Source organism: Pseudochaenichthys georgianus, unplaced genomic scaffold, assembly GCF_902827115.2.
Source record: "Pseudochaenichthys georgianus unplaced genomic scaffold, fPseGeo1.2 scaffold_806_arrow_ctg1, whole genome shotgun sequence".
NCBI lineage: Eukaryota > Metazoa > Chordata > Actinopteri > Perciformes > Channichthyidae > Pseudochaenichthys > Pseudochaenichthys georgianus.
In genome coordinates this window covers 1-71,621 of record NW_027263354.1, presented here as the reverse complement: position 1 = coordinate 71,621, position 71,621 = coordinate 1, and the positions used below count along the sequence as shown (strand labels likewise).

Genomic DNA, 71,621 nt, shown 5'->3' with positions numbered 1-71,621 from the left:
GGTTTTCTACTGAAGACGTGTCAATTTTTGAATATAGAAGACACTTAAAGCACAAACGTGATGTGTCTTCTGATATAATTTTTTAGACGTGATATAGTCACGAAAGGAGCCTGAATGAGAGAGGACCACACCTGGAGGCGTGCCAATGATGGCGAGAGCATCGATCCTTCTGCTTACAGCAGTCAGATCAAAAATGTTTTACCTAACTGGCCAGTACCTCTTGGTCACAAGTCCATGGTGTGTGAACTCTTAGTTCTGGGACTCCGTAGTGACGTGTGGAGGTCTGTATTCTTCAAAATACACACTGCCTTCTTAAATCCTTAACTTAACCGATTCGCCTCCATGCTTAAATAATAACTCTCACATGATTTTCCTAAAAAGCCATATTAAAGGCAAGACTTAAAGGAACCCTCTCACGTTATTATCCTAAAAAGCCATATTAAAGGCATTACTTAAAGGAAAACTCTGATGGGATTATCCTAAAAAGCCATATTAAAGGCAAAACTTATAGGAACATGTGTGCTGTAAATAAAATAAGCATTTTGAGGTCAAAGGGTCAGGTTACTGCATTGGGAAACACACTAGAACTCCACTTGTCACGGGAAAACACGCAACAACGACCCCTGCCCCTATAAATAGGAGGGCATATGCTGTCTCAGGCTCACTCTGGAAGGATCATTTGTCCTCTAAACATAACCTTCTCTTAATAATACTTACCTGATCCTATATAAAGATAGTGTTGAGGCCTTATCTGGCACACTCCGGCCTGCTCCTCCTGTAGTCTGAAGTCTGTTCCACTTTTCACGGGAAAACACGCAACAACGACCCCTGCCCCTATAAAAAGGAGGGCATATGCTGTCTCAGGCTCACTCTGGAAGGATCATTTGTCCTCTAAACATAACCTTCTCTTAATAATACTCACCTGATCCTATATAAAAAGAGTGTTGAGGCCTTATCTGGCACACTCTGGCCTGTTGCCTGCTCCTCCTGCAGTCTTAAATCTGTTCATACAGCTGCAGAATTTTTATGAGACACACTGCTGGATCTGATCTCCCTAGCAGGGCCACTCCTAGGATGAGATTGTATAGACGTAATGGGCAGAAACAATCGATGATTCCTAGGTTTTCTACTGAAGACGTGTCAATTTTTGAATATAGAAGACACTTAAAGCACAAACGTGATGTGTCTTCTGATATAATTTTTTAGACGTGATATAGTCACGAAAGGAGCCTGAATGAGAGAGGACCACACCTGGAGGCGTGCCAATGATGGCGAGAGCATCGATCCTTCTGCTTACAGCAGTCAGATCAAAAATGTTTTACCTAACTGGCCAGTACCTCTTGGTCACAAGTCCATGGTGTGTGAACTCTTAGTTCTGGGACTCCGTAGTGACGTGTGGAGGTCTGTATTCTTCAAAATACACACTGCCTTCTTAAATCCTTAACTTAACCGATTCGCCTCCATGCTTAAATAATAACTCTCACATGATTTTCCTAAAAAGCCATATTAAAGGCAAGACTTAAAGGAACCCTCTCACGTTATTATCCTAAAAAGCCATATTAAAGGCATTACTTAAAGGAAAACTCTGATGGGATTATCCTAAAAAGCCATATTAAAGGCAAAACTTATAGGAACATGTGTGCTGTAAATAAAATAAGCATTTTGAGGTCAAAGGGTCAGGTTACTGCATTGGGAAACACACTAGAACTCCACTTGTCACGGGAAAACACGCAACAACGACCCCTGCCCCTATAAATAGGAGGGCATATGCTGTCTCAGGCTCACTCTGGAAGGATCATTTGTCCTCTAAACATAACCTTCTCTTAATAATACTTACCTGATCCTATATAAAGATAGTGTTGAGGCCTTATCTGGCACACTCCGGCCTGCTCCTCCTGTAGTCTGAAGTCTGTTCCACTTTTCACGGGAAAACACGCAACAACGACCCCTGCCCCTATAAAAAGGAGGGCATATGCTGTCTCAGGCTCACTCTGGAAGGATCATTTGTCCTCTAAACATAACCTTCTCTTAATAATACTCACCTGATCCTATATAAAAAGAGTGTTGAGGCCTTATCTGGCACACTCTGGCCTGTTGCCTGCTCCTCCTGCAGTCTTAAATCTGTTCATACAGCTGCAGAATTTTTATGAGACACACTGCTGGATCTGATCTCCCTAGCAGGGCCACTCCTAGGATGAGATTGTATAGACGTAATGGGCAGAAACAATCGATGATTCCTAGGTTTTCTACTGAAGACGTGTCAATTTTTGAATATAGAAGACACTTAAAGCACAAACGTGATGTGTCTTCTGATATAATTTTTTAGACGTGATATAGTCACGAAAGGAGCCTGAATGAGAGAGGACCACACCTGGAGGCGTGCCAATGATGGCGAGAGCATCGATCCTTCTGCTTACAGCAGTCAGATCAAAAATGTTTTACCTAACTGGCCAGTACCTCTTGGTCACAAGTCCATGGTGTGTGAACTCTTAGTTCTGGGACTCCGTAGTGACGTGTGGAGGTCTGTATTCTTCAAAATACACACTGCCTTCTTAAATCCTTAACTTAACCGATTCGCCTCCATGCTTAAATAATAACTCTCACATGATTTTCCTAAAAAGCCATATTAAAGGCAAGACTTAAAGGAACCCTCTCACGTTATTATCCTAAAAAGCCATATTAAAGGCATTACTTAAAGGAAAACTCTGATGGGATTATCCTAAAAAGCCATATTAAAGGCAAAACTTATAGGAACATGTGTGCTGTAAATAAAATAAGCATTTTGAGGTCAAAGGGTCAGGTTACTGCATTGGGAAACACACTAGAACTCCACTTGTCACGGGAAAACACGCAACAACGACCCCTGCCCCTATAAATAGGAGGGCATATGCTGTCTCAGGCTCACTCTGGAAGGATCATTTGTCCTCTAAACATAACCTTCTCTTAATAATACTTACCTGATCCTATATAAAGATAGTGTTGAGGCCTTATCTGGCACACTCCGGCCTGCTCCTCCTGTAGTCTGAAGTCTGTTCCACTTTTCACGGGAAAACACGCAACAACGACCCCTGCCCCTATAAAAAGGAGGGCATATGCTGTCTCAGGCTCACTCTGGAAGGATCATTTGTCCTCTAAACATAACCTTCTCTTAATAATACTCACCTGATCCTATATAAAAAGAGTGTTGAGGCCTTATCTGGCACACTCTGGCCTGTTGCCTGCTCCTCCTGCAGTCTTAAATCTGTTCATACAGCTGCAGAATTTTTATGAGACACACTGCTGGATCTGATCTCCCTAGCAGGGCCACTCCTAGGATGAGATTGTATAGACGTAATGGGCAGAAACAATCGATGATTCCTAGGTTTTCTACTGAAGACGTGTCAATTTTTGAATATAGAAGACACTTAAAGCACAAACGTGATGTGTCTTCTGATATAATTTTTTAGACGTGATATAGTCACGAAAGGAGCCTGAATGAGAGAGGACCACACCTGGAGGCGTGCCAATGATGGCGAGAGCATCGATCCTTCTGCTTACAGCAGTCAGATCAAAAATGTTTTACCTAACTGGCCAGTACCTCTTGGTCACAAGTCCATGGTGTGTGAACTCTTAGTTCTGGGACTCCGTAGTGACGTGTGGAGGTCTGTATTCTTCAAAATACACACTGCCTTCTTAAATCCTTAACTTAACCGATTCGCCTCCATGCTTAAATAATAACTCTCACATGATTTTCCTAAAAAGCCATATTAAAGGCAAGACTTAAAGGAACCCTCTCACGTTATTATCCTAAAAAGCCATATTAAAGGCATTACTTAAAGGAAAACTCTGATGGGATTATCCTAAAAAGCCATATTAAAGGCAAAACTTATAGGAACATGTGTGCTGTAAATAAAATAAGCATTTTGAGGTCAAAGGGTCAGGTTACTGCATTGGGAAACACACTAGAACTCCACTTGTCACGGGAAAACACGCAACAACGACCCCTGCCCCTATAAATAGGAGGGCATATGCTGTCTCAGGCTCACTCTGGAAGGATCATTTGTCCTCTAAACATAACCTTCTCTTAATAATACTTACCTGATCCTATATAAAGATAGTGTTGAGGCCTTATCTGGCACACTCCGGCCTGCTCCTCCTGTAGTCTGAAGTCTGTTCCACTTTTCACGGGAAAACACGCAACAACGACCCCTGCCCCTATAAAAAGGAGGGCATATGCTGTCTCAGGCTCACTCTGGAAGGATCATTTGTCCTCTAAACATAACCTTCTCTTAATAATACTCACCTGATCCTATATAAAAAGAGTGTTGAGGCCTTATCTGGCACACTCTGGCCTGTTGCCTGCTCCTCCTGCAGTCTTAAATCTGTTCATACAGCTGCAGAATTTTTATGAGACACACTGCTGGATCTGATCTCCCTAGCAGGGCCACTCCTAGGATGAGATTGTATAGACGTAATGGGCAGAAACAATCGATGATTCCTAGGTTTTCTACTGAAGACGTGTCAATTTTTGAATATAGAAGACACTTAAAGCACAAACGTGATGTGTCTTCTGATATAATTTTTTAGACGTGATATAGTCACGAAAGGAGCCTGAATGAGAGAGGACCACACCTGGAGGCGTGCCAATGATGGCGAGAGCATCGATCCTTCTGCTTACAGCAGTCAGATCAAAAATGTTTTACCTAACCCTAACCCTAACCCTAACCCTAACCCTAACCCTAACCCTAACCCTAACCCTACCCTAACCCTAACCCTAACCCTAACCCTAACCCTAACCCTAACCCTTCGGAAAGCTGACTCATGCACAGCTCTCATTGTTATCAAGCCAGAGCCTGAAGAAGGTCCATTCGGACCGAAACGTCGCGATTCTAAGGCTTGCTAATAAGTTTTATTCCTAAACGATCACATTTTATTTTATTATTTTATATTTTCATTTTTTAATTTTTTAATCAGTTCCGGAAAAAAGGAAAAAAAAACATAAAACACTTTAAAAATACCAAAAATAAGATTTGTCTTTGCTTTCAAGGCAAGCCATCAGTGTATATTACTGGCCCAACACATTTCTGGTCATGAGTTGTGGTGATAACGAAGATTGGACTGTGGTTGATTACCGACGTGGTCGGGATAAACGTCGCGGCTTCAATGAACCACAGGAAAATTACTCCCGAAATCGCAACTACCAGCCAGATGACCGCCAGTATTATTACAACAGACAGAGATCTAATGGCCGCCAGCTCCCTAACGGCCAACGGTATAATGACCGCCAGCGTTCTCACAACCAGCGTTCTGATTACCAACAGCAGTCCTACGCCTCGATCACAAGGGCTGGTCCACGAACAGACGGGGACACTAGCTCCCGACAACGCTACAAAGAGCCAGGCTACAAGCCACAATTTTTTGAACCCCGGTTTCCTACTGAAAACCAAAATGAGAAGGACAGATATAACCGTGTGAGGGCTACCAAAGAGAACCATAACAACACACGGTTCAACACACAGTACACATACAATAAGTACCCCACACACAAAAACAGTCATCATGAGAAAAAACAGTACAACACACCGTACAAACACAAGACTTACCCCACATACATTAACAGTCATCAGGACAAAAAAGAACGGTCAGAGGATCCAGACTTCTTATTGAAAGCACACTGCATCCACACCATCATTAAAACTATCCATCATCTCAAAAACGTGTCGGCAGAAGATCCTCCACCTAACATAGCCAGAATGACCGAACACCTGTCCACCGTCATCAAGCCGGCGTCTCCTCGCCCCAACACCCAGGCCCTGATTGAGGGAAATGCAAAAAATTGGTCTTTTACAACCATGTTGATCCTACGTGATCACTACACAGATGAGATGGAGGCTCAGATAACCAAATTAAATACATTGTCTACTCACCATTGGCAGAATCCACTGGACGTGGCTTCGTCCTGGGCCAGGAGAAACCTGGGACGCCGCTTACAGGATGAAACACTGGTACAGACTGCGGCCCTGTTGACGTCGGAGATTGTTGACCGAACAGTGGCCACACCTGCACAGCCAGAGCAGAGTGTAGGGCACACGGCTGTGTGTCCTACTGAAAACACAATTGTGGCACAAATACATGCTCCACCTGCACACATTGGGTCCCCTTCACAGACCCCGGCACCTCACACATCACCCACAATGACTTTGAGCACTGCTGCCACTGTGACGGACCCAAGGGTGGACTGTCCGCCTCTAGTGGAGGTGGAAACAGAGTACCTCACTCCCCCCAGCACGGTACTTACCTCACCTGCTCCTAAATCACAGAGGACGAGACAGTGTCCTAGGTTGACACCGAGGAACACGCGTGCAGTCAGTAAGACACCTCAACCTCCTGCTCACGTTCCTCCTCCTCCTCTCAACCCATGTGTGATAACGGAAGAGAATTCCATCTTCGATCTGTCGCTGGAGGAATTGGAGAACACTCTGGAACCAGCAGCGCCCCATCAGCAACCTAGTTGTCCCGTCCTTTCTCGGTCCCCAGTGGGAACACGCAGCATCGGCGCAGCAGTCCAGAGTCAACTGCAAATTAACACAGTGCAGCAGTTACGACCCACACTACCTGAGCCAATGATACCAACACGCAGACCTAAAAAACACCTCAACACAGTAAAAAAATTACAGGACTGGAGTTTGAGTGTTGGAAAAAAATGGCTAATAATAGGGGACTCTAATTTAGCACGTCTCCCACCATTCACCATCAATGATCTGCAAATTGACAGTTACCCGGGGGCTACTTTCAGACATGCAGAGGCCATCATCAAAAAGGCCACTTATTCTACTGTAGTAGAGAAGCTGATCTTGTCATTTGGACTAAATAACAGATCAAATAAAGTCAAGCAGACCACCGTGAAACAGCTGCAGGCAGCAGTCCGAGCTGCTAAATTGAGGTTTCCACAGGCAGCAATCTGGATACCTGTAATTAATTACTCACACTCTCTACTGCATGAGGAACAAAAACATTTGGTCCACTTAAATGAATACATCACACAGCATCAAAAGCACATTCCAAAGCTGCCAAGTGGGTCATTTGTGACCGAAAAGGATAATGTCCATTGGACTAAATCCACCGCAAAACTCATGCTTCAACACTGGTGTGAGCAGGTAAACTAAATGTCCCCTCAAATCTGCCTGTACAGGAGGGGAATAAAAACGTTTTAATATTAGCCAAACACGCCACATTGACTCACCCGCAGATCACTCTATTAAACAGAGGTTTAAATTTCATCCCTACAAAAGGTAGCAACAAAAATATTATCGAGCAAGGCCGATGGGATTTGCAACAGTACCACAGGAGATTGAAACTAGCTATATATTTTCAACACAAAAAAGATTCTGTCCCACCTCCGTTTACTCCCAAATCGAACTGGGTTCCCCCCGCTGTCACACTTCCGTTGGAACTCACTACTCTCATCGCGGCTGATATCAATCATTTTGATAGCAGCTTCCAGATGCATCGGCTCCAACCAAACCTCAGTCCAGAGGAGGCCGCAGCACTGAAGGAACTTAGTAATAATAAAAATATCATTATTAAGCCAGCCGATAAGGGTAGTGTAGTTGTTGTTATGGACCGTGACCAGTATCTATGGGAGGGATATAGACAATTATTGGACACTAATTACTATTCTAAATTGGACAAACCGATTTATCTGGACACAATTAAATTAGTTGACAAGATTTTACAAACACTATATGACAAAAAATTCATAAATGCTAAACAACTCAAGTTTTTATCGAGCACCTCTGAACCTAGGGCCAGACTATTTTATATGCTGCCGAAAATACACAAAGAAAGACATAAATGGTCCTTACCTCATGAAATTCCTCCTGGCAGACCCATAATATCAGATTGTAGCAGCGAGACCTACCGCACAGCAGAGTTTATTGATTTTTACCTCAATCCTCTTTCCATCACCCACACAAGCTATTTAAAGGACACATACGACTTTGTAAGTAGAATTAAACAACTCATTATACCTCAGGACGCCATTTTATTCACGATGGACGTTGATAGCTTATACACAAATATTGACATCCAAGAAGGCATACAAGCCATACAAAATATTTTCTGGAAAAACCCTAACAAAAAGAGACCAGATAAGGAATTACTACAATTATTAGAGATTAATTTGACACGTAACGATTTTGAATTTAATGGAGAGTTCTTCCTGCAAACTAAAGGTACTGCTATGGGGAAGAAGTTTGCTCCGGCCTATGCGAACATTTTTATGGCACAGTGGGAAACATCTGCCCTGTCCTCCTGCCAAAAGACTCCCACTTATTATTTCAGATATCTGGATGACATCTGGGGTGTGTGGTCTCACTCAAAGGAGGATTTTGACTCATTTGTTATCACTCTGAATAACCACAACAAATCCATCTCACTAAAATCCGTCACCAGCTGCACCTCAGTGGATTTCCTAGACACCACCACATTCAAAGGAATTAACTTCAAGAAAACACACAAATTGGACATTAAAGTATTTTTTAAAGAGACAGACACCCACGCCCTGCTCCACAGAACAAGCCACCATCCGCAGCACACGTATGCGGGATTGGTTAAGTCACAGCTTTTGAGATTCTATAGGATATGCAGCAGCATAGATGATTTTAAAATGGCCACCAAAACTCTTTTTGGTGCATTGACCTGTAGGGGTTATACTCGTTCCTTCCTTAGAACATGCTTTGGAAGATTTAAACAGACGAAACCCATTTTGATCTCCTCCAAATTGCCATTTGTGACTACATATTCCCAGTCAGCAGTTGGACTTGTCAGAGTAATGAAATCCAACTTTAAAAACATTATGGGAAACACTGACATATTACGGGACCACAGTATCATTGCAGCGTTTAGAAAGAACAGAAACCTGCAGTCTTACCTGGTTAAAGCAAGGTTGCAACCCATGTTGGCCCCAAAATCCAAAGGTCACAGGGACTTTTTTCGTCAACAGGTCTGGTTGCGCAGCAGGTACAACAATACTGTCTACAAAACACAGGATCTGGGCAGCCTACAATCCAAAAACTGTGTATACCTTATTACATGTAAACGATGTGGACTACAATATGTGGGGGAAACAGGGAATACTATTTCTGTACGATTCACGCAACATAGATATAACATTTTGAGAAGAAAAAACATACTTACTCCATTAGTTACTCACTTCCTGCTCCATGAATGGCAATCCGTTCAAGCAGCGGTCCTGGAATCGAACTCCAGATGGTCTGTGGCCCAGAGACGTAGATGTGAGAGACAGTGGATAGCCAGATTTGACACAGTGTATCCCAGGGGCCTGAATGAGAAGTGAACATGCCTGCATGTCTGACAAAGATGGAGAGTGCATTCGATCCTGCTGCCGTTTTACGGTGACAGGATTCAAACATGTCTAACGCCTAACCCTAACCCTAACCCTAACCCTAACCCTAACCCTAACCCTAACCCTAACCCTAACCCTAACCCTAACCCTAACCCTAACCCTAACCCTACCCTACCCTAACCCTAACCCTAACCCTAACCCTAACCCTACCCTAACCCTAACCATCCCCCACCGGACCCCAACCCCAACTGTCATCTCATTCCATTTGTCTCCACCTTTTCCCACACCATCACAGGATTCCACCGGACTGTTAAAAATAACTTTTCCCTCCTCCAGTCCCAACCCTACTTCTCCAACCACAGGGTTATTTCAGCTTACAGGAAAAATCCCAGTTTACACAACACACTCATACATTCCAAGTTTAGCAGCAACAGAGCCCCACCACATACGCAACATAGTCACCGCTACATCAACAGAAAATACATACATAACCAATACAGTGGAGCAGCCTTCCCTGCCCTTGGTTCATTCTCTCTTAATAACAGCAACATAGTCTACATCATCACATGCAACACCTGTAAAAAACACTACATAGGAGAAACCAAACATACCATACTCATCCGTCTCAAACAGCATTTATATAACATTGGGGAAGGTCGACTCCCAACCCCCCTGGTCACCCACTTCCAACTACACTCGTCAGATCAACTACTCATCTCAGGCCTGGAAACCAATGACCGGTGGACCATCGGGCAGAGGAAGAGGGCGGAAACATCATGGATCCAGAAACTAGGGACAACCACACCCAGGGGACTCAACGACGCCTAAGACAAATCTCCTCTGGATCCTCCCTCTCCTCTGCCCACCAGTCCCAGGGATTATCTGACCCACTCATCCTCCTTGGCCCATGGACCCCAACACCAACAGACAGACACCCTCACAACACCCATCCACAGACCCCTAGGCCAGTGCAACCTAGTCCCACACCGGATTACATAACCCTACCTCTAACTCAAACCTAACCCTAACCCCTAAACCCTAACCCTAGAGAGCCTTCCCCTCCCCCCTATCCTAAACCTAAGGGACCCGGGTCTCCTCCACAGTCCTTCTGGAGCCCTCCCCTTTCTCCCAGCCCTAAACCTAAGGGCCCCCCCCTCCCCCAGCACTCCCATCCAGGAGTTTCCTCCTCCCCCCTTCCCCTCTCCACCCCCTCCCTCATCTCTCCACCGTCCTAAACTCAAGACATCCAGGTCTCCCCAACAGTTCCTTTGGAGGCCTCCCCTCCTCCCCAACCCCAAACCTAGGCCCTTCCCCCTGACTGCTGCCACCCCGGAGCTTTCCCTCCCCTCCCCTCCATTCCCATCCCCCCCTCCCCAGCTGACTGGTAGGAAATACTTTCATAACATCACCTCTCCTCTGTGTCTCCCCTCTACAGGCGATGCTGGTCTCCGGTCGGGCTCGGCCGGTCAGCGGGTCCCCTCAGACCAAACCCAAAATCCGGGAGGGTCCATGATGAAAGGGACTAAAATGGTCACTCTGAACCACCCAAAAACCCAATCTGACCCCTCCCTGGATTCCTCTGTTGGGCTCCCGTTGCCCGGCGGGCCCTCTCCGGGACTCAGCACGCCACAAAATCATGGCTGTCGAAATGACATTCCCCCAGGATCCCCTCAACCAAACAGTCATAAGCATACAAGCTATCCCCTGGTTCCCCCTGTGCTTCCCCCTACCAGGACCAGCTCACCCCCGGAACCTAGGTCTGGCTCCAGTAATGAATCTGAGTGGGAATCAGAATCCTTGATTTCGGCTGACTATCTAGAAAACCAAACCCCCATGATCCCCTCTACCTATAAACAACATACACATTTTCCAGCATTTGTCCAAACTCCTTAAAAAACCTTATTTGACCCTATGTCGAATAAACATTTGCATACACCCATCCACAGATCCTCAGGCCCGTGCACCCATTCTCAACCGAGAATCCTAAACCCTACCCCTACACAAAACCTAACCCTGCCAGTGCCGCTGATCTGGATTGACTTACACCACACACACCACAGAAAGTACACCCTACACTATTTAACTTACATGAAATACATTGTCCCACTCAAACTTTCCACATACATATCATATATAACACTACCACGGTAAATATACAGTCGTTTCCCATCATGATTACACCAACATTCTGAGCCAGACATTATCTAGTTGGTTGTGTCCCCAGCCGGATTCGAACCCGGGTCTCCCAGGTGTGGGAGCGGTGGCATATCCCTTCAGCCATCCTTCCTAGTCAGGAGCTTACAAACTCCCTTACTGACTTACCCCCTTTCCTTTACCCAGTCCTACTTATCCCCGGCCAGATCCAATCAGATCATGACATACCGTTTTCCCGCCAAGAACATGGGCCCTACCCCCCGCCCAATCACCTGATACTATTTACCTCTCTGTCATAGGCCTACTCAAGCCTCTTGATTTCTTATAAGCCTCCACAGCTGTGCTGCTCTCCACTTTCCTCCTGAAGAAGGTACACCGTATCGAAACGTCGAGGAGCCTCTTCACTCACCTCCACCGAACGGTACTCTGTTTTTAAATTTACCAAGTGCTTTTAAATGCAAGCTATTTTTTTTAAAAACCTTCCTAATTTGTGCTAAAATAAAGTTTGAACTTTTAACTGTTGGGTTGGGCTCTGTCCCATTTTTGGAAGAACTTTATCTGTCTTGAACCAAACGGACACTTCCTCTCCGCCACCTGGAACCAAGAGGAGAGATATATAACTATCCCACTCGGACCTGCACAAAAGAAAACAAACAAAGACTTCTGCAGCAGGCCCCACTGCAACCATTCCAGGTAAGAGCCCACACAACATTTTGAGATGTTCAGACCCAGAGCTCAGTACGTGCGGTTGAGTGGAGGTGGAGAGCATGCACAGCCCACACACACTGACTCATATCCCAGCCACACACAAACACCCTACACACCATTAGACGCAGCCACCAGAAAAACTACAAAATATTACCTCACACTCATTCAGGCCACTCACCATAAGTTCACTACAGACCAAGCCATTTCCACACACACATTCCCCCCAGGTATGCTGAGGCAAGTCACCAGACTCTCTGCTTTTATTAAACCATCCACCCCCACTGAATACACACATACACAGATACATGCAAACACAATAAACTGGATGCACACGAACATGCTCATTTTACAACAACATTACTCAAACACATTACATACACCCACATCCTCCCCCTTCAACCCCTTAGCCTTCCAGATTGCCACAGGGTGGGCTAGAAAACGGTATGGACCCAGACTGACCACCCTAACATTAACCACTGTACACACCTCTTTAAACCCCTCTTCCCACCCCCACCTCCCCATCCCTTCCCCATACCCTAGGACCCCCCACCCCATCCGGGGCACCTACTACAACCTCACCCCCTACCCTGACCATAAGTCACCCCACCCTACTCAGGGTGCCTACTCCAACCCAGCCCTCAACCCCAAACCCCTCCAGGCCTCTCAACTACGACTGAGAGAGCCTTCCCCTCCCCCCTATCCTAAACCTAAGGGACCCGGGTCTCCTCCACAGTCCTTCTGGAGCCCTCCCCTTTCTCCCAGCCCTAAACCTAAGGGCCCCCCCTCCCCCAGCACTCCCATCCAGGAGTTTCCTCCTCCCCCCTTCCCCTCTCCACCCCCTCCCTCATCTCTCCACCGTCCTAAACTCAAGACATCCAGGTCTCCCCAACAGTTCCTTTGGAGGCCTCCCCTCCTCCCCAACCCCAAACCTAGGCCCTTCCCCCTGACTGCTGCCACCCCGGAGCTTTCCCTCCCCTCCCCTCCATTCCCATCCCCCCCTCCCCAGCTGACTGGTAGGAAATACTTTCATAACATCACCTCTCCTCTGTGTCTCCCCTCTACAGGCGATGCTGGTCTCCGGTCGGGCTCGGCCGGTCAGCGGGTCCCCTCAGACCAAACCCAAAATCCGGGAGGGTCCATGATGAAAGGGACTAAAATGGTCACTCTGAACCACCCAAAAACCCAATCTGACCCCTCCCTGGATTCCTCTGTTGGGCTCCCGTTGCCCGGCGGGCCCTCTCCGGGACTCAGCACGCCACAAAATCATGGCTGTCGAAATGACATTCCCCCAGGATCCCCTCAACCAAACAGTCATAAGCATACAAGCTATCCCCTGGTTCCCCCTGTGCTTCCCCCTACCAGGACCAGCTCACCCCCGGAACCTAGGTCTGGCTCCAGTAATGAATCTGAGTGGGAATCAGAATCCTTGATTTCGGCTGACTATCTAGAAAACCAAACCCCCATGATCGCCTCTACCTATAAACAACATACACATTTTCCAGCATTTGTCCAAACTCCTTAAAAAACCTTATTTGACCCTATGTCGAATAAACATTTGCATACACCCATCCACAGATCCTCAGGCCCGTGCACCCATTCTCAACCGAGAATCCTAAACCCTACCCCTACACAAAACCTAACCCTAACCCTAACCCTCCAATTTCAGTAACAGGGAAGACCGCCGCTGGGCCCAAATGTCTCACAGATTATAGCCGTGGGCCTAAGCTATCACCCAGAGCAGGTCCCGTACAGTTGCCCACCTCGTAGCCCCAGATATACACATTGTAAACTACACGGGTGGTGGTAAATAGCCCCTTAACCTAACCCTAACCCTAACCCTAACCCTAACCCTAAACACGCAACAACGACCCCTGCCCCTATAAAAAGGAGGGCATATGCTGTCTCAGGCTCACTCTGGAAGGATCATTTGTCCTCTAAACATAACCTTCTCTTAATAATACTCACCTGATCCTATATAAAAAGAGTGTTGAGGCCTTATCTGGCACACTCTGGCCTGTTGCCTGCTCCTCCTGCAGTCTTAAATCTGTTCATACAGCTGCAGAATTTTTATGAGACACACTGCTGGATCTGATCTCCCTAGCAGGGCCACTCCTAGGATGAGATTGTATAGACGTAATGGGCAGAAACAATCGATGATTCCTAGGTTTTCTACTGAAGACGTGTCAATTTTTGAATATAGAAGACACTTAAAGCACAAACGTGATGTGTCTTCTGATATAATTTTTTAGACGTGATATAGTCACGAAAGGAGCCTGAATGAGAGAGGACCACACCTGGAGGCGTGCCAATGATGGCGAGAGCATCGATCCTTCTGCTTACAGCAGTCAGATCAAAAATGTTTTACCTAACTGGCCAGTACCTCTTGGTCACAAGTCCATGGTGTGTGAACTCTTAGTTCTGGGACTCCGTAGTGACGTGTGGAGGTCTGTATTCTTCCAAATACACACTGCCTTCTTAAATCCTTAACTTAACCGATTCGCCTCCATGCTTAAATAATAACTCTCACATGATTTTCCTAAAAAGCCATATTAAAGGCAATACTTAAAGGAACCCTCTCACGTTATTATCCTAAAAAGCCATATTAAAGGCATTACTTAAAGGAAAACTCTGATGGGATTATCCTAAAAAGCCATATTAAAGGCAAAACTTATAGGAACATGTGTGCTGTAAATAAAATAAGCATTTTGAGGTCAAAGGGTCAGGTTACTGCATTGGGAAACACACTAGAACTCCACTTTTCACGGGAAAACACGCAACAACGACCCCTGCCCCTATAAATAGGAGGGCATATGCTGTCTCAGGCTCACTCTGGAAGGATCATTTGTCCTCTAAACATAACCTTCTCTTAATAATACTTACCTGATCCTATATAAAGATAGTGTTGAGGCCTTATCTGGCACACTCCGGCCTGCTCCTCCTGTAGTCTGAAGTCTGTTCCACTTTTCACGGGAAAACACGCAACAACGACCCCTGCCCCTATAAAAAGGAGGGCATATGCTGTCTCAGGCTCACTCTGGAAGGATCATTTGTCCTCTAAACATAACCTTCTCTTAATAATACTCACCTGATCCTATATAAAAAGAGTGTTGAGGCCTTATCTGGCACACTCTGGCCTGTTGCCTGCTCCTCCTGCAGTCTTAAGTCTGTTCATACAGCTGCAGAATTTTTATGAGACACACTGCTGGATCTGATCTCCCTAGCAGGGCCACTCCTAGGATGAGATTGTATAGACGTAATAGGCATAAACAATCGATGATTCCTAGGTTTTCAACTGAAGAGGTGTCAATTTTTCAATATGGTAGATACTTAAAGCACAAACGTGATGTGTCTTCTGATATAATTTTTTAGACGTGATATAGTCACGAAAGGAGCCTGAATGAGAGAGGACCACACCTGGAGGCGTGCCAATGATGGCGCGAGCATCGATCCTTCTGCTTACAGCAGTCAGATCAAAAATGTTTTACCTAACCCTAACCCTAACCCTCCTTGTCTCTGTCCTTCAAGCTTAATTACTCTGTCTACTTCACCTTTACACACTTATGATTCAGTCATGATGCTAAGCTAGAGCATGCGCCGACAATGCCTCTAGTGCGTGTGCCTTTCCTTGGATCTCTGTATAACCATGAAGTCGTTGGGCGACATGGGGAGATCTGGTGGCCCTTACAAAAACCTAAACCTAACCCTAACGCCTACATTTAAGGTTAAGTGAGTCTTTAAACAATATATATTACGATTGTTCCATATATACCGTGATACTCTCTGTGCCTACGGGGGAATAGGCTCCTCACACTTCCCTATAAAAGCAGCTGCTGCCTCTCATCCATTCATTTCGGAAAGCTGACTCATGCACAGCTCTCATTGTTATCAAGCCAGAGCCTGAAGAAGGTCCATTCGGACCGAAACGTCGCGATTCTAAGGCTTGCTAATAAGTTTTATTCCTAAACGATCACATTTTATATTTTTTTAATCATTTCCGGAAAAAAGGAAAAAAAACAAAACACTTTAAAAATACCAAAAATAAGATTTGTCTTTGCTTTCAAGGCAAGCCATCAGTGTATATTACTGGCCCAACACATTTCTGGTCATGAGTTGTGGTGATAACGAAGATTGGACTGTGGTTGATTACCGACGTGGTCGGGATAAACGTCGCGGCTTCAATGAACCACAGGAAAATTACTCCCGAAATCGCAACTACCAGCCAGATGACCGCCAGTATTACAACAGACAGAGATCTAATGGCCGCCAGCTCCCTAACGGCCAACAGTATAATGACCGCCAGCGTTCTTACAACCAGCGTTCTGATTACCAACAGCAGTCCTACGCCTCGATCACAAGGGCTGGTCCACGAACAGACGGGGACACTAGCTCCCGACAACGCTACAAAGAGCCAGGCTACAAGCCACAATTTTTTGAACCCCGGTTTCCTACTGAAAACCAAAATGAGAAGGACAGATATAACCCTGTGAGGGCTACCAAAGAGAACCATAACAACACACAGTACACATACAATAAGTACCCCACACACAAAAACAGTCATCATGAGAAAAAACAGTACAACACACCGTACAAACACAAGACTTACCCCACATACATTAACAGTCATCAGGACAAAAAACAACGGTCAGAGGATCCAGATTTCTTATTGAAAGCACACTGCATCCACACCATCATTAAAACTATCCATCATCTCAAAAACGTGTCGGCAGAAGATCCTCCACCTAACATAGCCAGAATGACCGAACACCTGTCCACCGTCATCAAGCCGGCGTCTCCTCGCCCCAACACCCAGGCCCTGATTGAGGGAAATGCAAAAAATTGGTCTTTTACAACCATGTTGATCCTACGTGATCACTACACAGATGAGATGGAGGCTCAGATAACCAAATTAAATACATTGTCTACTCACCATTGGCAGAATCCACTGGACGTGGCTTCGTCCTGGGCCAGGAGAAACCTGGGACGCCGCTTACAGGATGAAACACTGGTACAGACTGCGGCCCTGTTGACGTCGGAGATTGTTGACCGAACAGTGGCCACACCTGCACAGCCAGAGCAGAGTGTAGGGCACACGGCTGTGTGTCCTACTGAAAACACAATTGTGGTACAAATACATGCTCCACCTGCACACATTGGGTTCCCTTCACAGACCCCGGCACCTCACACATCACCCACAATAACTTTGAACACTACTACCACTATGACAGACCCAAAAGTGGACTGTCCACCTCTAGTGGAGGTTGAAACAGAATACCTCACTCCCCCCAGCACGGTACTTACCTCACCTGCTCCTAAATCACAGAGGACGAGACAGTTTCCTAGGTTGACACAGAGGAACACGCGTGCAGTCATTAAGACACCTCAGCCTCCTGCTCACGTTCCTCCTCCTCCTCCTCTCAACCCATGTGTGGTCACGGAAGAGAATTCCATCTTCGATCTGTCGCTGGAGGAATTGGAGAACACTCTGGAACCAGCAGCGCCCCATCAGCAGCCTAGATGTCCCGTCCTTTCTCGGTCCCCAGTGGGAACACGCAGCATCAGCGCAGCAGTCCAGAGTCAACTGCAAATTAACACAGTGCAGCAGATACGACCCACACTACCTGAGCCAATGATACCAACACGCAGACCTAAAAAACACCTCAACACAGTAAAAAAATGACAGGACTGGAGTTTGAGTGTTGGAAAAAAATGGTTAATAATAGGGGACTCTAATTTAGCACGTCTCCCACCATTCACCATTAATGATCTGCAAATTGACAGTTACCCGGGGGCTACTTTCAGACATGCAGAGGCCATCATCAAAAAGGCCACTTATTCTACTGTAGTAGAGAAGCTGATCTTGTCATTTGGACTAAATAACAGATCAAATAAAGTCAAGCAGACCACCGTGAAACAGCTGCAGGCCGCTGTCCGAGCTGCTAAATTGAGGTTTCCACAGGCAGCAATCTGGATACCTGTAATTAATTACTCACACTCTCTACTGCATGAGGAACAAAAACATTTGGTCCACTTAAATGAATACATCACACAGCATCAAAAGCACATTCCAAAGCTGCCAAGTGGGTCATTTGTGACCGAAAAGGATAATGTCCATTGGACTAAATCCACCGCAAAACTCATGCTTCAACACTGGTGTGAGCAGGTAAACTAAATGTCCCCTCAAATCTGCCTGTACAGGAGGGGAATACAAACGTTTTAATATTAGCCAAACACGCCACATTGACTCACCCGCAGATCACTCTATCAAACAGAGGTTTAAATTTCATCCCTACAAAAGGCAGCAACAAAAATATTATCGAGCAAGGCCGATGGGATTTGCAACAGTACCACAGGAGATTGAAACTAGCTATATATTTTCAACACAAAAAAGATTCTGTCCCACCTCCGTTTACTCCCAAATCGAACTGGGTTCCCCCCGCTGTCACACTTCCGTTGGAACTCACTACTCTCATCGCGGCTGATATCAATCATTTTGATAGCAGCTTCCAGATGCATCGGCTCCAACCAAACCTCAGTCCAGAGGAGGCCGCAGCACTGAAGGAACTTAGTAATAATAAAAATATCATTATTAAGCCAGCCGATAAGGGTAGTGTAGTTGTTGTTATGGACCGTGACCAGTATCTATGGGAGGGATATAGACAATTATTGGACACTAATTACTATTCTAAATTGGACAAACCGATTTATCTGGACACAATTAAATTAGTTGACAAGATTTTACAAACACTATATGACAAAAAATTCATAAATGCTAAACAACTCAAGTTTATATCGAGCACCTCTGAACCTAGGGCCAGACTATTTTATATGCTGCCGAAAATACACAAAGAAAGACATAAATGGTCCTTACCTCATGAAATTCCTCCTGGCAGACCCATAATATCAGATTGTAGCAGCGAGACCTACCGCACAGCAGAGTTTATTGATTTTTACCTCAATCCTCTTTCCATCACCCACACAAGCTATTTAAAGGACACATACGACTTTGTAAGTAGAATTAAACAACTCATTATACCTCAGGACGCCATTTTATTCACGATGGACGTTGATAGCTTATACACAAATATTGACATCCAAGAAGGCATACAAGCCATACAAAATATTTTCTGGAAAAACCCTAACAAAAAGAGACCAGATAAGGAATTACTACAATTATTAGAGATTAATTTGACACGTAACGATTTTGAATTTAATGGAGAGTTCTTCCTGCAAACTAAAAGGTACTGCTATGGGGAAGAAGTTTGCTCCGGCCTATGCGAACATTTTTATGGCACAGTGGGAAACATCTGCCCTGTCCTCCTGCCAAAAGACTCCCACTTATTACTTCAGATATCTGGATGACATCTGGGGTGTGTGGTCTCACTCAAAGGAGGATTTTGACTCATTTGTTATCACTCTGAATAACCACAACAAATCCATCTCACTAAAATCCGTCACCAGCTGCACCTCAGTGGATTTCCTAGACACCACCACATTCAAAGGAATTAACTTAAAAAAAAAACACACAAATTGGATATTAAAGTATTTTTTAAAGAGACAGACACCCACGCCCTGCTCCACAGAACAAGCCACCATCCGCAGCACACGTATGCGGGATTGGTTAAGTCACAGCTTTTGAGATTCTATAGGATATGCAGCAGCATAGATGATTTTAAAATGGCCACCAAAACTCTTTTTCGTGCATTGACCTGTAGGGGTTATACTCGTTCCTTCCTTAGAACATGCTTTGGAAGATTTAAACAGACGAAACCCATTTTGATCTCCTCCAAATTGCCATTTGTGACTACATATTCCCAGTCAGCAGTTGGACTTGTCAGAGTAATGAAATCCAACTTTAAAAACATTATGGGAAACACTGACATATTACGGGACCACAGTATTATTGCAGCGTTTAGAAAGAACAGAAACCTGCAGTCTTACCTGGTCAAAGCAAGGTTGCAACCCATGTTGGCCCCAAAATCCAAAGGTCACAGGGACTTTTTCCGTCAACAGGTCTGGTTGCGCAGCAGGTACAACAATACTGTCTACAAAACACAGGATCTGGGCAGCCTACAATCCAAAAACTGTGTATACCTTATTACATGTAAACGATGTGGACTACAATATGTGGGGGAAACAGGGAATACTATTTCTGTACGATTCACGCAACATAGATATAACATTTTGAGAAGAAAAAACATACTTACTCCATTAGTTACTCACTTCCTGCTCCATGAATGGCAATCCGTTCAAGCAGCGGTCCTGGAATCGAACTCCAGATGGTCTGTGGCCCAGAGACGTAGATGTGAGAGACAGTGGATAGCCAGATTTGACACAGTGTATCCCAGGGGCCTGAATGAGAAGTGAACATGCCTGTATGTGTGACAAAGATGGAGAGTGCATTCAATCCTGCTGCCGTTTTACGGTGACAGGATTCAAACATGTCTAACGCCTAACCCTAACCCTAACCCTGACATGGGGAGATCCGGTGGCCCTTACACAAACCTAACCCTTATATGGATGACATTTAAAGCACCACCATGATGTGTCTTCCAATATAATTTGTAGACGTGACATAGTTACGAGAGGAGCCTGAATGAGAGATGACCATACCTGGATGCGTGTCAATGATGGAGAGTGCATCGACCCTTCTGCTTACAGCAGTCAGATCAAAATGTTTACCCTAACTTCTTTTAAAGTGACAGATGGAATGAGTTGAAATCACAGACAAAGATCTTAGAAAAAAAGAGCATGTATTGAACATAAATAAAGGAACACTAACAAATAAAGGTGAACTCTTTACAATAATATAACAAATAATAATAAACACACAAGAATAAAAGACACAGCAAATCAATTAAAATATATACAAAGTTATTCAACCCAGAACCCGCTAGTCCTGGTCTGGGTTAAAAAAATCTCCTGAACTTAGTGTCCAAATTGGCCTCCCGTTTGTCGGAGTGGCGCCTCTTCCGCAGTGCCGACTTTATTCTCTCCCCAAGGTAGGAAGGGAGAGATTTTGATCCATTGGGCCTCCACCCGGGAAGCCAGATGCCCTTGGCCTCGCCGTCAATGGCAATGACGGCCGCCTTCAGCTTCAGGACCTTGGTGTCTGAGAATTAACATTTACAATTAGTACCCAATGTCATTCCCTTGCCAATAAGCAGGTGCACATTTGTGTTTGTTAGTTACCTTTTATTTGCATGACATCCAGCTTCCAGAGGAAGAAATCCCGCTGGAGAGAGGAGAGCTTATCTTTTGAGGCACCCCCCTCAGTATAGTGAGGGCGGAGTGCCATAGCCAGGTCTCTCTCCAGCTCTTCCAGGCTACTGGGCTCTGGGCACGCAGTGATGGAGGGGATTGAGGTGACGGAGGTGATGGAGCTCGTGGAGGTGGCGCTGCGGCTCGTGGAGGTCCTTGGAGGATCATGCTGTTTAAAGCATCAAACTTCGCTGATATGCTGTCATTGAGGGCCCTGAAGCCATGATCTCCCCACCAGATCCACCCCCACATCAATATCCCGCAGCAACTGCTCTTGCAGGTCCAGCCTGATGCTGGAGAGGAAGGACCTATTCTGCTCCGAGCTATCTTGGCCGGCCACTGGAGACTGGTATCCATCTAGGTCAAACAGAGTAGGGTCCCAGGACATATAGGCACTCATGGACTCCATCCTGTAAGCAGAGATTTCAGTGTTGTGTGGACCACACACACACACACACACACACACACACACACACACACACACACACACACACACACACACACACACACACACACACACACACACACACACACACACACCACACACACACACACACACACACACACACACACACACACACACACACACACACACACACACACACCACACACACACACACACACACACACACACACACACACACACACACACACACACACACACACACACACACACACACACACACACACACACAAAAAATCAAGAAACTGATTACCAGAAACAAAACCGGGGAGCACGACAGACAGGAACAAACTTACGATGGGAACAGGCAGGAGACACGGACAAGCATAGGTGACAGGGACATGAAATGACGACGAACAGACATGGAGCACAGGGGAAGACAAGACTAAATACACAGAAGGGTAATCACAGGACAAGACACAGCTGGCAGGGGAGGCAGAAACACAAGGGCAACAGGTGAATACAATGAGGCACAATCAGACACAGGAGGGAAACTAACTAAGTAGGATCAGACAGACACAAGGATGAAAACATGTCAAAACAAAAAGGTGGAAAATGAAAACAAAAATCCAAAACCATAACATTTAGCATTGAAAGGGCTGCGGTCATTTTAAAGCTAAATACAAAACATGGCCATTAAATAAATAAAAACGAATTGACGAATTGCCGCATGGTACAGTTTCCTCACCTTTTGCTTGTAGAAGCGCTCGTCAAATAAGTGCAATGAGATAATCAATGACTCGCGTTGGTATCGTGAAAGTGTGCATGCTAAGGTTGCATACAGGTAGGGGCCGGCCCTCGACTTTTGGGGGCCCTAAGCGAGCTTTGGCTTGGGGGCCCCCCTCACTCACCCTCAAACTGTATTCTTATTTTATCATATTGTATTTCATAACTGTTTTTCATGTATTCTCTCTGGCTGTCCGTCTCATAATGTTCACATAGAAACTAGCTGTCAATAGAAATATCATTCAGAAGAATTATAATTTCTTGCAAAAATCTGTCACAAAAAGAGGTTGCATATTTAAATGCAGGTGTTGTTATGGCAACATCAGTAGCCAAACAGCCACATTTACTGCTGCAAATACGTTCAAACATGCTGTCGACACGTAAAGCAGTGGCAAATATGCCACCATTTCAGCTGACTTTTTCTCAGAAATACTGTCACATAACATCCATATATTTCAGTGCTAGGTTGTTGCTTAGCTAAGCTAACTATGAAACACTTTAACTGACAGGACTCCGGATCAACTGTGTACTGTAAGGTAGCTTCTAGCTTCATGTCGTAACAGTAAGTCAACATTTTCCAGAGAGCTTTCTTTGAAATCACCAGGTAACGCTAAAAAACATTACATTTAGATTGTATGACAACGTGTGTTTTGTTTTTTTGCTAGGGGGCCCCTTAGTGGCTTAGTGGCTGGTCCTGACAGAGGAGTCCCCCAGCTGAGTGTCTGGGTCCCCCTCTCCCCAGGATTCTCTCCACCCCCTCAATGATCTCCTTCTGATCCTCAGAGCACAGCAGTGGACGATGGCTTCACTGTGGGCCAATCAAGCAGACCTTCTCACAGTTGGCATCACAAGGTCCAGCACGTCCTTCCTCTGGGACTTGAGGCAGTCCAGCTGAAACAGGATGTGCCTCGGCCCTTCGATCGAGGAGTGCTTGACCTTCACGTTAAACCAACATGCACTCAAACAAATAATTAAGCCAAAAACGTTGACTTTATGTCATGTTATTCAATTGTATTTGGTATGTTTAATGTAAATACTCACATGCAATGCTTTGTTTTTCCATTTCGTTGTTTTAGTGTGAAATAATTAAGCAACTGTTAGATCGGATTAACTTTTATATATAGAGTTTATGTATTTATTGAATCAGATAATGTTAATTAAGGGAAGATTTAAATAAACACAATGTGTTATTGCACATAAAAGGTTAAGGGATGCGTCAACTAAATCATATGTCAAAGTTAACTTTATTATCAATCTTTCAGTTTGTGTGTACAGACAAAGTGATCGAAATACCGTGTCTTAAAATCCTGAATACAAAAATATATATAAAAATATGTATATCGTATACACAATAAACGGACACATTTATACACGTGCACACATTAAGATACAAGCACAACAATCAATATATACAAGATAACAGTCACTTGAATATCTTTGGTAATGTACATTAGTGCAAGACTGTCGACAGCAGCGTAGAAAAGTGTCTGCTGCTGGATTTGAGTGTCTGAGTTTGTGTGGGGGTGTTAAAGTCCAGTGGGGGCAGGGCGGAGAGAAGCTGTAAGAATTATTATAATAATAATTGTTATTTATGGGCGCCTTTCAAAGCTCTCAAGGAGACCTTACAGAGCATAATTAAAAACAAGCAACAAAGAAGGTCAAACAGTAATTCAAGACTTAAAAAAACAAAGACTTAAAAGCAACAATCAGTTTAGAGGAATTATGATATAGAATACGCCAGTTTAAAAAGGTGGGTTTTCAGGCAGGATTTGAAGGTTGAGTGCGAGTCCAAATTGCGGGTGTCTTGTGGGAGAGTTCCAGAGACGGGGGGCAGAGTGGCTGAAGGCTCTTGACCCCATGGTGGTCCGGCGGGCAGAAGCTACAGTGAGCTGGAAGGCAGAGGAGGATCGGAGAGCACGAGAGGGAGTGTAGGTGTGAAGGAGTTCAGAGAGATATGGAGGTGCAAGAGTGTGAAGGGCCTTGAAGGTGAGGAGCAACATTTTGAAGTCGATGCGGTGTTTAACGGGGAGCCAATGGAGATGTTGAAGAACCGGAGTGATATGATCCATGGAATGAGTTCTGGTAATGATACGGAGGGCTGAGTTTTGGACCAGTTGGAGCTTATGCAGAGATGCTGTGCAGCTTCCAAACCACAGCGTGATGCTCAGGATGCTCTCGATGGCGCCTCGGTCGAAGGAGAGCATGATGATGGGGGGGGGGGCTCCAGCTCTCTTCATTCTAAAAAAATGTGGAAAACAAGATCAATTACTCTTTTGAAAACGTAAACATAGCAAGTTAAAAAGTTTTGTTTTTTTACTTTAGGCAAGGCAAGTTTATTTATATAGCACCTTTCAAGGCAATTCAAAGTGTTTTCCAAAAACGAAAGACATTAAGAAAATGGCATTTAAAATCAGTCATTAAAAAGAAAAGCTAATCAAATAAACATTAAAAGAAAAAGTACATGGATAAAAGTTACAGTGCAGTTTAAGATGTGAATAGTTCAATTAAAAGCAGCGACAAAAAGAAAAGTCTTCTTGCTGGATTTAAAAGTAGTCAGAGTTGCAGCGGACCCGCAGGTTTCTGGGAGTTAGTTCCAGATACTTGGAGCATAATAACTGAACGCTGCTTCTCCATGTTTAGTTCTGTCTCTGGGGACAGAAAGCTGACCAGTCCCTGAAGACCTGAGAGATCTGTCTCTGGGGACAGAAAGCTGACCAGTCCCTGAAGACCTGAGAGATCTGTCTCTGGGGACAGAAAGCTGACCAGTCCCTGAAGACCTGAGAGATCTGGATGGTTCATCATTTAGCAGGAGGTCAGAAATGTATTTTGGGCCTAAACCATTCAGTGCTTTATAAACCAGCAGCAGTATTTTGAAATCTATTCTTTGACACACAGGAAGCCAGTGTGAAGACTTCAGAACAGGAGTGATGTGATCCACTTTCTTAGTGTCAGTGAGGACTCGAGCAGCGGCGTTCTGGATCAGCTGCAGCTTCCTAATAGATTTTTTAGTGAGACCTGTGAAGACACCTTTGCAGTAGTCCAGTCTACTGAAGATAAAAGCATGGACAAGTTTTTCCAAATCCTGCTGTGACATTAGTCTTTTAATCCTAGATATGTTCTTTAGGTGATAGTAGGCTGATTAAGAAACTGTTTTAATGTGACTGTTGAAGCTCAGGTCAGAGTCCATGACTACACCTAGATCTCTGTCTATCTGTTGGTTTGAACATTGCAGACTGAAGCTCAGCGCTAACTTTTATACGTTCTGCCTTGGCTCCAAAAACCATTACCTCAGTTTTATCTTTGTTTAATTGGAGAAAGTTCTGACACATCCAGTCATTGATTTGTTCAATGCACTTACTCAGTGTTTGAATTGGAGCATAGTCTCCTGGTGAAATGGTTACGTAAATGTGTGTGTCATCTGCATAGCTATGGTAACTTAACGAATTTAGAACGGTTTCCGAAAGTCCCACCCAGTGTTCCAGTCGGTCCAGTAATATGCTGTGGTCAACAGCGTCAAACGCAGCACTGAGATCTAATAATACTAACACTAAAGTTCTGCCACTGTCTGTGTTTAAGTGGATGTCGTTAAAGACCTTTACAAGAGCAGTCTCAGTGCTGTGGTTTGGACGAAAGCCTGACTGGAACACATCGAAATAGTCATTTAAATGCAAGAAATTACTCAACTTTTAAATAACAACTTTTTCAATGATTTTACCTAGAAATGGGAGGTTTGATATGGCCTGTAATTGTTCATCACTGAAGCATCTAGATTATTCTTTTTTAAGAGCGGTTTAATGACTGCAGTTTTCAGGCCCTGTGGAAAAATACCTGAGTGAAGAGATTTGTTTACTATATGAAGTAGTTCTGAGGCCATGCAACGAAAAACATCTTTGGAAAATCCTGTTGGAATAATATCAAGGCAGCAGGAGGAGGACTTCAGAAGTTGTATAATGTCCTCTAGGTTTTTATCATTAATCTGATGGAATTGTGTCATGGTGTTTGAATTGATATTAGGTACTTAAATCAAAATGAATTACTTTAAACCAAAGTTCTTTCCAGCCTTCACTCTCCGTGACGTGCGGAAAAAGAAAATCCTGGGCTGGAATGGAACTGACTGGTACGAGCTCTGTCAGAGAGGCCAGGCATCAACCAGCAAAGCCTAAACCAGCCACAAAAGCTGAAAAGCCAGAGGACGAGGAACCACAACAACCAGTGGAAGATGTCCAAGGGATTGATCTGGACGAGGAACCACCACCAACACCTACACAGAAAAGCAGGTGCCTTCCTGTCACCAGCAAGCGCCTTTGGTCAGTGCACGAGTTGGGCTTCATTGACAACATACAAGGGCTCGCTGAGAGATGCTTACACATCCTTTGTCAAGAAGTGTCAGGCTGCTGGAACCCCAGTAAGAAACACGGAGCAAAAACATAATCAATGACTCTTTTGAAAACGTAATCATAGCAAGTCAAAAAGGTTCAGTGTGAAAGAAAACCATAATTATAGGGTAATAAAAACAACAAACTTAAGTTGAATCCATTATATGGTAAACACATTATTATGTACATTTAATACAAAACATTTACAGTCAAGTGACTTACCAGATACTCCTTGATCAGACTCTTGCTGCTCCTTCAGGTAGGCACCCAGGCTTCTCAGGACGGTCCCTTCTGAGCTCAATGTCCTCTCTCTATAAAAACAAGCCATATTCAATATTTCAAAAGGACATTACATTTTTACCAAGACTTTGCACAAGTATATTAGTTATTGTTAACGTAAAAAACATGCAAGAAGGAGGCCGACATATGTACGTTTGATCAAAAATACTGACCCTATTTAGAGAGAATGGACGTCCATTCTCAGGAGACGTCTGAGAGTGGTGCGGTTACCCAAAGTGACAGACCTAATTTTACCTCTATTTAGAGGCAATGGACTTCCACTCTCGGGAGAGGGACCTCCAGCATGTGTCCCTGAAATGGGGACTCAGAGGACAGACTGCTTCACAGCACTATGTAACCCAGGAAAGAAGCTTGAAACCTGTCCATTTCATCCACATTTGACTCATGAAATGTACAGCAGAGTCACTGCTGTAAGCAGGGTCCCACGCACACAGGCGGAGATCCAGGGTCATGCACATGGCTTTCTTACCCAGCAATAAGTGTGTGAAAGCTGGGTAAAAGTTATGTGAATACAGGGAGGGAGAGACCAGCAGCAGCAGCAGCAGCAGGCTGTGACCCAGACAGAGAGCTCCTTCCAGCACCTCGCTCTCCCACCCAGAGGACAGGCTGCTTCACAGCATTATGTAACCCAGGAAAGAAGCTTGAATCCTGGGTATGTCAGTGTTAAAAAATGCATTAAACTGGTTTAATTACCCAGCAATACGTGTGTGAAAGCTGGGTAAAAGTGATGTGAACAGAGGGAGAGAGCAGCATTTCACAGGCACATAGGCAGGCCTCCAACATAAATGAGCTGAAGCATCCAACCTGTCTATATAAGCAACGTACACCTAGCTCTAACATCCATACATATAAAACGAGACATGCCACAAGAGGGTGCTCTCAAATCCCTGAAGCCAAAGCAGAGTCCATGAAGAGCACAGAGCTGTATAGAGCCATTGCTGCATGGAACACACAGCCACATCAGATTCCTAAAGAAACAACTAGAGCAAGCTTCAGAAGACGACTGAAGAGGCATCTAGAAGCCCAAGAGGCATCTAGAAGGCCAAGAGGCATCTAGAAGCCCAAGATTCATCTAGAAGCCCAAGAGGCATCTAGAAGCCCAAGATTCATCTAGAAGCCCAAGAGGCATCTAGAAGCCCAAGATTCATCTAGAAGCCCAAGAGGCATCTAGAAGCCCAAGATTCATCTAGAAGCCCAAGAGGCATCTAGAAGCCAAGAGACTGTAAGTTACACAAGCAGCAGACAGGTTATGGTAAACATACAGCAGCACACCGATTCATATGGTTTTTTAAACACATGCAGGAGGGTTAGGAATTTGGTACTTTCACTGACATAGACACACACACACACACACACACACACACACACACACACACACACACACACACAGCCTTTCACAGTTATGATGAGGATTGTATTTGTTTAGTTTGTTTTTACTCTAAAAGAAGTGAAGAGAGACATTTGTAAAATCACTATTATTATTATTATTCTTTTTTTCAAGGAAATGGGGAATCAGAAAGTAAGCTGTATGTGACGGTTGATATGAAAGTCACTGTTTGAAGGTAAATTGATGCCGTACACGATTTGTATCATTGTCTGTAATGTACTGTCGAATGTCATGTTTTATGTTATTTGTGGACCCCAGGAAGATTAGCTGTTGTTATGCACCAGCTAATGGGGAACCTAATAAACTATAAACTATAAACTATCCAGGGTGATGCACATGGGTCAGAAAAAGTCTAAGTTAACTTTTGGAAGAACCAGAGAAAAGGGTGAAAATGTATAAAAATGTATCCCAAAATAGTGTCTCTTAAGGCGGATATAGTCCCCTGACAACTCCCGTTACATTCCTCCAGAGTCAGAAAAAGTCTAAGTTCACTTTTGGAAGAACCAGAAAAAAGGGGTGAAAATGGATCAATTGTACCCCAAAATAGTGTCTCTTAAGGCGGGTAAAAGTTATGTGAATATGGGGTGACGTATATGGACACTTGAGCACCAGCAAGACCCCCACCTCCATAACCTTGTGCACCAGGCGAACCTGTGTACCCACACTTAAGCACTCCCCCACGGACTACACCAAGAGGGAACACCGGTCAGAAGTTCGTGCCCCTGGTAACACTGAATATGCATTGAGGATTTTAGTCCGAGATGAGTGCTTATCTGCGGGTCTCTTGTGTCAGCTTCGTGAACCCCAATTTAAAAGGAAATGTCCATGATATTGACAAACATATTTATATACAGAATGATGATTATTTTACCCTCAGACACATGCATAGAGCACCCCCCAAGTGTTGGTTTACAGTTGGTCAAATTTGGACTTTGCATTGGCAGTAGACACCACATTTCCATTGTGCAGACATGTGTACATTTGAAGGACAAGTCCCACGTTAACTCTGTCCATAAGGCAGACCTTTTCCTCACATGAGCAAACAGGCTATGGCAGACTTCCATGAAATACACAGGGAAAAGCACCTCTCTGTGGCCGCTCCAAGACCCCCAAATCACGGACTAATTAGCTCCAGCATCGCTCCCTGACATGCATACTTCCATAACCTCGTGCACCTTGCGGGCTCCCCGGGCCCCCGAACGTAAGCACTCCCACACGGACTAAACCCAGATGATCACACCCTCAAGAACCTCGTGCCCCTGGGAACCTTAAAGGGGGGGTGGATTTTGCAGTGTTTTATCGTCCGCCCATCGGCATCCATATGCATCCTTATTCACAGCACCACCCACCCTCCTGTGGAGGATGTTCTCATGCTCCTGGTAACCCTTTAAATAGTCTGATACTACCATTGCACTTTACACATGCATTTCCAAACATTTGGACTACCTATGTTGCAAATGTATTATCTTTTCAATTTATGTGGGTGATGACACCAGAAAGACCGATGGTACTGCATCTCCATTAAGTAATGGTTGTTCCATAAATCCCATGTTATGTGTTATCATACTCTCAGAGTAGTCGTCCGGAAATTTGAAATGTTCGCTGCATACATGAGCCTGTAAATCTTTCGGTTCGGGCCGGCCACATTTCGCTAGCCACTGCCTCCGAATGTACTTCTTACGCTTACCTTTTGGCAACAGATGGAACCGAGCATTCCGTGGATTGTTCCTATCAGAATTGTGGCAATATTTCGCGATACAGTGAGGCATATTTGAATAGAGAAACTACAGTAAATAACATGGAGATCAACGTGTCTTCGAAAACCAAACGCATGGTTTACGTCACGTCCGGAAAATGGCGGCGCCCACAGTGTTGATGTTATTTCGGTATATAATCAGTTTAAAATCACTGATAATGTCATCGGATTAAAAAAAAAGAAAGAGAGACTGGCAGAGACTGGTCTGTTTTATCGGATGATAATTATTTAAAAATGAGTGTCATGAGCATACCATTCCTTTAAACTGGGTTTTCTTTGGAAGTTTTTCCTTGTACGATGTGAGGGTCTAAGGACAGAGGGTGTCGTATTGTCATACTGATATTCTGTATAAACTATTCGCGTAGAACCGGTATGCAGTGCTTACGTCGTGACGCATAAACCTGGCGAGAATCGACCTGCTTTCTGGATCTTGGTGATGCTTGATAATGTCAGCCAGGGCAGTGCGCAGGATGGTGAAGGTGACGGCTGTTTCTAGCCCAGCATCAGCCCAAGCCCTCTTCAAGTGACCGTTCAGGTTCCTGGAGGCATGCTTCCCCGTTGTGAAAAGGAAGAATTCATTCTGAGGACCCGACAAGCCCTCTTTTATCCCCATCCACCGCATGACCCAGCTAAACTCCTTCACTGTAAGCACCAGCTGTGCTTCGCCAAATGTCTTGGCAGTCTTGTGATCCTGCACATGGATGATGTAGCCCTCAGCCGTGCCCCTTCTGTCCGCCTCTAACACCTCAGTGTTGGTCATGTTTGCGTGCACACCCGGACGGTGGCCATACAGGAGGCTCCAATGGAGGGTTAGATAGCCGTATAGCAGGTACTGGGTGATTGAGGTCGGATTGCAAGCCATCAGGTCAAGTAAATCAGGGATGTGCTTCTCAGCGGCCGCCATGGCGGCGAGAAGCTCCGCCTGGCTCGGCAGACGATCCAGCTTGTTCCTCTTCATCTTGAACTGGTGGACGGTAACAGACTTTTTCAAGTTGTTCATGTTGGCTTTCACCTCTCTGATGATGTGGGTCGTATCAGACTGGGTGAGCCTGCACCCCCGGAGCTTTGAGTCAGACAAGTACCCCAGGAAATGGTTCACATTCTTCAGGAACAACAGCGCTGTTGTGACTGCCCGGCCCAACTTTACAATATACTCGCTCCAGCCACGGACCCTCTCCGTGTCTTTTAGGAACAGCCAGTCTGACAGCCGGTTAACGCCATGAATACGAGGAAGTTCTGTGTCCGGCTGACCTTGGACAGACAATTTTCTTTCTGTTTTACCGTCGGTGCGACACCCTCACAATGACGCCTGTATGTCTAAATGTACGTCTCCATGCTTTGAGGCAACGTGATTTCACGCATGGTATTCCCCCGTCCCCTCCCAGTGGACCAGTGAGGAGAGGGCCAGTCCTCATTACAGGAGGCTGCTGGGGACCGCATGACAGTCTTGACCGGGGTCTTGAGAGGTGTCTGACTACCGGAGGTTGCTGGAGACCGCATGACAGTCTTGACCGGGGTCTTGAGAGGCGTCTGACTACCGGAGGCTGCTCGAGACTGCATGACAGTCTTGACCGGGGTCTTGAGAGGCATCTGACTACCGGAGGCTGCTGGAGACCGCATGACAGTCTTGACCGGGGTCTTGAGAGGGGTCTGACTACCGGAGGCTGCTGGAGACTGCATGACAGTCTTGACCGTGGTCTGACTACAGGAGGCTGCTGTGTTTATGCCGGAGGTACTTGAGATTGCCAGGCCCTTAAATCGTATACATTCTTCCTCTTCCCCAAGCACAGCAGCAGTGGCACTCTGCTTCCTGGGTTTTAGCCCCTTGTTCAGCCTGGAGCGCAGGGTCTTCACCTCATCAACGAGGGCATCCTTCTGAGCCCTCAATGCCACATGTTCCAGCTTCACCTGCCTGCAGTCCTCTTCGTCACACTCAGTATGTGGGGAGAAGGGTGGAGGGTGCACCGGGTATTCCTCCTCATTGTCTATATCCAATGATGTAGCCATTCCAATGATGGGATTAGTCTGTCTGAGGTCATGGAGCAACTGCAGGACCACACTATGCTTCAGCCTTAATAATAATAATAATAATAATAATAATGCATTTTATTTATGGGCGCCTTTCAAAACTCTCAAGGACACCTTACAGAGCATAATTAAAGAAGAGCACACAGTAATACAAGACTTAAAAAATTAAAAACAACAATCAGTTTAGCAGAGATTAAGAAATGGAATATGCCAGTTTAAAAAGGTGTGTTTTCAGGCTGGATTTGAAGGTTGGGAGTGAGTCCATATTGCGGATGTCTTGTGGGAGAGCGTTCCAGAGACGGGGGGCAGAGTGCCTTGCCAGGACCTGATGTGCTTCATCTCGGGAGACCTCAGGGTGGCCATGAGTGACATGATGGTCTAGTTTCTTCCCAGCATACCAACACCCTGTGATGGGACAGGGTTTGGTCCGAACATTTATTCGGCCACTGGCCATTTTAAGAATGATGCCTCTTTCCTCCAAGTTCCGCACTGCATGTGTGTGCTTAAGGTGCTTGTTCAAAGCCAGATAGAAGAGTCTGCACACCGGGCATTCGGACGACATCCTTACTGAAACAGACACAGTGAATCATATTTAAATTATGTTGTGTTTCTCCGTTTATATGCGTTAGCGTAACCGGTAACTGCAACAAAAGTTTGATGCTTCAATGCCTGGTACACGGACCAAAGGAGGACTTGGGTTACCACCTGGCAAAATGGTCCCACCTCCGCACCAACGCGAGGCTGGTGATGGCAACATTGGGTCCGATGCATCAATTCATGGTGCCCCGACCAGGAGAGGGTTTGGGGTTCCCCGGAACCAGGCAGTACCCCAGCAGGAAACACGTTTTATGGTCAAAGGAGGAAAGAGTGATAGAACCGGGGTAAAGCAAAGAAACTGTCCGAAAATAGTGACTTGTAACCCGGGTAGAGAGTATGTCATCTCTCGGTCCTATCCTCCAGACAACATGGTAACGTGGGGACAACAGTACCTCCGGGCGCTCCATCCCGCTCCGGCATTCACCGCAGCGGGGGGAGGAGGCATTGAACCCCTCACACCTGCCCCCGGAGGAGGCAGGGGAGTCAGGTACCCGGAGGGCGCACGGTGGACGGCCAGGGCAAGGCAGCCACACCGCGCTGGAGTCAGAGTTCCGAGTGTTGGAGCCGGGTCCCGGTGAAATGCAGGACGGAGCACCCGGCAGGAGCCTCCAGCAGACCCCCCCGTGCGGTTCCCTCGTCCCTCGGTAGAGGCGGAGAGGTGGGTGTTTTTCATCTGCTGGCGGACTGCCGGGGAGAACGCGCTGCTCGGGAGCCAGGCTCAGAGTGAGTGGCAGTGGGTGCCCGCGCACCTGCCTTTTACAGCGGGAGCACGAGCTGGTCTCGGGGAGGGAGAGAAGAGAGGAACGGAGGCTGTCGAAACAGCCAGGGTCCTCCCCTCAAACACACCCCTCAATTTTGACAAGACAAACAGCAAGAAGAGTCCCCTTTTGACTCCCCTTGCATTCCTCCAGAGACCAGTTTGGACTTAAAGTTGTGAACCAGGCTGGGGGTGTCTCCAGGCATCAGAGAACCAGAGAAAAGGGGTGAAAATGGAGAAATTGTATCCCAAAATAGTGTCTCTTAATGCAGGTACAGTCCCCTGACAACTGCCCTTACATTCATCCAGAGTCAGGAAATACCCTGTTATATTTTGGGAGAACCAGAGAAAAGGGGTGAAAATGGAGAAATGGTATCCCAAAATAGTGTCTCTTAAGGCGGATAGAGTCCCCTGACAACTCCCATCACATTCCTCCAGAGTCCGAAAAAGTCTAAGTTAACTTTTGGAAGAACCAGAGGAAAGGGTGAAAATGGATAAAAATGTATCCGAAAATAGTGTCTCATTATTCCGTGCCAACTCCCCTTGCATTCCTCCAGAGACCAGTTCAAAAACTTAAAGTTTTGTAAGAACCATGATTGGGGTCCTCCAGGCAACAATTGTATCCGATCCAAAGTGCTCATGTAGCGGATGCATTCCTCCATGATTTCTCCATGATGGAAAATAGCTCGTTTTTTTCTAAGTGATCTCAAAAACCGGGTTTCCGATTTCGTGCAGATGGTAGCTTGGAAAAGATGAATGAATTTTTTCGACGGAGGAGGGGAGCTCTCGATTCCCCTCTCCGTTGTAAAATGCAACGGGGGGGTGCAAATGTCTCCGGGGCTTCCGCCGGAAGCGCCAAAGACTTGAGCTTTTTGTATTATTTTAAGCAACACATTAAGTTGAGGAAACACTCGAGTCAAATGTAACGAAAGTCAGACGGTGTGTTAGCCGGGCAGTGATATCATGAACCTGTTAATGTATGCATTCACACACTTGTTCTGTTCCAGCTGTGTTCACCTTGCAGGTGCAGCTCTGAGGCTTTGATCCTGATCAAGTGTTTAAGTCATGGATGTTTAAAGTGTAACTTCTTCATGTGTCTAATATTATAGTTGACTTTTCATTCAGGAAGTATGACGCTGCGCTGTCAGTACGCTTCTCCATGTTTGTGATTGGTCGAATGCTCCAAATACCACCCCTTTCATGTGAACACCTAGCTAGATAGGACACGGCTGGCTGAGCGATCCACTTGATAACCAGCGTCGTAGTACAGTTTAGCGAGAGCGCGTATGTTTTGGATTAGGCCAACCGGCTAACTCCAACACATCAGGTTAGGTTGAACCGGCTTCGTAGTACAGGCCCCAGGACTTTTATGTATTTATTTATCATTTATTTAACATTCAATAGTAATTTTACCTGCATGTCGATTTTAAACAAAGTCAACTTCAGATCTTTTAGCCAGATGATAATAATAATAATAGCTTAGATGTATATAGCGCCTTTCATTGGAGCCAAGGTCCCTTTACAAACAAAAACAGGAGTGAAACAAACAAAAACCATCAGTCAGACAAAACAACAAACAGATGGGTCTTGAGGGGCCTTTTGAAGGCGTCCAGTGTGGGGATGTTGCGGATCTCCGCAGGGAGAGCGTTCCAGCGGGGGGGGGGGCTGCCACACTGAAGGCTCTGTCCCCGAAGGTTCGCAGGTTGGTGCGGGGGGTGGTAAGCAGGCCAGAGTCTGAGGACCGCAGGTTCCGGGGTGGGGCATGTGGGCGAAGGATGTCCGATAGGTACTGGGGGGCAAGGGCATGGAGGGACTTGTAGGTGAGGAGGAGGACTTTGTATGTTATGTGGGACTTTACCGGCAGCCAATGGTGGATGAGGGTGGGAGTGATGTGCTGCCACGGCTTTGTATGTGTGAGTACCGTAGCAGCACAGTTTTGAACATACTGGAGCCAATACCGGACTCCAACCGACTCCGAGAGTCACGGTCGGAGTCCGGCCATGTTCTTTAAATGGAAAAAGTCAGATTTGGTGACAGACTTGATGTGGGAGTGGAAGGAAAGGGTGGAGAACTTACTGACCAGGTCTTTTCCCAGATGTTGTGGGACCTCGGACACCCCACCGGGCGAGAACCCCTCGGGGGAGCAGGAGGTTTTAACCCAGGGCTAGGGGTTAGGTTTTAGGACACCCCACAAGGGGGAAACCCCTCGGGGGGGGGACAGGGGTACAGGTTTTAACCCCCCACACACGCTCGTTTTTAATAAACAGGTTTTTAAACAAAAAGACTTACCCGAAAGCCGGTGCACCACGCTGCGCTCCCAAAAGCCCTAACCCCTAACCTAACTGTTGTGTCCTGTTACTGTAGCCAGAGGGCGCTGTTGGACAGAGAGTTGAGATAGGATGCCTGGAGTTGGGAGTTGGATTGAGAAAAATAAAGATGTAGTAAAGTATAGCACACGTGCCTACAGCTCATACTTTCTACCAGTGGCGGCGCTAGGGGGTGGCTACTTGGGCTCAAGCCCCGGATGTTTTCTGAAAAGCCCCGGATGTTTCACTTAAAAAAAATTTTTTTATTTTTTTTATTTTTTTGAAAACGTCTCGGGAGTAGTAAACGACTATTTGAGTTTGCTTCATTAAAGGGTGTTAATGAGTGTTCTGCAGTGCCTTTTGTCCGCTTTAAAGATCCTGTGACAGCATTCCAACAACTGTTGTGCAATGAAATATTGGGCTACTAGTAATCTCGAACCGTCAGTTTAAAAAAGAAAAAGCGATACCGTTCCGATAAATATCAATAATTTCGAACATCGCGGGGAAATTCCTTCGACTCATTTTGAAGTTTTGGGGGAAGCCGGAAGTGACGTCAATGCGGGAACGCTTCACTGTGCGGCGAGAGCCAAACACGGACAAAGTGTGTTGTCATGCGTAGAAATGGTGAATTACTGAGATTAGGCACGTTAATAACGTTGTAATGAAGTCGACTACAGTATATTCATATTTGTCAGTGCTTTCATGTCAATTCGGCGACATAAACATAAATGATCGTGGTGAAGATGATGATTACATTAGGATTAAAAATCGGTAGTGAGAGCTGCTGAATTTCCTCCCGTCGGATGTGATATAAAAACAAATCGATTATTTTTGTAGTTGTAAACTCAAGTGGATGAAACTACATTTATTAGTGCTTTCATGTCAATTCGGCGAACATATGATACATTAAATGATCGTGAGGATGGTGATTAAAAATCGTTTGTTTGTGCCGGTCTGCATTTCCTGATGAGAAAATAAACCGATGCTTTTTGTAGTTGTAGTACACCAACATGGATAAAACGTGTGTTTTTCTTACCACAATGTTGGGGAAATTAATGGATAAAATGCACGGATTATTATTTTTATTCCCACTCCGATCGGGACACTAGGTCCACCGTTTCCCCGCAGCGAGGCTCCCCCCGTTGACAGTTTACGTGGGCTGGGTGCAGTGGCGGACTGGCCATCGGGACGAATCCCGATGGGCCGGTACCGAAGTGGGCCGGTCGGATAAGTCACTAGCACATCCCTCATAGGCGGCGCGTGAGGCTCAGGTTTGAGAAGGCTAAATAACTTCTTTCACCTGACGCTGCCCGCCTCCGGCGTCTATAGAAAAGAGATCCACTCAGTGTGCGGAGTTTAAATCTCTCAAGTCATATTACAGGATAAAGGAAATACAGTTTAAACTGCCGTATGCAGAGAAGACGCCGACGTGTCGCACTTATCATTCATATTACATCATCAATCAGATCATCGATCATATAATATCATAATATATCATATATTTCTGATCTGAGTCAGCTTCTCCAGCCTCATCTGGCCGTGCAACACTCACAGTGTCACAGACTGGATGCAGAAGTATTATTTAACGCATTATGTTGACGAAACACTCGAGACAAATGTAATTAAAGTCAGATCCACTCGTGTCTTAGACGTGAACGCGCTCTCAGCTGGAGAGAGAAACCCTGGCTTGATTTACCGAGTTGATAACCAGCGTCGTAGGACCGCTTAGCGAGATCTCGTTTGTTAGTTTGTTGTTGTTAGTTTGTTACTCAAACATATCCAGGGTCTGTTGAACTGGCTTCGTAGTACAGGGCACAGGTGGCGAGCAGCGCTAAGGTCAAAGACACAGACATTATACATTATATTTGTATTTTACCAGGATGCAGTGACACAAATATTTACATATTTACATTTACTATCTACAGCACCCGCCGCCCCTGACATCCCCCACTCCCCCCGTTGACAATTTACTAGCGGTACCGAAGTGGGCCGGTCGAGAGTCCCGGGATGATTTTTAGTCCCATTCCACCACTGGCTACATGACCGTATGATCGCCCATATTGACGCACCTCATTCCTAAACTTCTACAGATACAACATAAACCGATCCTTCAGCCTCATGAGCTCTCAGACACGTTCAACATTAACCTGTCATCACTGTCTGAGCTTGCTGCTGTGTGCGCCGTCGTGCGTTTACATCTGACTGTATATATATAAAGGTTTTCATGCAGAAGCTGGGATCCTGGACGGTGCAGCTGCAGCGCTGTGCCCGCAATGACGTCACCCATCATTTGGCGGGACTTGAAGAATCCCCGAGAAGATCCAGAATATGGTCAACATTGAGATTAATGCTTATCAAAGTACAAATATCCAAAATCAGTTCAGTAACGGTTTTCAAGGGGACAATATTTACTCAAATTGATGGGTTTGGATGATGGGGGAAACTCGTGTCACAGGCTCTTTAAGGTGTTATTAAGGGTTGATGTTGCTCTCAAAGTGCACCAGATTGATGCTTTCAACTTCAATATTTAAAAAAAAGCTTCCCGGGGGAGCACGCCCCCGGACCTCCCGAGAGGAGGCGACGACCCCCCTAAAGGATGTTCGGTCCACCCCCCACTTATAAAAAATAGCACTGTACCCCTGCACCCCCCCCCCCCCCCCCCCCCCCAACCCAACGACTCCTGGGCTAAGCCCCGGATCTCCTACAATCCTAAATCCGCCTCTGCTTTCTACCTACTTGCATACATACAAAATACCACACTAACCCTCCACTCCGAGTGGTAAGTAGCCCCCTTAACCTTAGTTGTGGAATGTTAATACAGGTTCTGACGCAGAGGTTACACACATCTGACGTCATCCTCCCTCCCTGTTGGAGAACCCGGATGTGACTGTAAACTGCTGTTGTTTATTATTATATTATTGTACCTTTAATGATAGAACACGGAGGAAAACACAGTTATTCATTGGCGTAGCATACACCCCAAAAGGTCTGGAAGACCCGTTTAACTCCGGTAAGAGTCTTTATATAAACAGCTTTTAATATGTTCAAAGATAATGTTAGCTAACAGAGAGCTAACGATAGCTGTCATGTTAAAGTAAAGAAGCTAACAGAGAGCTAACGAAGCTAACAAAGAGCGAACGATAGCTGTCATGTTAAAGTAAAGAAGCCAACAGAGAGCTAATGAAGCTAACAAAGAGCGAACGATAGCTGTCATGTTAAAGTAAAGAAGCTAACAGAGAGCAAACGAAGCTAACAGAGAGCTAACGAAGCTAACAGAGAGCTAACGATAGCTGTCATGCTAAAGTAAAGAAGCCAACAGAGAGCTAATGAAGCTAACAGAGAGCTAACGATAGCTGTCATGTTAAAGTAAAGAAGCTAACAGAGAGCTGACGATAGCTGTCATGCTAAAGTAAAGAAGCCAACAGAGAGCTAATGAAGCTAACAGAGAGCTAACGATAGCTGTCATGTTAAAGTAAAGAAGCTAACAGAGAGCTAACGAAGCTAACAGAGAGATAACGATAGCTGTCATGCTAAAGTAAAGAAGCATCGTTAGCCAGTGTAAGCTAACATTAGCCGTGTCTTTAGTGATGATTACATTTATCAGAATCACTTTCACACACAACGAATCTGTGTTGGTTTAAATTGTGTCTCTCAGCTGCTCCTCCTGTCTCCTGCTCACCTGTCTCTCGGCTGCTCCTCCTGTCTCCTGCTCCTCCTGTCTCCTTGCTCACCTGTCTGTCGGCTGCTCCTCATGTCTCCTGCTCACCTGTCTCTCAGCTGCTCCGTGTCTCCAGCTCACCTGTCTCTCAGCTGCTCCTCATGTCTCCTGCTCACCTGTCTGTCGGCTGCTCCTCATGTCTCCTGCTCACCTGTCTCTCAGCTGCTCCTCCTGTCTCCTGCTCACCTGTCTCTCGGCTGCTCCTCCTGTCTCCTGCTCCTCCTGTCTCCTTGCTCACCTGTCTGTCGGCTGCTCCTCATGTCTCCTGCTCACCTGTCTCTCAGCTGCTCCTCCTGTCTCCTGCTCCTCCTGTCTCCTGCTCACCTGTCTGTCGGCTGCTCCTCATGTCTCCTGCTCACCTGTCTCTCAGCTGCTCCTCGTGTCTCCAGCTCACCTGTCTCTCAGCTGCTCCTCGTGTCTCCAGCTCACCTGTCTCTCGGCTGCTCCTCGTGTCTCCTGCTCACCTGTCTCTCGGCTGCTCCTCATGTCTCCAGCTCACCTGTCTCTCGGCTGCGCCTCCTGTCTCCAGCTCACCTGTCTCTCGGCTGCTCCTCCTGTCTCCAGCTCACCTGTCTCTTGGCTGCGCCTCCTGTCTCCAGCTCACCTGTCTCTCGGCTGCTCCTCCTGTCTCCTGCTCACCTGTCTCTCGACTGCTCCTCGTGTCTCCTGCTCACCTGTCTCTCGGCTGCTCCTCCTGTCTCCTGCTCACCTGTCTCTCGGCTGCTCCTCGTGTCTCCTGCTCACCTGTCTCTCGGCTGCTCCTCCTGTCTCCTGCTCACCTGTCTCTCGGCTGCTCCTCCTGTCTCCTGCTCCTCCTGTCTCCTTGCTCACCTGTCTCTCGGCTGCTCCTCGTGTCTCCTGCTCACCTGTCTCTCGGCTGCTCCTCCTGTCTCCAGCTCACCTGTCTCTCGGCTGCTCCTCGTGTCTCCTGCTCACCTGTCTCTCGGCTGCTCCTCGTGTCTCCTGCTCACCTGTCTCTCGGCTGCTTCTCCTGCTCACCTGTCTCTCGGCTGCTCCTCGTGTCTCCTGCTCACCTGTCTCTCGGCTGCTCCTCCTGTCTCCTGCTCCTCCTGTCTCCTTGCTCACCTGTCTCTCGGCTGCTCCTCGTGTCTCCTGCTCACCTGTCTCTCGGCTGCTCCTCCTGTCTCCTTGCTCACCTGTCTCTCGGCTGCTCCTCCTGTCTCTTGCTCACCTGTCTCTCGGCTGCTCCTCGTGTCTCTTGCTCACCTGTCTCTCGGCTGCTCCTCGTGTCTCCTGCTCACCTGTCTCTCGGCTGCTCCTCCTGTCTCCTGCTCAGCTGTCTCTCGGCTGCTCCTCCTGTCTCCTGCTCAGCTGTCTCTCGGCTGCTCCTCCTGTCTCCTGCTCACCTGTCTCTCGGCTGCTCCTCCTGCTCACCTGTCTCTCGGCTGCTGCTCCTCCTGTCTCCTGCTCAGCTGTCTCTCGGCTGCTCCTCCTGTCTCCTGCTCACCTGTCTCTCGGCTGCTCCTCCTGTCTCCTGCTCACATGTCTCTCGGCTGCTCCTCCTGTCTCCTGCTCAGCTGTCTCTCGGCTGCTCCTCGTGTCTCTTGCTCACCTGTCTCTCGGCTGCTCCTCCTGTCTCCTGCTCACCTGTCTCTCGGCTGCTCCTCCTTTGTCCTGCTCACCTGTCTCTCGGCTGCTCCTCCTGTCTCCTGCTCACCCGTCTCTCGGCTGCTCCTCCTGTCTCCTGCTCACCTGTCTCTCGGCTGCTCCTCCTGTCTCCTGCTCACCTGTCTCTCGGCTGCTCCTCCTGTCTCCTGCTCACCTGTCTCTCGGCTGCTCCTCCTGTGTCCTGCTCACCTGTCTCTCAGCTGCTCCTCCTGTCTCCTGCTCACCTGTCTCTCGGCTGCTCCTCCTATCTCCTGCTCACCTGTCTCCTGCTCGCCTGTCTCTCGGCTGCTCCTCCTGTCTCCTGCTCACCTGTCTCTCGGCTGCTCCTCCTGTGTCCTGCTCACCTGTCTCTCGGCTGCTCCTCCTGTCTCCTGCTCACCTGTCTCTCGGCTGCTCCTCCTGTGTCCTGCTCACCTGTCTCTCGGCTGCTCCTCCTGTCTCCTGCTCACCTGTCTCTCAGCTGCTCCTCCTGTCTCCTGCTCACCTGTATCTCGGCTGCTCCTCCTATCTCCTGCTCACCTGTCTCTCAGCTGCTCCTCCTGTCTCCTGCTCACCTGTCTCTCGGCTGCTCCTCCTGTCTCCTGCTCACCTGTCTCTCGGCTGCTCCTCCTGTCTCCTGCTCACCTGTCTCTCGGCTGCTCCTCGTGTCTCTTGCTCACCTGTCTCTCGGCTGCTCCTCCTGTCTCCTGCTCACCTGTCTCTCGGCTGCTCCTCCTGTGTCCTGCTCACCTGTCTCTCGGCTGCTCACCTGTCTCCTGCTCACCTGTCTCTCAGCTGCTCCTCCTGTCTCCTGCTCACCTGTCTCTCGGCTGCTCCTCCTATCTCCTGCTCACCTGTCTCTCAGCTGCTCCTCCTGTCTCCTGCTCACCTGTCTCTCGGCTGCTCCTCCTGTCTCCTGCTCACCTGTCTCTCGGCTGCTCCTCCTGTCTCCTGCTCACCTGTCTCTCGGCTGCTCCTCCTATCTCCTGCTCACCTGTCTCTCAGCTGCTCCTCCTGTCTCCTGCTCACCTGTCTCTCAGCTGCTCCTCCTGTCTCCTGCTCACCTGTCTCTCGGCTGCTCCTCCTGTGTCCTGCTCACCTGTCTCTCAGCTGCTCCTCCTGTCTCCTGCTCACCTGTCTCTCAGCTGCTCCTCCTATCTCCTGCTCACCTGTCTCTCAGCTGCTCCTCCTATCTCCTGCTCACCTGTCTCTCAGCTGCTCCTCCTGTCTCCTGCTCACCTGTCTCTCGGCTGCTCCTGCTCACCTGTCTCTCGGCTGCTCCTCCTGTCTCCTGCTCACCTGTCTCTCGGCTGCTCCTCCTGTCTCCTGCTCACCTGTCTCCTGCTCACCTGTCTCTCAGCTGCTCCTCCTGTCTCCTGCTCACCTGTCTCTCAGCTGCTCCTCCTGTCTCCTGCTCACCTGTCTCCTGCTCACCTGTCTCTCGGCTGCTCCTCCTGTCTCCTGCTCACCTGTCTCCTGCTCACCTGTCTCTCAGCTGCTGCTCCTCCTGTCTCCTGCTCACCTGTCTCCTGCTCACCTGTCTCTCAGCTGCTCCTCCTGTCTCCTGCTCACCTGTCTCTCAGCTGCTCCTCCTGTCTCCTGCTCACCTGTCTCTCGGCTGCTCCTCCTGTCTCCTGCTCACCTGTCTCCTGCTCACCTGTCTCTCGGCTGCTCTTCCTGTCTCCTGCTCACCTGTCTCTCAGCTGCTCCTCCTGTCTCCTGCTCACCTGTCTCTCAGCTGCTCCTCCTGTCTGATATATAGTATATATGATGTGTATCGTTCTATATAATAGTTGTATGTGTTGCAGCAGCAGCATGAGTGCTCTGGCTCTGGCTCTAGAGATCGTGGTGGTCTTCTTCCTCGCCCTCTTCCTCCTGCACCGGTATGGAGACTTCAGGAAGCAGCAGCGCATGGTTCTGTTCGGCACCCTGCTGGCCTGGTACCTGTGCTTCCTCATCGTCTTCATCCTGCCGCTGGACGTCAGCACGGTCTGTCCCTCAGAGTCCCTGATTCTCTCTGTCTGTCCCTCAGTCTCTGATACCCGCTGTCTGTCCCTCAGAGTCCCTGATTCCCTCTGTCTGTCCCTCAGTCTCTGATACCCGCTGCCTGTCCCTCAGAGTCCCTGATTCCCTCTGTCTGTCCCTCAGTCTCTGATACCCGCTGTCTATCCCTCAGAGTCCCTGATTCCCTCTGTCTGTCCCTCAGAGTCCCAGATTCCCTCCTGTCCCCTCAAGTCCCTGTTTCCCCCTGTCTTCCTCAGTCTGATACCCCCTGTCTGTCCCTCAGTCTCTGATACCCCCTGTCTGTCCCTCAGTCTCTGATACCCCCTGTCTGTCCCTCAGTCTCTGATACCCGCTGTCTATCCCTCAGAGTCCCTGATTCCCTCTGTCTGTCCCTCAGAGTCCCTGATTCCCTCTGCCTGTCCCTCAGTCTCTGATACCCCCTGTCTGTCCCTCAGAGTCCCTGATTCCCCCTGTCTGTCCCTCAGTCTCTGATACCCCCTGTCTGTCCCTCAGAGTCCCTGATTCCCCCTGTCTGTCCCTCAGAGTCCCTGATTCCCTCTGTCTGTCCCTCAGTCTCTGATACCCCCTGTCTGTCCCTCAGAGTCCCTGATTCTCTTTGTCTGTCCCTCAGTCTCTGATACCCCCTATCTGTCCCTCAGAGTCCCAGATTCCCTCTGTCTGTCCCTCAGTCTCTGATACCCCCTGTCTGTCCCTCAGAGTCTCTGATACCCCCTGTCTGTCCCTCAGAGTCCCTGATAACCCCTGTCTGTCCCTCAGTCTCTGATACCCCCTGTCTGTCCCTCAGAGTCCCTGATAACCCCTGTCTGTCCCTCAGTCTCTGATACCCCTGTCTGTCCCTCAGTCTCTGATACCCCCTGTCTGTCCCTCAGTCTCTGATACCCCCTGTCTGTCCCCACAGACCATCTATAAGCAGTGTAAGATAGACCACGAAGAGTCCGCCCCCTCCCTCAGCCCTTCAGCCAATCACACGGAGGCCAACACGTCTGCCACGCCCACCAAAAGGTGAGTCCCCACACCTGGCGCTCGTACCCTCTAGAGTCGTCTCTGCTGTGTGAACACATCAAAGTATATGTTCTTATTTATTATGATATCATGTCATTGTGAGTCATGTCTCTGCTGACTCCTCTCTGACAGCGCTGTGAAGCCATGCTACAAGCCGTGGAGCTACATCCCTGACGGCATCATGCCGGTGTTCTGGAGGGTGGTGTACTGGACGTCCCAGTGCCTCACCTGGTGGGTTCCTGTGTGTGTGTGTGTAGAATAGGGCTGCAACAAACGACTAATTTGATAGTCGATTAATGAAACGATTAATCGACTATTCGGACTATTACGCCTTGCACAATTTCTCAAGCGCTCTTATTTAGCCATCAACTTTTAGATGTAGCTTGAGGTTGTTTTAGGCATGTGGAAACTAACAATAAAGACAATAAAGATGAATACTTGATTAAAAAATACATATTATTAAATTAACTAAACAAATTGTTTACAAAATGAACATGGCTTTTCATTTAAATTAAATAAATAATATTTCACATCAAAAGAAACAACAGTGTTTTAGCAAATAATAAATAATGTGATGACAGAACTGTGAACAGAATAGCTGAAACTTTAACAAACTAACTAACTCTGTTACCTCTAATCATTATGTTTGTATAATGTAGTTAACTCCGTGTGTTGCTGCTAGCATACAGAACACCTGACGTGAAAACGTTACTCGTGGACGGGGCTACAGAGCTGCTAGAAAGACAGTGGAACCCGGTGCATTCCTCCGTCTGGATCTGGAGCACTTTTGCTAAATGTTTAGATAAATTGCTCGTGTTACCGTCCTGACATGCTAAACTCTTATTGCACTTTTGGCAACGAGCATCGAGACGGGTAAAGTTTAACCACACCTCGGAGCGCGTTCTCTCCGCAGTGTGTGGCTGCATGTAGCAGCCGCGTGTGTGTGAACGGCCCCGCCCCCTCGCACACAGACCAGGGAGAGAGATCTCGTCTGATCGAAAATACATCATAGACGCATTTGTTTGTCTTTTTGCATATTAGAAACGAGCTGGCCACACTGAGACTGCGATATAATGTTTTTGTATCAATAATACATGACATATATTTTTTTAATGTCCCCAGTACCGATAACGTTGTAGTTTAACGGCGCGTAAACGCACCTGATGACGTCACCAACGAATCGACGACTGAATTAGTTGGCAACTAATTTGGTAATCGATTTTAATCGATTAAGTCGATTAGTTGTTGCACCCCTAGTGTAGAAGTGTATGTGTATATGTGTGTGTATATATGAATACTGACCTGTGTTTCAGGCTGCTGCTGCCCTTCATGCAGTCTTATGCTCGCTCCGGAGGATTCTCTATTACGGGCAAAATTAAGACGGCTCTGATCGAGAACGCCATTTACTACGGGACCTACCTACTGATCTTTGGCTCGCTGCTCATCTACGTGGCTGTTCACCCGGAGTGGCACCTGTCCTGGTGAGTCCCTAAAACCGCTATCTAGACTGTGACAGCACCAGAAATCATGAAAACACAGACCTCTCTGTGAGCAGTTTCATGAAGCAACTGTTTTATTTCTACCATATCAGCAAATTAGCTTAGCTGCAGACCGTCACCATGCAGAAGGTAGTGCAGATGAGCTAACGTTAGCCTAGCTGCAGACCGTCACCATGCAGAAGGTAGTGCAGATGAGCTAACGTTAGCCTAGCTACAGACCGTCACCATGCAGAAGGTAGTACAGATGAGCTAACGTTAGCCTAGCTGCAGACCGTCACCATGCAGAAGGTAGTGCAGATGAGCTAACGTTAGCCTAGCTGCAGACCGTCACCATGCAGAAGGTAGTGCAGATGAGCTAACGTTAGCCTAGCTACAGACCGTCACCATGCAGAAGGTAGTGCAGATGAGCTAACGTTAGCCTAGCTACAGACCGTCACCATGCAGAAGGTAGTGCAGATGAGCTAACGTTAGCTTAGCTGTAGATCCTAACTATGCAGAAGGTAGTGCAGGTGAGCTAACGTTAGCCTAGCTACAGACCGTCACCATGCAGAAGGTAGTGCAGATGAGCTAACGTTAGCCTAGCTGCAGACAGTCACCATGCAGAAGGTAGGGCAGATGAGCTAACGTTAGCCTAGCTGCAGACAGTCACCATGCAGAAGGTAGGGCAGATGAGCTAACGTTAGCCTAGCTGCAGACCGTCACCATGCAGAAGGTAGTGCAGATGAGCTAACGTTAGCTTAGCTGTAGATCCTAACTATGCAGAAGGTAGTACAGATGAGCTAACGTTAGCCTAGCTGCAGACCGTCACCATGCAGAAGGTAGTGCAGATGAGCTAACGTTAGCCTAGCTGCAGACATTCACCATGCAGAAGGTAGTGCAGATGAGCTAACGTTAGCCTAGCTGCAGACAGTCACCATGCAGAAGGTAGTGCAGATGAGCTAACGTTAGCCTATCTGCAGACCGTCACCATGCAGAAGGTAGTGCAGATGAGCTAACGTTAGCCTAGCTGCAGACATTCACCATGCAGAAGGTAGTGCAGATGAGCTAACGTTAGCCAAGCTGCAGACCGTCACCATGCAGAAGGTAGTGCAGATGAGCTAACGTTAGCCTAGCTGCAGACCGTCACCATGCAGAAGGGAGTGCAGATGAGCTAACGTTAGCCTAGCTGCAGACAGTCACCATGCAGAAGGTAGTGCAGATGAGCTAACGTTAGCCTAGCTGCAGACAGTCACCATGCAGAAGGTAGTGCAGATGAGCTAACGTTAGCCTAGCTGCAGACCGTCACCATGCAGAAGGTAGTGCAGATGAGCTAACGTTAGCTTAGCTGCAGATCCTAACTATGCAGAAGGTAGTGCAGATGAGCTAACGTTAGCCTAGCTGCAGACATTCACCATGCAGAAGGTAGTGCAGATGAGCTAACGTTAGCCTAGCTGCAGACATTCACCATGCAGAAGGTAGTGCAGATTAGCTAACGTTAGCCTAGCTGCAGACCGTCACCATGCAGAAGGTAGTGCAGATGAGCTAACGTTAGCCTAGCTGCAGACCGTCACCATGCAGAAGGTAGTGCAGATGAGCTAACGTTAGCCTAGCTGCAGACATTCACCATGCAGAAGGTAGTGCAGATGAGCTAACGTTAGCCTAGCTGCAGACAGTCACCATGCAGAAGGTAGTGCGGATGAGCTAACGTTAGCCTAGCTGCAGACCGTCACCATGCAGAAGGGAGTGCAGATGAGCTAACGTTAGCCTAGCTGCAGACCGTCACCATGCAGAAGGTAGTACAGATGAGCTAACGTTAGCCTAGCTGCAGACCGTCACCATGCAGAAGGTAGTGCAGATGAGCTAACGTTAGCCTAGCTGCAGACAGTCACCATGCAGAAGGTAGTACAGATGAGCTAACGTTAGCCTAGCTGCAGACAGTCACCATGCAGAAGGTAGTACAGATGAGCTAACGTTAGCCTAGCTGCAGACAGTCACCATGCAGAAGGTAGTACAGATGAGCTAACGTTAGCCTAGCTGCAGACAGTCACCATGCAGAAGGTAGTACAGATGAGCTAACGTTAGCCTAGCTGCAGACCGTCACCATGCAGAAGGTAGTACAGATGAGCTAACGTTAGCCTAGCTGCAGACAGTCACCATGCAGAAGGTAGTACAGATGAGCTAACGTTAGCCTAGCTGCAGACCGTCACCATGCAGAAGGTAGTACAGATGAGCTAACGTTAGCCTAGCTGCAGACAGTCACCATGCAGAAGGTAGTACAGATGAGCTAACGTTAGCCTAGCTGCAGACCGTCACCATGCAGAAGGTAGTGCAGATGAGCTTACGTTAGCCTAGCTGCAAACCCTCAGGATTATCAGGTGGTTTCCTGTGTGCAGGTACGAGCTGCAGTCCATCGGGATCACGGCAGCGAACACCTGGGGTCTGTTCCTGCTGGTCCTGCTGCTGGGTTACGGGCTGGTGGAGATCCCCCGGTCCTACTGGAACTCGTCCAGACACGGACACCTGCTCATCAAGACCTACTTCAAGGCCTCCAAGCTGATGACGGAGAAGGCCGACGCTGAGGAGAACCTGGAGGACATCATGGAGGTGGGTCCGCTAGTCTCTCTTTCTTTGGGTTACCTGTCCACATCTTGTCCTTTCGTCCTCTCCTCCTCTTGTCCTCTCGTCCTTTCGTCCTCTCCTCCTCTTGTCCTCTCCTCCTCTTGTCCTCTCCTCCTCTCGTCCTTTCGTCCTCTCCTCTTCTTGTCCTCTCCTCCTCTTGTTCTCTTTTCCTCGTTCTCTCGTCCTCTCCTCCTCTTGTCCTCTTGTCCTCTTCTTGTTCTCTTGTGCTCTCCTCCTCTTGTCCTCTCGTTCTCTTGTCCTCTTGTTCTATTGTCCTCTCCTCTTGTCCTCATTAAGCTGACTCCTCTCTCTCTGCAGGAGGTGAGGAAGGGCAGTGAGTCGATCAAGTACAACCACCCTCTGAGGAAGTACATCGATACAGTTCTGAGGAAGGTGAGTCTCTCTGGACATACTCAGATGTCTCATGTTAAGACAGGTGTCTCATGTTAGGACAGGTGTCTCATGTTAGGACGGGTGTCTCATGTTAGGTCAGATGTCTCATGTTAGGACGGGTGTCTCATGTTAGGACAGATGTCTCATGTTAAGATAGGTGTCTCATGTTAGGACAGGTGTCTCATGTTAGATCAGGTGTCTCATGTTAGGACGGGTGTCTCATGTTAGGACAGATGTCTCATGTTAAGATAGGTGTCTCATGTTAAGATAGGTGTCTCATGTTAGGACGGGTGTCTCATGTTAGGACGGGTGTCTCATGTTAGGACAGGTGTCTCATGTTAGGACGGGTGTCTCATGTTAGGACAGATGTCTCATGTGATAGGTTGTCTCATGTTAGGACAGGTGTCTCATGTTAGGACAGGTGTCTCATGTTAGGTCAGATGTCTCATGTTAGGACAGGTGTCTCATGTTAGGACAGGTGTCTCATGTTAAGACAGGTGGCTTATGTTAGGACAGGTATCTCATGTTAGGTCAGGTGTCTCATGTTAGGTCAGGTGTCTCATGTTAGGACAGGTGTCTCATGTTAGGACAGGTGTCTCATGTTAGGACAGGTGTCTCATGTTAGGTCAGGTGTCTCATGTTAGGACAGTTGTCTCATGTTAAGACAGGTGTCTCATGTTAGGTCAGATGTCTCATGTTAGGACAGGTGTCTCATGTTAAGACAGGTGGCTCATGTTAGGTCAGGTGTCTCATGTTAGGACAGGTGTCTCATGTTAAGACAGGTGTCTCATGTTAGGACAGTTGTCTCATGTTAGGACAGGTGTCTCATGTTAAGACATGTGTCTCATGTTAGGACAGGTTGTCTCATGTTAGGACAGGTGTCTCATGTTAGGACAGTTGTCTCATGTTAGGACGGGTTGTCTCATGTTAGGACAGGTGTCTCATGTTAAGACAGGTGTCTCATGTTAGGTCAGGTGTCTCATGTTAGGTCAGTTGTCTCATGTTAGGACAGGTGTCTCATGTTAAGACAGGTGTCTCATGTTAAGACATGTGTCTCATGTTAGGTCAGGTGTCTCATGTTAGGTCAGGTGTCTCATGTTAGGACAGGTGTCTCATGTTAGGACAGTTGTCTCATGTTAGGACGGGTGTCTCATGTTAGGACAGGTGTCTCATGTTAAGACAGTTGTCTCATGTTAGGTCAGTTGTCTCATGTTAGGAGAGGTGTCTCATGTTAAGACAGGTGTCTCTTGTTAAGACAGGTGTCTCATGTTAGGTCAGGTGTCTCATGTTAGGACAGGTGTCTCATGTTAGGTCAGATGTCTCATGTTAGGACAGGTGTCTCTTGTTAGGACAGGTATCTCATGTTAGGACAGGTGTCTCATGTTAGGTCAGGTGTCTCATGTTAAGACGGGTGTCTCATGTTAGGACGGGTGTCTCATGTTAGGACGGGTGTCTCATGTTAGGACGGGTGTCTCATGTTAGGACAGTTGTCTCATGTTAGGACGGGTGTCTCATGTTAGGACAGGTGTCTCATGTTAAGACAGGTGTCTCATGTTAAGACAGTTGTCTCATGTTAGGTCAGTTGTCTCATGTTAGACAGTTGTCTCATGTTAGGACGGGTGTCTCATGTTAGGTCGGGTGTCTCATGTTAGGACGTTGTGTCTCATGTTAGGACAGGTGTCTCATGTTAAGACATGTGTCTCATGTTAGGTCAGGTGTCTCATGTTAGGACGGGTGTCTCATGTTAGGACAGGTGTCTCATGTTAAGACAGGTGTCTCATGTTAAGACAGTTGTCTCATGTTAGGTCAGTTGTCTCATGTTAGACAGTTGTCTCATGTTAGGACAGGTGTCTCATGTTAAGACAGGTGTCTCTTGTTAAGACAGGTGTCTCATGTTAGGTCAGGTGTCTCATGTTAGGACAGGTGTCTCATGTTAGGACAGGTGTCTCATGTTAGGTCAGATGTCTCATGTTAGGACAGGTGTCTCTTGTTAGGACAGGTATCTCATGTTAGGACAGGTGTCTCATGTTAGGACAGTTGTCTCATGTTAAGACAGGTGTCTCATGTTAGGTCAGGTGTCTCATGTTAGGTCAGATGTCTCATGTTAGGACAGGTGTCTCTTGTTAGGACAGGTATCTCATGTTAGGACAGGTGTCTCATGTTAGGACAGTTGTCTCATGTTAGGACAGGTGTCTCATGTTAGGTCAGATGTCTCATGTTAGGACAGGTGTCTCATGTTAGGACAGGTGTCTCATGTTAGGTCAGGTGTCTCATGTTAGGACAGGTGTCTCATGTTAGGACAGGTGTCTCATGTTAGGTCAGATGTCTCATGTTAGGACAGGTGTCTCTTGTTAGGACAGGTATCTCATGTTAGGACAGGTGTCTCATGTTAGGACAGTTGTCTCATGTTAAGACAGGTGTCTCATGTTAGGTCAGATGTCTCATGTTAGGACAGGTGTCTCTTGTTAGGACAGGTATCTCATGTTAGGACAGGTGTCTCATGTTAGGACAGTTGTCTCATGTTAGGACAGGTGTCTCATGTTAAGACAGGTGTCTCATGTTAAGACAGGTGTCTCATGTTAGGTCAGGTGTCTCATGTTAGGTCAGGTGTCTCATGTTAGGACAGGTGTCTCATGTTAGGACAGGTGTCTCATGTTAGGACAGTTGTCTCATGTTAGGACAGGTGTCTCATGTTAAGACAGTTGTCTCATGTTAGGTCAGTTGTCTCATGTTAGACAGTTGTCTCATGTTAGGACAGGTGTCTCATGTTAAGACAGGTGTCTCTTGTTAAGACAGGTGTCTCATGTTAGGTCAGGTGTCTCATGTTAGGACAGGTGTCTCATGTTAGGTCAGATGTCTCATGTTAGGACAGGTGTCTCTTGTTAGGACAGGTATCTCATGTTAGGACAGGTGTCTTATGTTAGGTCGGGTGTCTCATGTTAAGACGGGTGTCTCATGTTAGGACGGGTGTCTCATGTTAGGACGGGTGTGTCAAGTTAGGTCAGATGTCTCATGTTAGGACAGGTGTCTCATGTTAGGATAGGTGTCTCATGTTAGGACAGGTGTCTCATGTTAAGACAGGTGTCTCATGTTAGGACAGGTGTCTCATGTTAGGACAGGTGTCTCATGTTAAGACAGGTGTCTCATGTTAGGACAGTTGTCTCATGTTAGGTCAGATCTCTCATGTTAGGACAGTTGTCTCATGTTAGGACAGGTGTCTCATGTTAAGACATGTGTCTCATGTTAGGTCAGGTGTCTCATGTTAGGACAGGTGTCTCATGTTAGGACAGTTGTCTCATGTTAGGACAGGTGTCTCATGTTAAGACAGGTGTCTCATGTTAGGGTCAGATGTCTCATGTTAGGACAGGTGTCTCATGTTAAGACGGGTGTCTCATGTTAGGACGGGTGTCTCATGTTAGGACGGGTGTCTCATGTTAAGACGGGTGTCTCATGTTAAGACAGGTGTCTCATGTTAGGTCAGGTGTCTCATGTTAGGACAGTTGTCTCATGTTAGGACAGGTGTCTCATGTTAAGACAGGTGTCTCATGTTAAGACAGGTGTCTCATGTTAGGTCAGGTGTCTCATGTTAGGACAGTTGTCCTCATGTTAGGACAGGTGTCTCATGTTAGGTCAGGTGTCTCATGTTAAGACAGGTGTCTCATGTTAGGACAGGTGTCTCATGTTAAGACAGACCTGATGTGTCCTCAGTGTCCCTTGGACTACCAGGAGAAGATGGGCAGGAACATGGACGACTACGAGGACTTTGACGACAAACAGAACATTTACCCCAGTGAGAAGAGCCTGGTGAAGCTGCACAAACAGGTGAGACACAGGTGAGACACACAGGTGAGACAGACAGGTGAGACACACAGGTGAGACACACAGGTGAGACAGACAGGTGAGACACACAGGTGAGACAGACAGGTGAGACACACAGGTGAGACACACAGGCGAGACAGACAGGTGAGACAGACAGGTGAGACAGACAGGTGAGACACACAGGTGAGACAGACAGGTGAGACACACAGGTGAGACACACAGGTGAGACAGACAGGTGAGACACACAGGTGAGACAGACAGGTGAGACACACAGGTGAGACACACAGGTGAGACAGACAGGTGAGACACACAGGTGAGACAGACAGGTGAGACAGACAGGTGAGACAGACAGGTGAGACACACAGGTGAGACAGACAGGTGAGACAGACAGGTGAGACACACAGGTGAGACACACAGGTGAGACACACAGGTGAGACACACAGGTGAGACAGACAGGTGAGACACACAGGTGAGACACACAGGTGAGACAGACAGGTGAGACACACAGGTGAGAGAGGTGAGACACACAGGTGAGACAGACAGGTGAGAGAGGTGAGACACACAGGTGAGACACACAGGTGAGAGAGGTGAGACACACAGGTGAGACACACAGGTGAGACAGACAGGTGAGACACACAGGTGAGACACACAGGTGAGTCAGACAGGTGTGACAGACAGGTGAGACACACAGGTGAGACACACAGGTGAGACACACAGGTGAGACACACAGGTGAGACACACAGGTGAGACAGACAGGTGAGACACACAGGTGAGAGAGGTGAGACACACAGGTGAGACAGACAGGTGAGAGAGGTGAGACACACAGGTGAGACACACAGGTGAGACACACAGGTGAGAGAGGTGAGACACACAGGTGAGACACACAGGTGAGACACACAGGTGAGACAGACAGGTGAGACACACAGGTGAGACAGACAGGTGAGACACACAGGTGAGACACACAGGTGAGACACACAGGTGAGACACACAGGTGAGACACACAGGTGAGACAGACAGGTGAGACACACAGGTGAGACAGACAGGTGAGACACACAGGTGAGACAGACAGGTGAGACACACAGGTGAGACACACAGGTGAGACAGACAGGTGAGACACACAGGTGAGACAGACAGGTGAGACACACAGGTGAGACACACAGGTGAGACAGACAGGTGAGACACACAGGTGAGACAGACAGGTGAGACAGACAGGTGAGACACACAGGTGAGACAGACAGGTGAGACAGACAGGTGAGACAGACAGGTGAGACACACAGGTGAGACAGACAGGTGAGACAGACAGGTGAGACACACAGGTGAGACAGACAGGTGAGACACACGGGTGAGACACACAGGTGAGACAGACAGGTGAAAACAGACAGGTGAGACACACAGGTGAGACACACAGGTGAGACACACAGGTTCCTCCGGTTCATCTTGTCTTCAGGTCCCTCCGGTTCATCAGGTGTGTGTGTGTCCAGGTGATCTACGCTGTCCAGAGGCACAACAGGACCCAGGTCCAGTGGCAGATCCTCCTCCAGCAAGGCCCTGCACTTGGAGGACGTGGCCAAGAACGAGAGCAGTTCCGCCCACCAGTTCCTCCACAGCTTCCCGTCCTCGGAGCCCCCCCAGCTGGGTCGGCAAGGTACCTGTACACCCCCACTGCAGGTGAGACACTGACCAGCTTCCTGCCTCACCTCAGGAGGGGGTCACACCCAGTTGATTAACTGTGTGTGTGTGTGTGTGTGTGTGGTGTGTGTGTGTGTGTGTGTGTGTGTGTGTGTGTGTGTGTGTGTGTGTGTGTGTGTGTGTGTGTGTGTGTGTGTGTGTGTGTGTGTGTGTGTGTGTGTGTGTGTGTGTGTGTGTGTGTGTGTGTGTGTCAGAGTGGTACTGGGAGTGCCTCCTGAAATGCTGGTTCTACAGGTGTCTCTCGGTGGTCCTCAGTGTGTTCAGTGTGTGTGTGGTCTGGTCTGAGTGCACCTTCTTCAGCACCAGACCCGTCCTGTCCCTGTTTGCTGTCCTCATCCAGCTGGCCGAGAGGGACTACAACTACCTGTACATCCAGGTGAGAAGCGCACGCACGCACACACACACACACACACACACACACACACACACACACACACACACACACACACACAGTGTTCGGTACGGTTCGGTACAACAAGGAAAAGCAAAAAAACGTCCCAAATGCATAATTCCAGGTTTGTTGTTATTTATGTTTGAACAGTAGAGCACGTTTCAGTTTAAAAATAAGGAACATTTTGAATAATTAACTGCATTAAACAGTTACAACAAACCATACACAGCACCACACACACTCAGATGGCCATATCATCTATAATGGCTGATGTCAAACTAAAAGCTTCAATAAGCTGTAAAACTAAAAAGAATGTCTTGAAAATATTACATCATAAATAATAAGAAAGTGTTTCAAGAGCAAAGTCGTTGAAAAACATATGCCAAAGCTTCCGTTATTGATGTTGGTCTCTCGGCTCTCGTGTCTCTTGGCTTCTTAAATCTGGGTGATGCCTTCTGATATGATTTAGCATGTTTGGCGTGTTCCCATTAGCATACCGCAACCGCTATCGAACAACGCCGACACACCGTCCTCGTCCGATCCACCACTCGTCCGATCCACCACTCGCACAGCTCATCGTTGTTGTAGTCCACAGGGAACCCGACATGTTCCCACAGCTGATTTAAGAGAAGCAGGGGGTTCTAGCTCCTGTGAGTTATCTGAAATCGCCATACTAACTTTTCTTCTTCTTGTATTTTGTTCGTTTTGTTGTTGTGTTTCTTCTTGTTCTTCATTGTTGTTTAAGGGCGGCTGGCAAACAGCTTTTAGGCGCAATACCGCCCCCTGGATTATATATAGTGTAGTGGATACTGCCCTGAATGACAGACTTTTACCACTCGTTAAAAAAAAGGCGTATTCGTCGTGTGACTGCATGTGCCGAACCGTGACGGTACGGGACGAATACGGATATCGTTACACCCCTAGTGTGTGGTGTAACAAAGTGTCCCCCCTCCACCAGGTGGCGTGTTTCCTCACCATCTCCTTCCTGTGTACCTGTGTGTACTCCACGGTGTTCAGGATCAGGGTCTTCAACTACTATTACCTGGCCCCCCCACCACCAGACGGACGCCTACAGCCTGCAGTTCAGCGGCATGTCAGTATATATACTTTATATATTAATACACATTATATACTAAACCATCTGCATACAGCCTGCAGTTCAGCGGCATGTCAGTATATATACTTTATATATTAATACACATTATATACTAAACCATCTGCATACGGCCTGCAGTTCAGCGGCATCTCAGTACTTTATATATGAATTAGTCATTGTTCCAATGATAATAAACAAACATTTGCATAAGGCATATTTGTCCACTCATATGTTGATAAGAGTATTAAAACTTGAAAAATATTCCTCTGAGGAACATTTAGAACAGATAAAAAATGTGCGATTAATTTGCGATTAATCACGATTAATATTTTAATCGACTGACAGCCCTAATATTAATACAAATTATATACTAAACCATCTGCATACAGCCTGCAGTTCAGCGGCATGTCAGTACTTTATATATGCCTTAACACTAACCCTGATATATTAAACCTTATATGTAACTGCTGTTTCTCCTCTCTCGCAGGCTGTTCTGCCGGCTCACCCCCCCCCGTGTCTGAACTTCCTGGGTCTGATCCACATGGACTCTGCTATCTCTCACCAGCAGAAAGAGCAGACGGCCTACACCTCAGTGGGTCCTCTACATACACATATATACAAATATATATATATATATATACATCTATAAACATTAATATTAATCATATTGATCCACATGGACTCTGAAAGACCCCCTACACCTCCGTGGGTTCTAACTACATAATAATAACACGGTGTTCCTGTTGGTTTGACTTCCTGTTCAGATCATGGGCTCCATGCGTGTTCTGTCTTTCATCGCTAACGGGTTCTACATCTACTACCCCATGCTGATCGTCATCCTCTGCATCGCCACTACTTCAGGTACTTTAACTACTTCCTGCTTCAGGTAACCTCCTTTAACTACTTCCTGCTTCAGGTAACCTCCTTTAACTACTTCCTGCTTCAGGTAACCTCCTTTAACTACTTCCTGCTTCAGGTAACCTCCTTTAACTACTTCCTGCTTCAGGTAACCTCCTTTAACTACTTCCTGCTTCAGGTAACCTCCTTTAACTACTTCCTGCTACAGGTAACCTCCTTTAACTACTTCCTGCTTCAGGTAACCTCCTTTAACTATTTCCTGCTTCAGGTAACCTCCTTTAACTACTTCCTGCTTCAGGTAACCTCCTTTAACTACTTCCTGCTTCAGGTAACCTCCTTTAACTACTTCCTGCTTCAGGTAACCTCCTTTAACTACTTCCTGCTTCAGGGACGTGAAAACGTTACTCGTGGACGGGGCTACAGAGCTGCTAGAAAGACAGTGGAACCCGGTGCATTCCTCCGTCTGGATCTGGAGCACTTTTGCTAAATGTTTAGATAAATTGCTCGTGTTACCGTCCTGACATGCTAAACTCTTATTGCACTTTTGGCAACGAGCATCGAGACGGGTAAAGTTTAACCACACCTCGGAGCGCGTTCTCTCCGCAGTGTGTGGCTGCATGTAGCAGCCGCGTGTGTGTAACGGCCCCGCCCCTCGCACACAGACCAGGGAGAGAGATCTCGTCTGATCGAAAATACATCATAGACGCATTTGTTTGTCTTTTTGCATATTAGAAACGAGCTGGCCACACTGAGACTGCGATATAATGTTTTTGTATCAATAATACATGACATATATTTTTTTAATGTCCCCAGTACCGATAACGTTGTAGTTTAACGGCGCGTAAACGCACCTGATGACGTCACCAACGAATCGACGACTGAATTAGTTGGCAACTAATTTGGTAATCGATTTTAATCGATTAAGTCGATTAGTTGTTGCACCCCTAGTGTAGAAGTGTATGTGTATATGTGTGTGTATATATGAATACTGACCTGTGTTTCAGGCTGCTGCTGCCCTTCATGCAGTCTTATGCTCGCTCCGGAGGATTCTCTATTACGGGCAAAATTAAGACGGCTCTGATCGAGAACGCCATTTACTACGGGACCTACCTACTGATCTTTGGCTCGCTGCTCATCTACGTGGCTGTTCACCCGGAGTGGCACCTGTCCTGGTGAGTCCCTAAAACCGCTATCTAGACTGTGACAGCACCAGAAATCATGAAAACACAGACCTCTCTGTGAGCAGTTTCATGAAGCAACTGTTTTATTTCTACCATATCAGCAAATTAGCTTAGCTGCAGACCGTCACCATGCAGAAGGTAGTGCAGATGAGCTAACGTTAGCCTAGCTGCAGACCGTCACCATGCAGAAGGTAGTGCAGATGAGCTAACGTTAGCCTAGCTACAGACCGTCACCATGCAGAAGGTAGTACAGATGAGCTAACGTTAGCCTAGCTGCAGACCGTCACCATGCAGAAGGTAGTGCAGATGAGCTAACGTTAGCCTAGCTGCAGACCGTCACCATGCAGAAGGTAGTGCAGATGAGCTAACGTTAGCCTAGCTACAGACCGTCACCATGCAGAAGGTAGTGCAGATGAGCTAACGTTAGCCTAGCTACAGACCGTCACCATGCAGAAGGTAGTGCAGATGAGCTAACGTTAGCTTAGCTGTAGATCCTAACTATGCAGAAGGTAGTGCAGGTGAGCTAACGTTAGCCTAGCTACAGACCGTCACCATGCAGAAGGTAGTGCAGATGAGCTAACGTTAGCCTAGCTGCAGACAGTCACCATGCAGAAGGTAGGGCAGATGAGCTAACGTTAGCCTAGCTGCAGACAGTCACCATGCAGAAGGTAGGGCAGATGAGCTAACGTTAGCCTAGCTGCAGACCGTCACCATGCAGAAGGTAGTGCAGATGAGCTAACGTTAGCTTAGCTGTAGATCCTAACTATGCAGAAGGTAGTACAGATGAGCTAACGTTAGCCTAGCTGCAGACCGTCACCATGCAGAAGGTAGTGCAGATGAGCTAACGTTAGCCTAGCTGCAGACATTCACCATGCAGAAGGTAGTGCAGATGAGCTAACGTTAGCCTAGCTGCAGACAGTCACCATGCAGAAGGTAGTGCAGATGAGCTAACGTTAGCCTATCTGCAGACCGTCACCATGCAGAAGGTAGTGCAGATGAGCTAACGTTAGCCTAGCTGCAGACATTCACCATGCAGAAGGTAGTGCAGATGAGCTAACGTTAGCCAAGCTGCAGACCGTCACCATGCAGAAGGTAGTGCAGATGAGCTAACGTTAGCCTAGCTGCAGACCGTCACCATGCAGAAGGGAGTGCAGATGAGCTAACGTTAGCCTAGCTGCAGACAGTCACCATGCAGAAGGTAGTGCAGATGAGCTAACGTTAGCCTAGCTGCAGACAGTCACCATGCAGAAGGTAGTGCAGATGAGCTAACGTTAGCCTAGCTGCAGGACCGTCACCATGCAGAAGGTAGTGCAGATGAGCTAACGTTAGCTTAGCTGCAGATCCTAACTATGCAGAAGGTAGTGCAGATGAGCTAACGTTAGCCTAGCTGCAGACATTCACCATGCAGAAGGTAGTGCAGATGAGCTAACGTTAGCCTAGCTGCAGACATTCACCATGCAGAAGGTAGTGCAGATTAGCTAACGTTAGCCTAGCTGCAGACCGTCACCATGCAGAAGGTAGTGCAGATGAGCTAACGTTAGCCTAGCTGCAGACCGTCCACCATGCAGAAGGTAGTGCAGATGAGCTAACGTTAGCCTAGCTGCAGACAGTCACCATGCAGAAGGTAGTGCAGATGAGCTAACGTTAGCCTAGCTGCAGACAGTCACCATGCAGAAGGTAGTGCGGATGAGCTAACGTTAGCCTAGCTGCAGACCGTCACCATGCAGAAGGGAGTGCAGATGAGCTAACGTTAGCCTAGCTGCAGACCGTCACCATGCAGAAGGTAGTACAGATGAGCTAACGTTAGCCTAGCTGCAGACCGTCACCATGCAGAAGGTAGTGCAGATGAGCTAACGTTAGCCTAGCTGCAGACAGTCACCATGCAGAAGGTAGTACAGATGAGCTAACGTTAGCCTAGCTGCAGACAGTCACCATGCAGAAGGTAGTACAGATGAGCTAACGTTAGCCTAACTGCAGACAGTCACCATGCAGAAGGTAGTACAGATGAGCTAACGTTAGCCTAGCTGCAGACAGTCACCATGCAGAAGGTAGTACAGATGAGCTAACGTTAGCCTAGCTGCAGACCGTCACCATGCAGAAGGTAGTACAGATGAGCTAACGTTAGCCTAGCTGCAGACCGTCACCATGCAGAAGGTAGTACAGATGAGCTAACGTTAGCCTAGCTGCAGACCGTCACCATGCAGAAGGTAGTACAGATTGAGCTAACGTTAGCCTAGCTGCAGACAGTCACCATGCAGAAGGTAGTACAGATGAGCTAACGTTAGCCTAGCTGCAGACCGTCACCATGCAGAAGGTAGTGCAGATGAGCTTACGTTAGCCTAGCTGCAAACCCTCAGGATTATCAGGTGGTTTCCTGTGTGCAGGTACGAGCTGCAGTCCATCGGGATCACGGCAGCGAACACCTGGGGTCTGTTCCTGCTGGTCCTGCTGCTGCGGTTACGGGCTGGTGGAGATCCCCCGGTCCTACTGGAACTCGTCCAGACACGGACACCTGCTCATCAAGACCTACTTCAAGGCCTCCAAGCTGATGACGGAGAAGGCCGACGCTGAGGAGAACCTGGAGGACATCATGGAGGTGGGTCCGCTAGTCTCTCTTTCTTTGGGTTACCTGTCCACATCTTGTCCTTTCGTCCTCTCCTCCTCTTGTCCCTCTCGTCCTTTCGTCCTCTCCTCCTCTTGTCCTCTCCTCCTCTTGTCCTCTCCTCCTCTCGTCCTTTCGTCCTCTCTCTTCTTGTCCTCTCCTCCTCTTGTTCTCTTTTCCTCGTTCTCTCGTCCTCTCCTCCTCTTGTCCTCTTGTCCTCTTCTTGTTCTCTTGTGCTCTCCTCCTCTTGTCCTCTCGTTCTCTTGTCCTCTTGTTCTATTGTCCTCTCCTCTTGGTCCTCATTAGCTGACTCCTCTCTCTCTGCAGGAGGTGAGGAAGGGCAGTGAGTCGATCAAGTACAACCACCCTCTGAGGAAGTACATCGATACAGTTCTGAGGAAGGTGAGTCTCTCTGGACATACTCAGATGTCTCATGTTAAGACAGGTGTCTCATGTTAGGACAGGTGTCTCATGTTAGGACGGGTGTCTCATGTTAGGTCAGATGTCTCATGTTAGGACGGGTGTCTCATGTTAGGACAGATGTCTCATGTTAAGATAGGTGTCTCATGTTAGGACAGGTGTCTCATGTTAGATCAGGTGTCTCATGTTAGGACGGGTGTCTCATGTTAGGACAGATGTCTCATGTTAAGATAGGTGTCTCATGTTAAGATAGGTGTCTCATGTTAGGACGGGTGTCTCATGTTAGGACGGGTGTCTCATGTTAGGACAGGTGTCTCATGTTAGGACGGGTGTCTCATGTTAGGACAGATGTCTCATGTGATAGGTGTCTCATGTTAGGACAGGTGTCTCATGTTAGGACAGGTGTCTCATGTTAGGTCAGATGTCTCATGTTAGGACAGGTGTCTCATGTTAGGACAGGTGTCTCATGTTAAGACAGGTGGCTTATGTTAGGACAGGTATCTCATGTTAGGTCAGGTGTCTCATGTTAGGTCAGGTGTCTCATGTTAGGACAGGTGTCTCATGTTAGGACAGGTGTCTCATGTTAGGACAGGTGTCTCATGTTAGGTCAGGTGTCTCATGTTAGGACAGTTGTCTCATGTTAAGACAGGTGTCTCATGTTAGGTCAGATGTCTCATGTTAGGACAGGTGTCTCATGTTAAGACAGGTGGCTCATGTTAGGTCAGGTGTCTCATGTTAGGACAGGTGTCTCATGTTAAGACAGGTGTCTCATGTTAGGACAGTTGTCTCATGTTAGGACAGGTGTCTCATGTTAAGACAGGTGTCTCATGTTAGGACAGGTGTCTCATGTTAGGACAGGTGTCTCATGTTAGGACAGTTGTCTCATGTTAGGACGGGTGTCTCATGTTAGGACAGGTGTCTCATGTTAAGACAGGTGTCTCATGTTAGGTCAGGTGTCTCATGTTAGGTCAGTTGTCTCATGTTAGGACAGGTGTCTCATGTTAAGACAGGTGTCTCATGTTAAGACATGTGTCTCATGTTAGGTCAGGTGTCTCATGTTAGGTCAGGTGTCTCATGTTAGGACAGGTGTCTCATGTTAGGACAGTTGTCTCATGTTAGGACGGGTGTCTCATGTTAGGACAGGTGTCTCATGTTAAGACAGTTGTCTCATGTTAGGTCAGTTGTCTCATGTTAGGAGAGGTGTCTCATGTTAAGACAGGTGTCTCTTGTTAAGACAGGTGTCTCATGTTAGGTCAGGTGTCTCATGTTAGGACAGGTGTCTCATGTTAGGTCAGATGTCTCATGTTAGGACAGGTGTCTCTTGTTAGGACAGGTATCTCATGTTAGGACAGGTGTCTCATGTTAGGTCAGGTGTCTCATGTTAAGACGGGTGTCTCATGTTAGGACGGGTGTCTCATGTTAGGACGGGTGTCTCATGTTAGGACGGGTGTCTCATGTTAGGACAGTTGTCTCATGTTAGGACGGGTGTCTCATGTTAGGACAGGTGTCTCATGTTAAGACAGGTGTCTCATGTTAAGACAGTTGTCTCATGTTAGGTCAGTTGTCTCATGTTAGACAGTTGTCTCATGTTAGGACGGGTGTCTCATGTTAGGTCGGGTGTCTCATGTTAGGACGTTGTGTCTCATGTTAGGACAGGTGTCTCATGTTAAGACATGTGTCTCATGTTAGGTCAGGTGTCTCATGTTAGGACGGGTGTCTCATGTTAGGACAGGTGTCTCATGTTAAGACAGGTGTCTCATGTTAAGACAGTTGTCTCATGTTAGGTCAGTTGTCTCATGTTAGACAGTTGTCTCATGTTAGGACAGGTGTCTCATGTTAAGACAGGTGTCTCTTGTTAAGACAGGTGTCTCATGTTAGGTCAGGTGTCTCATGTTAGGACAGGTGTCTCATGTTAGGACAGGTGTCTCATGTTAGGTCAGATGTCTCATGTTAGGACAGGTGTCTCTTGTTAGGACAGGTATCTCATGTTAGGACAGGTGTCTCATGTTAGGACAGTTGTCTCATGTTAAGACAGGTGTCTCATGTTAGGTCAGGTGTCTCATGTTAGGTCAGATGTCTCATGTTAGGACAGGTGTCTCTTGTTAGGACAGGTATCTCATGTTAGGACAGGTGTCTCATGTTAGGACAGTTGTCTCATGTTAGGACAGGTGTCTCATGTTAGGTCAGGTGTCTCATGTTAGGACAGGTGTCTCATGTTAGGACAGGTGTCTCATGTTAGGTCAGGTGTCTCATGTTAGGACAGGTGTCTCATGTTAGGACAGGTGTCTCATGTTAGGTCAGATGTCTCATGTTAGGACAGGTGTCTCTTGTTAGGACAGGTATCTCATGTTAGGACAGGTGTCTCATGTTAGGACAGTTGTCTCATGTTAAGACAGGTGTCTCATGTTAGGTCAGATGTCTCATGTTAGGACAGGTGTCTCTTGTTAGGACAGGTATCTCATGTTAGGACAGGTGTCTCATGTTAGGACAGTTGTCTCATGTTAGGACAGGTGTCTCATGTTAAGACAGGTGTCTCATGTTAAGACAGGTGTCTCATGTTAGGTCAGGTGTCTCATGTTAGGTCAGGTGTCTCATGTTAGGACAGGTGTCTCATGTTAGGACAGGTGTCTCATGTTAGGACAGTTGTCTCATGTTAGGACAGGTGTCTCATGTTAAGACAGTTGTCTCATGTTAGGTCAGTTGTCTCATGTTAGACAGTTGTCTCATGTTAGGACAGGTGTCTCATGTTAAGACAGGTGTCTCTTGTTAAGACAGGTGTCTCATGTTAGGTCAGGTGTCTCATGTTAGGACAGGTGTCTCATGTTAGGTCAGATGTCTCATGTTAGGACAGGTGTCTCTTGTTAGGACAGGTATCTCATGTTAGGACAGGTGTCTTATGTTAGGTCGGGTGTCTCATGTTAAGACGGGTGTCTCATGTTAGGACGGGTGTCTCATGTTAGGACGGGTGTGTCAAGTTAGGTCAGATGTCTCATGTTAGGACAGGTGTCTCATGTTAGGACAGGTGTCTCATGTTAGGACAGGTGTCTCATGTTAAGACAGGTGTCTCATGTTAGGACAGGTGTCTCATGTTAGGACAGGTGTCTCATGTTAAGACAGGTGTCTCATGTTAGGACAGTTGTCTCATGTTAGGTCAGATCTCTCATGTTAGGACAGTTGTCTCATGTTAGGACAGGTGTCTCATGTTAAGACATGTGTCTCATGTTAGGTCAGGTGTCTCATGTTAGGACAGGTGTCTCATGTTAGGACAGTTGTCTCATGTTAGGACAGGTGTCTCATGTTAAGACAGGTGTCTCATGTTAGGTCAGATGTCTCATGTTAGGACAGGTGTCTCATGTTAAGACGGGTGTCTCATGTTAGGACGGGTGTCTCATGTTAGGACGGGTGTCTCATGTTAAGACGGGTGTCTCATGTTAAGACAGGTGTCTCATGTTAGGTCAGGTGTCTCATGTTAGGACAGTTGTCTCATGTTAGGACAGGTGTCTCATGTTAAGACAGGTGTCTCATGTTAAGACAGGTGTCTCATGTTAGGTCAGGTGTCTCATGTTAGGACAGTTGTCTCATGTTAGGACAGGTGTCTCATGTTAGGTCAGGTGTCTCATGTTAAGACAGGTGTCTCATGTTAGGACAGGTGTCTCATGTTAAGACAGACCTGATGTGTCCTCAGTGTCCCTTGGACTACCAGGAGAAGATGGGCAGGAACATGGACGACTACGAGGACTTTGACGACAAACAGAACACTTACCCCAGTGAGAAGAGCCTGGTGAAGCTGCACAAACAGGTGAGACACAGGTGAGACACACAGGTGAGACAGACAGGTGAGACACACAGGTGAGACACACAGGTGAGACAGACAGGTGAGACACACAGGTGAGACAGACAGGTGAGACACACAGGTGAGACACACAGGCGAGACAGACAGGTGAGACAGACAGGTGAGACAGACAGGTGAGACACACAGGTGAGACAGACAGGTGAGACACACAGGTGAGACACACAGGTGAGACAGACAGGTGAGACACACAGGTGAGACAGACAGGTGAGACACACAGGTGAGACACACAGGTGAGACAGACAGGTGAGACACACAGGTGAGACAGACAGGTGAGACAGACAGGTGAGACAGACAGGTGAGACACACAGGTGAGACACACAGGTGAGACAGACAGGTGAGACACACAGGTGAGACACACAGGTGAGACACACAGGTGAGACACACAGGTGAGACAGACAGGTGAGACACACAGGTGAGACACACAGGTGAGACAGACAGGTGAGACACACAGGTGAGAGAGGTGAGACACACAGGTGAGACAGACAGGTGAGAGAGGTGAGACACACAGGTGAGACACACAGGTGAGAGAGGTGAGACACACAGGTGAGACACACAGGTGAGACAGACAGGTGAGACACACAGGTGAGACACACAGGTGAGTCAGACAGGTGTGACAGACAGGTGAGACACACAGGTGAGACACACAGGTGAGACACACAGGTGAGACACACAGGTGAGACACACAGGTGAGACAGACAGGTGAGACACACAGGTGAGAGAGGTGAGACACACAGGTGAGACAGACAGGTGAGAGAGGTGAGACACACAGGTGAGACACACAGGTGAGACACACAGGTGAGAGAGGTGAGACACACAGGTGAGACACACAGGTGAGACACACAGGTGAGACAGACAGGTGAGACACACAGGTGAGACAGACAGGTGAGACACACAGGTGAGACACACAGGTGAGACACACAGGTGAGACACACAGGTGAGACACACAGGTGAGACAGACAGGTGAGACACACAGGTGAGACAGACAGGTGAGACACACAGGTGAGACAGACAGGTGAGACACACAGGTGAGACACACAGGTGAGACAGACAGGTGAGACACACAGGTGAGACAGACAGGTGAGACACACAGGTGAGACACACAGGTGAGACAGACAGGTGAGACACACAGGTGAGACACACAGGTGAGACAGACAGGTGAGACACACAGGTGAGACAGACAGGTGAGACAGACAGGTGAGACAGACAGGTGAGACACACAGGTGAGACACACAGGTGAGACAGACAGGTGAGACACACAGGTGAGACAGACAGGTGAGACACACGGGTGAGACACACAGGTGAGACAGACAGGTGAAACAGACAGGTGAGACACACAGGTGAGACACACAGGTGAGACACACAGGTTCCTCCGGTTCATCTTGTCTTCAGGTCCCTCCGGTTCATCAGGTGTGTGTGTGTCCAGGTGATCTACGCTGTCCAGAGGCACAACAGGACCCAGGTCCAGTGGCAGATCCTCCTCCAGCAGGCCCTGCACTTGGAGGACGTGGCCAAGAACGAGAGCAGTTCCGCCCACCAGTTCCTCCACAGCTTCCCGTCCTCGGAGCCCCCCAGCTGGGTCGGCAGGTACCTGTACACCCCCACTGCAGGTGAGACACTGACCAGCTTCCTGCCTCACCTCAGGAGGGGTCACACCCAGTTGATTAACTGTGTGTGTGTGTGTGTGTGTGTGTGTGTGTGTGTGTGTGTGTGTGTGTGTTGTGTGTGTGTGTGTGTGTGTGTGTGTGTGTGTGGTGTGTGTGTGTGTGTGTGTGTGTGTGTGTGTGTGTGTGTGTGTGTGTGTGTGTGTGTGTGTGTGTCAGAGTGGTACTGGGAGTGCCTCCTGAAATGCTGGTTCTACAGGTGTCTCTCGGTGGTCCTCAGTGTGTTCAGTGTGTGTGTGGTCTGGTCTGAGTGCACCTTCTTCAGCACCAGACCCGTCCTGTCCCTGTTTGCTGTCCTCATCCAGCTGGCCGAGAGGGACTACAACTACCTGTACATCCAGGTGAGAAGCGCACGCACGCACACACACACACACACACACACACACACACACACACACACACACACACACACACAGTGTTCGGTACGGTTCGGTACAACAAGGAAAAGCAAAAAAAACGTCCCAAATGCATAATTCCAGGTTTGTTGTTATTTATGTTTGAACAGTAGAGCACGTTTCAGTTTAAAAATAAGGAACATTTTGAATAATTAACTGCATTAAACAGTTACAACAAACCATACACAGCACCACACACACTCAGATGGCCATATCATCTATAATGGCTGATGTCAAACTAAAAGCTTCAATAAGCTGTAAAACTAAAAAGAATGTCTTGAAAATATTACATCATAAATAATAAGAAAGTGTTTCAAGAGCAAAGTCGTTGAAAAACATATGCCAAAAGCTTCCGTTATTGATGTTGGTCTCTCGGCTCTCGTGTCTCTTGGCTTCTTAAATCTGGGTGATGCCTTCTGATATGATTTAGCATGTTTGGCGTGTTCCCATTAGCATACCGCACCGCTATCGAACAACGCCGACACACCGTCCTCGTCCGATCCACCACTCGTCCGATCCACCACTCGCACAGCTCATCGTTGTTGTAGTCCACAGGGAACCCGACATGTTCCCACAGCTGATTTAAGAGAAGCAGGGGGTTCTAGCTCCTGTGAGTTATCTGAAATCGCCATACTAACTTTTCTTCTTCTTGTATTTTGTTCGTTTTGTTGTTGTGTTTCTTCTTGTTCTTCATTTGTTGTTTAAGGGCGGCTGGCAAACAGCTTTTAGGCGCAATACCGCCCCCTGGATTATATATAGTGTAGTGGATACTGCCCTGAATGACAGACTTTTTACCACTCGTTAAAAAAAAGGCGTATTCGTCGTGTGACTGCATGTGCCGAACCGTGACGGTACGGGACGAATACGGATATCGTTACACCCCTAGTGTGTGGTGTAACAAAGTGTCCCCCCTCCACCAGGTGGCGTGTTTCCTCACCATCTCCTTCCTGTGTACCTGTGTGTACTCCACGGTGTTCAGGATCAGGGTCTTCAACTACTATTACCTGGCCCCCCACCACCAGACGGACGCCTACAGCCTGCAGTTCAGCGGCATGTCAGTATATATACTTTATATATTAATACACATTATATACTAAACCATCTGCATACAGCCTGCAGTTCAGCGGCATGTCAGTATATATACTTTATATATTAATACACATTATATACTAAACCATCTGCATACGGCCTGCAGTTCAGCGGCATCTCAGTACTTTATATATGAATTAGTCATTGTTCCAATGATAATAAACAAACATTTGCATAAGGCATATTTGTCCACTCATATGTTGATAAGAGTATTAAAAACTTGAAAAATATTCCTCTGAGGAACATTTAGAACAGATAAAAAATGTGCGATTAATTTGCGATTAATCACGATTAATATTTTAATCGACTGACAGCCCTAATATTAATACAAATTATATACTAAACCATCTGCATACAGCCTGCAGTTCAGCGGCATGTCAGTACTTTATATATGCCTTAACACTAACCCTGATATATTAAACCTTATATGTAACTGCTGTTTCTCCTCTCTCGCAGGCTGTTCTGCCGGCTCACCCCCCCCCTGTGTCTGAACTTCCTGGGTCTGATCCACATGGACTCTGCTATCTCTCACCAGCAGAAAGAGCAGACGGCCTACACCTCAGTGGGTCCTCTACATACACATATATACAAATATATATATATATATATACATCTATAAACATTAATATTAATCATATTGATCCACATGGACTCTGAAAGACCCCCTACACCTCCGTGGGTTCTAACTAACATAATAATAACACGGTGTTCCTGTTGGTTTGACTTCCTGTTTCAGATCATGGGCTCCATGCGTGTTCTGTCTTTCATCGCTAACGGGTTCTACATCTACTACCCCATGCTGATCGTCATCCTCTGCATCGCCACTTACTTCAGGTACTTTAACTACTTCCTGCTTCAGGTAACCTCCTTTAACTACTTCCTGCTTCAGGTAACCTCCTTTAACTACTTCCTGCTTCAGGTAACCTCCTTTAACTACTTCCTGCTTCAGGTAACCTCCTTTAACTACTTCCTGCTTCAGGTAACCTCCTTTAACTACTTCCTGCTTCAGGTAACCTCCTTTAACTACTTCCTGCTACAGGTAACCTCCTTTAACTACTTCCTGCTTCAGGTAACCTCCTTTAACTATTTCCTGCTTCAGGTAACCTCCTTTAACTACTTCCTGCTTCAGGTAACCTCCTTTAACTACTTCCTGCTTCAGGTAACCTCCTTTAACTACTTCCTGCTTCAGGTAACCTCCTTTAACTACTTCCTGCTTCAGGTAACCTCCTTTAACTACTTCCTGCTACAGGTAACCTCCTTTAACTACTTCCTGCTTCAGGTAACCTCCTTTAACTACTTCCTGCTTCAGGTAACCTCCTTTAACTACTTCCTGCTTCAGGTAACCTCCTTTAACTACTTCCTGCTACAGGTAACCTTCTTTAACTACTTCCTGCTTCAGGTAACCTCCTTTAACTACTTCCTGCTACAGGTAACCTCCTTTAACTACTTCCTGCTTCAGGTAACCTCCTTTAACTACTTCCTGCTTCAGGTAACCTCCTTTAACTACTTCCTGCTTCAGGTAACCTCCTTTAACTACTTCCTGCTACAGGTAACCTCCTTTAACTACTTCCTGCTTCAGGTAACCTCCTTTAACTACTTCCTGCTTCAGGTAACCTCCTTTAACTATTTCCTGCTTCAGGTAACCTCCTTTAACTACTTCCTGCTACAGGTAACCTCCTTTAACTACTTCCTGCTTCAGGTAACCTCCTTTAACTACTTCCTGCTTCAGGTAACCTCCTTAACTACTTCCTGCTTCAGGTAACCTCCTTTAACTACTTCCTGCTACAGGTAACCTCCTTTAACTACTTCCTGCTTCAGGTAACCTCCTTTAACTACTTCCTGCTACAGGTAACCTCCTTTAACTACTTCCTGCTTCAGGTAACCTCCTTTAACTACTTCCTGCTACAGGTAACCTTCTTTAACTACTTCCTGCTACAGGTAACCTCCTTTAACTACTTCCTGCTACAGGTAACCTTCTTTAACTACTTCCTGCTACAGGTAACCTTCTTTAACTACTTCCTGCTTCAGGTAACCTTCTTTAACTACTTCCTGCTTCAGGTAACCTCCTTTAACTACTTCCTGCTTCAGGTAACCTCCTTTAACTACTTCCTGCTTCAGGTAACCTCCTTTAACTACTTCCTGCTACAGGTAACCTCCTTTAACTACTTCCTGCTTCAGGTAACCTCCTTTAACTACTTCCTGCTACAGGTAACCTTCTTTAACTACTTCCTGCTACAGGTAACCTCCTTTAACTACTTCCTGCTACAGGTAACCTTCTTTAACTACTTCCTGCTACAGGTAACCTTCTTTAACTACTTCCTGCTTCAGGTAACCTTCTTTAACTACTTCCTGCTTCAGGTAACCTCCTTTAACTACTTCCTGCTACAGGTAACCTACTTTAACTACTTCCTGCTTCAGGTAACCTCCTTTAACTACTTCCTGCTTCAGGTAACCTCCTTTAACTACTTCCTGCTACAGGTAACCTCCTTTAACTACTTCCTGCTACAGGTAACCTACTTTAACTACTTCCTGCTTCAGGTAACCTCCTTTAACTACTTCCTGCTTCAGGTAACCTCCTTTAACTACTTCCTGCTTCAGGTAACCTCCTTTAACTACTTCCTGCTACAGGTAACCTCCTTTAACTACTTCCTGCTACAGGTAACCTCCTTTAACTACTTCCTGCTACAGGTAACCTACTTTAACTACTTCCTGCTTCAGGTAACCTCCTTTAACTACTTCCTGCTTCAGGTAACCTCCTTTAACTACTTCCTGCTTCAGGTAACCTCCTTTAACTACTTCCTGCTACAGGTAACCTCCTTTAACTACTTCCTGCTTCAGGTAACCTCCTTTAACTTTAACTATATATATATGTATTTGTTGTTCTTTTCTTTTCACAATATCTATAAAGCGTCTTTGAGCACCTGTAAAAGCGCTAACAAAATAAATCTATTATTATTTAACTACTTCCTGCTACAGGTAACCTCCTTTAAATACTTCCTGTTATCTATTGGTTTCAGTCTGGGGACTCGCTGCCTGAACCTCCTCGGCTTCCAGCAGTTTGTGGGAGACAGTGAGATGACCTCTGACCTCATCGACGAGGGCCGCGAGCTCATCAGACGGGGTCAGACTCTACGCTGTACGTGTTATTAACATGTGACCGACTCTACGCTGTTACGTGTTATTAACATGTTACAGACTCTACGCTGTTACGTGTTATTAACATGTGACAGACTCTACGCTGTTACGTGTTATTAACATGTGACAGACTCTACGCTGTTACGTGTTATTAGCATGTTACAGACTCTACGCTGTTACGTGTTATTAACATGTGACAGACTCTACGCTGTTACGTGTTATTAGCATGTTACAGACTCTACGCTGTTACGTGTTATTAACATGTGACAGACTCTACGCTGTTACGTGTTATTAACATGTGACCGACTCTACGCTGTTACGTGTTATTAGCATGTTACAGACTCTACGCTGTTACGTGTTATTAACATGTGACAGACTCTACGCTGTTACGTGTTATTAGCATGTTACAGACTCTACGCTGTTACGT

The 71,621-nt window shown here is 47.0% G+C and overlaps 1 protein-coding gene across 1 annotated transcript; it reads left to right on the top strand.

The window, feature by feature from the left end:
* The first annotated feature begins 39,014 nt into the window (after positions 1-39,014).
* LOC117444403 (G-protein coupled receptor-associated protein LMBRD2B-like) lies at positions 39,015-71,615 on the top strand. Its single transcript, XM_034079994.2, is given in 28 exon segments — positions 39,015-39,172; positions 43,297-43,477; positions 44,412-44,515; positions 44,648-44,746; positions 45,829-45,996; positions 48,387-48,597; positions 48,931-49,005; positions 52,714-52,827; positions 54,306-54,368; positions 54,370-54,465; positions 54,468-54,492; positions 54,708-54,889; positions 55,863-55,952; positions 55,954-55,997; positions 56,488-56,510; positions 56,513-56,592; positions 56,765-56,886; positions 57,863-58,030; positions 60,424-60,493; positions 60,495-60,635; positions 60,969-61,043; positions 64,747-64,860; positions 66,338-66,521; positions 66,735-66,916; positions 67,891-68,024; positions 68,516-68,621; positions 68,796-68,893; positions 71,077-71,615. Coding segments are annotated over 27 exon segments (3,075 nt in total). The 5' UTR covers positions 39,015-39,172; positions 43,297-43,303; the 3' UTR covers positions 71,210-71,615.
* Positions 71,616-71,621: the final 6 nt, after the last annotated feature.